This window comes from Oculina patagonica, chromosome 9 (genome assembly GCF_052425735.1).
Source record: "Oculina patagonica isolate OP01 chromosome 9, crgOcupat, whole genome shotgun sequence".
NCBI lineage: Eukaryota > Metazoa > Cnidaria > Anthozoa > Scleractinia > Oculinidae > Oculina > Oculina patagonica.
Genome location: NC_135766.1, coordinates 19329669 through 19384728, shown reverse-complemented (window position 1 = coordinate 19384728; position 55060 = coordinate 19329669). Strand labels below are relative to the sequence as shown.

General features: G+C 39.9%; 5 protein-coding genes across 12 annotated transcripts; 4 read left to right on the top strand and 1 right to left on the bottom strand.

The window, feature by feature from the left end:
* Positions 1 to 864: 864 nt before the first annotated feature.
* Positions 865 to 11028, top strand: LOC144666358 (uncharacterized). 3 transcript variants are annotated; one of them, XM_078527777.1, is made up of 4 exons: positions 865 to 1254; positions 4007 to 4843; positions 5140 to 5173; positions 10382 to 10464. In XM_078527777.1, the coding sequence occupies exons 1-3, from the start codon at positions 948 to 950 to the stop codon at positions 5160 to 5162; spliced, it is 1167 nt and encodes a 388-aa protein (XP_078383903.1). In that variant the 5' UTR covers positions 865 to 947; the 3' UTR covers positions 5163 to 5173; positions 10382 to 10464. The 3 variants fall into 3 exon arrangements, with proteins under 3 accessions (XP_078383903.1, XP_078383902.1, XP_078383901.1); XM_078527776.1 differs by lacking the exon at positions 5140 to 5173 and having other exon boundaries at positions 874 to 1254; positions 4007 to 4780; positions 10382 to 11028; XM_078527775.1 differs by lacking the exon at positions 5140 to 5173 and having other exon boundaries at positions 874 to 1254; positions 10382 to 11028.
* Positions 11029 to 12172: 1144 nt separating this feature from the next.
* On the top strand, positions 12173 to 17309 carry LOC144666355 (uncharacterized). Its single transcript, XM_078527772.1, has 4 exons — positions 12173 to 12569; positions 13498 to 14166; positions 14678 to 14959; positions 16719 to 17309. The coding sequence occupies exons 1-4, from the start codon at positions 12263 to 12265 to the stop codon at positions 17189 to 17191; spliced, it is 1731 nt and encodes a 576-aa protein (XP_078383898.1). The 5' UTR covers positions 12173 to 12262; the 3' UTR covers positions 17192 to 17309.
* Positions 17310 to 21279: 3970 nt separating this feature from the next.
* On the top strand, positions 21280 to 26419 carry LOC144666353 (uncharacterized). Of its 2 annotated transcripts, XM_078527768.1 has the most exons (5): positions 21280 to 21288; positions 21921 to 22209; positions 23542 to 24306; positions 25032 to 25304; positions 25924 to 26419. In XM_078527768.1, exons 2-5 carry the CDS (start codon positions 21924 to 21926, stop codon positions 26394 to 26396), a joined length of 1797 nt encoding a protein of 598 aa, XP_078383894.1. In that variant the 5' UTR covers positions 21280 to 21288; positions 21921 to 21923; the 3' UTR covers positions 26397 to 26419. The 2 variants fall into 2 exon arrangements, with proteins under 2 accessions (XP_078383894.1, XP_078383895.1); XM_078527769.1 differs by lacking the exon at positions 21280 to 21288 and having other exon boundaries at positions 21828 to 22209; positions 23554 to 24306.
* Positions 26420 to 26846: 427 nt separating this feature from the next.
* LOC144666389 (uncharacterized) lies at positions 26847 to 51767 on the bottom strand. 5 transcript variants are annotated; one of them, XR_013573176.1, is made up of 14 exons: positions 51571 to 51767; positions 51412 to 51486; positions 51280 to 51327; positions 50643 to 50697; positions 49883 to 49972; positions 49371 to 49434; positions 48774 to 48840; positions 48444 to 48521; positions 48228 to 48285; positions 46064 to 46144; positions 45560 to 45620; positions 45256 to 45445; positions 44189 to 44343; positions 26847 to 27075 (listed from the first exon to the last, which is right to left on the bottom strand). XR_013573176.1 is itself a non-coding variant. In XM_078527818.1 (14 exons), exons 1-14 carry the CDS (start codon positions 51656 to 51658, stop codon positions 27131 to 27133), a joined length of 1056 nt encoding a protein of 351 aa, XP_078383944.1. In that variant the 5' UTR covers positions 51659 to 51767; the 3' UTR covers positions 26847 to 27130. The 5 variants fall into 5 exon arrangements, 3 of the variants coding, with proteins under 3 accessions (XP_078383944.1, XP_078383942.1, XP_078383941.1); XR_013573177.1 differs by having other exon boundaries at positions 45256 to 45442; XM_078527818.1 differs by having other exon boundaries at positions 26847 to 27188; positions 44301 to 44343.
* On the top strand, positions 40739 to 44008 carry LOC144666383 (contactin-6-like). Its single transcript, XM_078527808.1, is given in 4 exon segments — positions 40739 to 41170; positions 41858 to 41974; positions 41977 to 42114; positions 43027 to 44008. Coding segments are annotated over 4 exon segments (1155 nt in total). The 5' UTR covers positions 40739 to 40743; the 3' UTR covers positions 43500 to 44008.
* Positions 51768 to 55060: the final 3293 nt, after the last annotated feature.

Below are 55060 nucleotides of genomic sequence, written 5' to 3'. Positions count from 1 at the left end.
ATAAGAATCTACAAAGATTTCTGTGAACTCATCACACTCTTCCGTCTACTTTCAGACTAATATTTATAATTTTAGATCATGGATGGAGACTGGTTTGATCCTGCTCGTGACGTCATAGTCTTCAGTTACCTTATTGTTACTTATTTTCGCGGGACTTAATTTTCGCGATTTTCGCGATTTTCAAAAAATCGCGAAATTAAAGACCCGCGAAAAAAGGTTCTCGCGAAAAATAACGACGCGAACTTTAATACCCTTCAATACGATTCGTTATGATTAATCAATGTTCTCGTCAGTTTACTACATAATTATCTTGGTACAGTCGTCAAACTAGCTCTACTTTTGTTACAAAGGAACATGTCAAACTGTTTTAAGCCGGTTTCGTTTTGATAATCATATGGTTTTGTTCAGTGTCATTGGAAACTATTGCTGTGGAAAATGCAAATCAGTTGTGCCAAATTTGAGACTTACTGTTTGTCAATGCAGACCAGTATCTTGACACTTTTCGCGAAATTAAGTTCCTTTGAACATATTTTTTTGACCAAATCGCGAAATTTAAGTCCCGCGAAATATTCCCGTTCCATTTTCGCGAAATTAAGTTCCCGCGAAAATAAGTAACAATAAGGTAGTTTGTGGCGTTATTGTATAGTTTTCGCGTTGGAAGCAGTTATTGCCTCTTGCTCAAGGACTCCTTTCAACAATCTTTTGGTTTCATTTCAACCTTTGATACAGTCTCTGTAAAATATAATTTTCAAAATTCAAAACAGACTTTGAATTATGTGATTGTAATCCAAAGTTAAAAAGGGTCAATTTTTAATTTTTTCTAATATATTTACGTAATAAATACCCTTGTTTATCTGCGCAGACGGGTTTCAAAGGATCATATTTTGTTGGCAGTTTTCCACTTTCTTCGGTATCGCTGTCTCACTGAAAAACATCGCGCCGAAGAAATGGAGTCAGCGTCGAAATCCTTTCCCAAATCTCATCGAGTTCGAGAGTTTCTTCCCTCCGTTAAACCTTCATATCTGTCGCTGATTTTAGTATTTGTATGTGGAATAAACCTGCTGAGGAACGAATCCACAAACGATCGGCTGTTAGCCTTGGAAAAACAAATGAAGATTATGAAATCAAGTAAGAGTTGTGTCGAGACTGGTCCGCAATCAAGTAATGAAGAAATGTCCAATAAGCCGATCGCGGAATCTGTGATACTTGACAAAAATACTGGAAAACCTGAAAACAAGCTTTATTATTCCACAGGTAAGCCGAAACATTCTACATTGAAGCATTGGATTGTTCTAGAACTACAAAAGTCGATCCTTAATACCCCAGATTTTCTCCGTTCAAGTAGTTTGTGTCTAGTGAGAGACAACAGTAGGGCCCGGTTGTGCAAGGCATAATTAAGCTAACCCAGGATAAGCCTGCAGAATTTTGTTTCATTTTTTTTTATTTTTCAGTGAGATTTTTTGCTTATATTTCCTGCCCTCCTGTTGATTAATTCCAAAATGGAATGAAAAACACATGTTCACAACAAAAATGATACCCCGTCAACTTTTAATCTGGGATTTATGTGTTAATCGGCCTTCCAACAAACCGGTCGGGTTGTGATTGATCTGACATATCGCATATGGAAACGTGATTTCCTTCACTCCCTTCAGGGATCCCTTTCTGGCTAAATCGAATGTATGTTAAGTCAAACAAGTATGAGATGCACGCAGATAACTGATTCAGCTGGAACGTTCAAAGTATTCTTTTCCTGAATTTTGAATTCCCGTACATGCTTTTACTAAATGTGTCCAAATAACAATATGATAGACCATTATTTAACAAATGGTAAACGTCATAGCGTGCACTATTGAGTTACAGATGCACGCGGGAGGTTGCTAAGCACGAAAGATGCGTAAGAGTCGCCCGAGGCGATAGCCGAGGGCGACTCTAGCTTCTTGATTGCTTAGCAAACCTCCCAAGTGCATCTGTAACTCAATAGTGCACGCTATGACGTCTACCATTTGTTTTATAGCACAACTTTTAGGATATTTATTAAAGTTTCTTTGAGTAAAAGTGCGCGCGCTTATTTGAAAAATAACGTGTAGTGCTCGCGTAAACGCTGACGAAAACCTAAAAGAAAAAAACAAACAAAACAAAGTTTTGAATTATTTCAAACTTGCATTATACCTCAAAGTCTTTCAGCATTATGGAGAAATGTTTTTTCTTATGTTTAGCTTTTTAAATTCACAGGAAAATCGAGAAAACATGTAAAAACTCGTGAAGTAGTGGCACTTTCTTATGTCATGTCGCAACAGATCAGCGCGCGCGCACAGGTTGAAGCATACGTCAGCGTGCACCCATGGGCAAATAGTAGACGCTAAATTAACCAATCAGAACGCGCGCTTTACTTTAGTTGTGCTATAAAATGTATTATAGAACATCATTGACGTTAAAAAAGGTTCAGGCTTCTACAGTTAGGGTCTCTTTTTTGTTATATACCGTAAAATTCCGGTTATAAGCTCCCCCGCTTATAAGCCCCTCCGGTTATAGGCCCATCTACTTGGGAACAAAAACATACATCCGATTACAACCCCCCCCCCCCCCCAGGTAATAAGCCCTCTCTGCCGGATGACAGTACTGAACAGGGCTAAATGTTGCTTCAAAACGTATTTCGAACAACACTCCCGTGGCTCGTTTCGAAACGATTTTTTTATTCCGATTATAAGCCCTCCCGGATATAAGCCCCTCCGTTTAAAAGCCCACACAAAACCCCTTACGAAGTTGCATAAGCCCAGGGCTTATAACCGGAATTTTACGGTATGACAAACGTGCCAGATTTTGCATGCAATAGATATGTGATATGTTGTCGGCACAAGATACAGCTTAATAGTACAAGGTCATAACCTCCGAATAAAGCGATATACGAACCCGATCAGGCATTGTGCACCATGCCAAGAAACTAATTGTCACGCAGATTGTCAAGCAACTTGACAATTAACGTCATCTTCTCGTACCATGTCACGTAGCAGTATTAACATTTGTTGATTGAAACCTTTTGTTGAACGCATAACCCCTTCGGAACGTATGCTTTTAATTTAAAATACACTTTGTTTCTTCAGTTTTTTCTCAGCATGGCCTTGTCTTCTTTATCTTACCAACCGTGTCAGCACCATTGCACGCGCACTGCACTGAAGTCTCGCAAAATCTACCAGGGAATCGCCAAAGCTTATTATAGATTTGAGATAAATTAAAACTCGAGATTTCATCAAAACAGGAAAATGTTCAAATTTGAATTGTTTAACGATGTGGTAACAATCGACAGGTTGCTTTAAATGGCTATGAAACGATTTTTTATAATTTTAATTATTAAAAAAGTAAAATTCACAAAAGTACTATTTGACATGCACAATTTCAAAGTTTTAGAAATCTGCAATATAATCTTTTTATTTTACAAGCGCTTAAAGTTGTGCTTTTTTGCTTTTAAAAAAGTCAGGGGACTGGATACCTATCTATTTCGAAATTGCAGCGTATGACGTCAGTTTGTGTGCAAAAGCCTGTTTACACTCATTGAGGCAATTTGTCTTCAATTGCACTCACTTACTCATATTCTAATTAATTTTTATGCATTAAATGTAAATTAAACACGTTTTCTCCTACCACCCCTACTGCGTTGTTTCGCGTCACGTAATCTCATGTATATTCGTTTTTCATCTTTTTGAGGCGAGTATAAACACAAAGTGCGCGGGTGTATCTTTCTCTCAATTTTTTTTCTGCCGCTCAAAATTAACGCTTGTTGTTGCCACAGGGCTTAGAGGACTCGACATTGACGCAACTCCAATGAAACAAAAAAACATTCAAAGGCGAATGAAGTGAGATTGTTATTTTATTAAATGTTCATTTGGGAAAAATTGCTTAAGTCGACGGCACTTCATCGAATAACCATGAGGTTGCTCGAGGAGCCTTTGATTATATAAATGCCGCGTTTATTATTGCAACCTCCCTGAAATATTTTTTGTCCTTGTAGATGAAAATACGTCGAAACGGCCATCAATAACTCTCAGAACAAGAAATCGCAGACAAGCTTCAGACACTTCTTCCATAACAATTATTGACGTACGCAACGAGTTCACCAAGCAATTTCAACAACTTATGCCAACCAAGTACTGCAGGTCAAGCGAAAAGGTATGCCCAGCAGGTCCCCCCGGAATCCCTGGTGCTACAGGTGTAAAAGGGTCTCGTGGCAGGAGGGTACCGAAGGGGTCAAGGGGAAAGGCTGGACTTCACGGTGTTATGGGACCACCGGGTAAATACGGACCAAGAGGAGAAAAAGGAGAAATGGGTTACCCGGGATCGAACGGCATGCCGGGCCCGTCTGGCTCGAGAGGAGAAAAAGGAGCAATAGGTAACACAGGATCGAAAGGCATGCCGGGACCTGCCGGTCCTACAGGAGAAAAAGGACAAATAGGTCAACCTGGATCAAACGGCATGCCGGGACCTGCCGGCTCGAGAGGAGAAAAAGGACAAATGGGTGGCACAGGATCGAATGGCATGCCGGGACCTACTGGCCCGAGGGGACAAAAAGGACAAATGGGTGCCACGGGATCGAAAGGTATGCCGGGACCTGTTGGACCGAGAGGACAAAAAGGACAAATGGGTTACCCAGGATCGAAAGGTATTCCCGGCCCAGTTGGACCGAGAGGACAAAAAGGACAAATGGGTTACCCAGGATCGAAAGGTATGCCGGGACCTGTTGGACCGAGAGGAGAAAAAGGAAATATGGGTTACCCAGGATCGAAAGGTATGCTGGGACCAGTTGGCCCGAGAGGACAAAAAGGACAGAAGGGAGACCCAGCACCAAAAGGTATGCCGGAACCTACTAACTAAAGGCAATTTAACGTGATTGTAGGATCATTTTAATGATCCTTTAAAAAGCCTCTTTTTGTGTATTGCATTGTATTCAATTACATTGTATTTAGTTAGTTTTTTAGGATTCAGTGTTATTTTTTCAGTGTGTTGTCTTTTTCCCGGCAACAAACCGGCAAATAACTTTTAAATGCATGCCTTTACTAACAGACCAACTGGGCAAATGTAAGTTCAATTTTTGTCGTTTTCAGTTTAGTTTATAGTACAACTTCTGTTACTCTTATTCAATTTCAGTTTTAACCACACTGAACTATTGATGGCTCGTCAGGTAATGACGGTAATGCATCGTATTTATCCGGTTGTGTCTGTTAGTAAAAGAACACAATTAAAGGCGTACGTTTAAAAGTTACTTGTCGGTTTGTTGCCGTATTCGGCAGTTATAGTGATGATTGTATTTAGCCCTATTTTAAAAATAGTAGACCCCTGACTGTTGAAGTAATAGCCCTTATGCATATTTACGTCAGACTGGCTAATTTCACCACCAAGCCTCGCTTTCGAAGTGCAAATAAGTAAATTTTATCATGAACAAATTCCCAAAGCAGCAAAGATGTAAAGAATACCCACGTGAAAAACTACATGAAAGTGGCAGAGGTGTGAAAAAAATTCACGTAAAGGATTGGTGGTGAATTTTAAGAAACTTACGGCGTTATCATGTATAAGGCCTATTTTCAACTCAAGTTCTCAAGTCGGATATATCACTTAGAGCGTCCAACCGGTATCGAAATGTCATGGGCTCGACTCCCCTTTGGGGCTCAGAAAATCTCTTTTCTTCTTCTGAGTATTCGACTTGAGAACGCTTCTTCATTTAATCTCTTAGAAATATAACAGGAATTAAGCATGACGGTCATAACTACATATATTTATTGTCATAATAAAACTTTGTTACTGTTAGAGCGATTTTAACTTGACCTTGAAATGATCACGCGTCAGGAGGACAAAACGAACTGTTCCACAGAAAAGCTGTTCTTCATGCACTTTCCAGCTGGCTGAGAAAAAAATTCAACCAATCTGGCTGGCCATGTTTTTTGTAATCAGCAGTTGTCTTATTTTCTAAAGTATAACCATGTAAAATTTCATAAAAATCTAATGACTGGTTCGTTAGAAATCGTGTGTTTCCTCGGCCAGCTAGAAAGTGCATGAAGAACAGCTTTTCTTTGGAACAGCTTCGTTTTGTCCTTCGAACAGAAAACCAACAAGAAACGAAAAGTAGGAAAACATTCGATAACGAACTTACATCAATTATGCGCTTGGACTTTCGTTCGTCTTGCGAACGTGAAAATGTATTATGATTATACGGAGGCAAACAAACATGGAAATAAGTTCAGCTATCGGCACATCAAACAAGATAGAACTCTAACAAAAAAAACAGTGTTCAAGGTCAAACGAAAATCGTTCTAATTTTTATTACTGTTGTTTTCATTTCAAACCAAAAACTGAAACAAGACAAGATCACTAAAAGGTCTGTTCCTTTTAAATCAAAATTATGTTTATATTCGTGACACTGAATTCGGGCCAGTGCAGAAAACAATTCGAAATATTTATAGATTTTTGGTGGCATATTTCAGTAGCCTTTTTTGCATAATTTCCGGAAATACAGTAGAACCCCGGTAACTCGAACTCGGATAACTCGAACACCCCGCTAACTCGACCATACTTCCATTTCCCTTGGATTTGAACTCACTTTTCAGTCATTTTTACTCGGTTAACTCGTACTCGGATAACTCGAAAACCCTGCTAACTCGAATTAAATTTCGTTTCCCTTGATCAAAATTTGGGTCAAATTTACCGCGATAACTCGAATTCCGGTTCTTGCAACTCGCCACGGTTGCCTATTGATTAGAGCAACCAAACAGATCACGTATTTGTCAGCCTTTTTCCACTCGTATCCTCAGAATTTATGATCGTATTAGAGTTTCTGACGAGATAAGTTTAATTTGCACTGTACTGTATACTGAAGTGCTGAAAAATCAGTAAACTATCAATTATTAACTTGGCAAATTAAATATTCAATTGACCCCGATAACTCGAAACCCCGCTAACTCGAACGGTTTTTCGTTTCCCTTCAGAGTTCGAGTTACCGGGGTTCTACTGTATATTTAGACAATTTTACGTGACATTTGTACCTTTTCCTAGCACTTCTTGACAGGTACTATTTATACTGCTACTGAACAGACGCAGTCTAAACAGTCTCGTTGCAGGATACTTAGAAACAGGTTTCCCGAGTGTCAAATCGTGATTAATAGTTTGTGACAACTGTACCAAGCCGTAAGTTGCCTTAAAAAAGATATATAAGCTTAATTTAGACAATTTCATAAAAGTTACAAAGTACAGCCTGAGCAAAACTTAAGCTGCGTTCACACTAGGCCAAAACATGTTAGTCTGATCACGAATGAAACATGTATCGTTGTGAAACGTGTTCACATCAGGCAGTGCATTGCGTGAACCATGATTTAAACATCACGAGGTAGTTTCAATCAGACTAAACACGTTAAAAATGGCGGACATGCGGCGATGAGGCGAGTGCCCAAAAGTTTCAAATTTGGGCCTTCTTTGTGACCAAATGTTTATTTAAAATATGGACTAATCATAGTCCCTACTAATGAAGCGATACAACAGGAATTATCGGTGATGGATAGAAAGCAGAATATTTGGCAGAATACTGATCGCCACGAAAGTTAACCACGGCGGATACAAGCGCGCAACATTGCAATGCAAAAACAAACTTCACAAAAAAATCTTCTGTTACCTACTGATAGCGCAAATTCTGACAACACTGTCTTTTTGCTTAACGCTTGAAAGCCCTGCTCCATCGAAGGGCTTGTAATTGAAATTAGACAGAAAGACAAAGATTTAATGGAAACGTTATTGTAATTTCGAGCTATATTTTTCGGTTAAGGTGTTTATGCAAGAACCGGGAAACATAAATAACACACCAGGCCTTACTCGTGTTTGAAACTGACACCTAATGTGAACAATGCAATAACAAGCATGTTTAGGTGAAATATGTTTCGTTGGAACATGTTTATTGTGAACATGTTTCGGCTTAAATGTGAACAAGCTTTATCAAATTCTTAGGAATATAGCAGGGCTGTGTTGGTTACAACTACGTATTATTTGGTTTCACTGCTGTTAGAATGAGAGCGAGTCTCATTTGACCTTGGAATGATCACGTGCAAATAGAACGCAAACAAGAAACGAAAGAAATAGAAACTTAGAATGGTTTACTAAACGAACGTGAAGGCACTGGGGCTTTGGTTGCTCCAGCAGACGTGAAAAAGTAAGCCACGTAAACGGTTCTCTTGCGAATCAGTTTCATCAGTTTTGGTCCATCGAACGATAAAGATACATTCTTCGTCATATGGGGAAGCAAACAAGAAGATCGAACAGAGGAATATACCTACATGTTGAACTATTACCAGACTGAGAAGTACTCTAATGAAAGTTCAGTTTTCGGCTAAAAAGACTAAACTATTTATAGTATTCTCATTATTTTATTTTATTATATGTTCTTTTATTTTAAAATTTAGTTAAGGACTTAGAAATCTATTTTTCACTTTTTTTCATTTTTCATGTATTTGTTTACTTGTTGTCATTAGCATTACTTGCTATAGGGCCTAACACGCTTCATAATACCGAGGGTAAATAATTCAACCATTCATTCATTCATTCAATTACAGTGCCGTAGCAAGGGTAAAATAAGTGGAGGGGCACGCGAGAGCCGGAGGCGCGACCCGCTAGGGGGGTCTGGTGGCATGCCCCCTCAGAAAATTTTGAAATCTAGAAGCTTGGAAATTCTATTTTCAGCGTTCTCCAAGAGTTATTTGTGATTTACGCATATCGCGAATTATTTTTTTCTCAAGCATCTCAGCGGTCCGGAATCCTGAATCCTTTAATCTGATTGGCTAATTGCGCGCGCTCCAGCGGTCCGGTTTTTCTCATCCGGACCCCGCATACGGACCGCTCACGGCGCGAAATCATTTTGCACCTTTGAGTCTAACAAACACATGAAAGTTTTGCTCTCCAAAGACAAAAAAAGCCTCACCATCCATTGTTAATGCTAAAGGACAAAAAAGCAGTGGGATTAAAGGCCTCAAAGTTCTTCAAAAGGCGAGGTATTTATTTATTTCTCAACAAAATCGAGTTGTAGTTTACCGTTCGCAGTTTGCCGTTGTTTGTTCATCTCGCAATGATTTTCACGCCATTGCGGTAAAATTCATTCGGTTTTTAGACTCTATCTATGTGCTAAACTGCATTGTTTATCTTTCACTTTTTGCTTAAACAGAACACTATTTACCATCATTCAAGGAAATGAGATTCTTTGATTAAAAACGGACAAATTAATTATCACAATATTGTGCCGTACGTAGACGCTACGCATTTCATTCAGTTTGGCACTGTTTATCAGAATAAAAATCAACGCAGAGATTATTAAGCTGTTCAATACAAGTGTATTAATAGCTTCTTAACTGCTTTTCGGTCAAAGAGTACTTTTGAATCAGAAAAATAGGCTTAGCAAAGTTGCAAAGCTTCTATCAAGACTTTTCAAAACACTTAAGCTTATAGGGAATGTTCGGGAAGCCGAAATCGATTTAAAAGTGTTATGTTTTGTGGCATATTTGTGCTATATTTTAGTATGACTTCATTTACATTTCTTGATTTTCTGCAGTGTAAATTAAGCTGAACATTTCTTGAGTACAGTTCATTTTAAGCGAAGCTTTTTTATTCGGAATTAATGTTTGTCTTGCTTAATGCTTGACCCTTGCTTGTCGATCAAGTCGGACTCGACATTGAAATCAAATCCGCGCGTATACAAACAAAGATTTTGTGGCAGATTTTTTCACGGTTTCTTAAATCCAAACAAACTTAAGTAGGAAAAAAATAAAAACGTTATTTACCGGCCTAGGTCGGTCCGCATTGGGAAAAACTGTACCCTCGGTCTTGAGCACGGCCTTCGGCCTGCGGCCTCGGGCCGTACTCAAGACCTCGGGTACAATTTTTCCCAATACGGACCTCCCGGCCGGCAAATAACATATATTTATTTACTTCCTACACTGTCTCAGCAAACCACTGAAGAGAGTATAACACTTGGAACGTCAATTGCAAAATAGAAAATCGACTGTCTCTGTATCTTGAAACCAGCAAATGTTTCACCTTTCAGAATCATCGTAGTACGTTCTGGTCTTAATTTCTGGTTTGTTTTAGTTTTTGGCCGTTTAACATTGTTGTGCATCACCCTACGTACGTTAAAAAAATGAAAAGAACTACAAATGTTATTGTTTCAAACCTCTCGGGAGATAAAATTTTATTTTCAACATTTTATACAGGTCTGTTTTTCCTTTTTGGGAAAAAAACTGGGGGCACGGGCCCCCCGGCCCCTCCCCTTGCTACGGCACTGAATTATTCATTTTTAAGGTCAAATGAAAATCGTTCTAATTGTTGTTGCTGCTGTTTTCATTTCAACTTCTCTTTTCAATAGATTGTGATTGCTGGCGAAGCCGATCCAAAAGTCCACATTTAAGTGTCTGGTCATACTCCTCTGGACACGTTGACGCAATTGATTTTCAAACTAATGGTGACGTCATTCTGCAGGGATACCGTCTGTGGGGTGTCGGCAGCGGTTCAACAACATTTCAGGTCACCATTCGTTTGTACCGTGGAAGTTCTTTGATCGCAGAGAAGACTGGGTCCTACTTCACCAGTTTCAGTGTTAACACGTTTGAAGTGCATTTTTCACAAGGGATTTCTATTCGTGCAGGACTGTTATACACCGCAACAGCTAAAATAACGACAAGTGCAAGCTCGTTTTACCACAATGATGGTATATCAAGTGCTTCATGTTCTGGCGTCACAGTTACCTTTACATCGTCATCAAAAAACAATAACGGATCTAACGTCAAGTATGGGCAAATACCAGCGCTGATTTTCCGTTCACGTCAATGTCAAAATTAAAAAAAAAACTCGTAGTTATATAACTACATGCAAGTCAATCAACCCGTCAGTGTTACATCGTACATCGCTATCTTACAATTTAACCATAGACTCCGTTGAATATGTCTATAAATAAAGAACTAATAAAACCTTTATTTTATATCACCAGTAAATAAACGGGTTTTGACTTTTTAGTAAAACATACAAAGTCATATTTTCGCCTCGTATACTGTTTTTCTATCTTCTTTAGAGATCCGTCGATAAGTACAGCGGGAGGGGGGGTGGTGAGAGGTGAGAGTAGATTGGGGGTGGGTCATTTTGTTAGCAGACATGGGGCGTCTTGATTTTTGCGAGCTATAGGTGAACTGCTAACGATATCCATATTCAGATATCGGCAGACATACATTTCCATCGATATTTTGACCGAGACTGAACCGACTGTCGTCCTAGACTCGACCGACTATTTTTCTGATTGTTCCTGGTCAGAAGAAGAGACAGCAATTAATGCACCACATAAATCTGTTCTTTGATAGTAATTTCTAGGACATTAACCTTCTTAGAAAACCGTCTGAAGATCGTATATATCATATTTACTTTTTATGAATCCATATTTATAACTGACACTTGCATTCTACAAACCCTTTCCTGGACCTGTCACACACTTCCTTGTACTTTCAGACTTTGATCTATCAAGAATTTGGGACACTGTTTTTAAACAGTCTCCCAAAATGCTGCTTGTGACGTCATAGTCTTTGGTTACTTTGCCTGTGACGCCATGCACTATATACTATCCGAATCGAAACAGTTATTGCCTCTTACTCAAAAACTACCATCGATAGGAACTGTAAGGACTCTTTTATCATCATCATCATCACTTTGTTTACCCTCGGATTTGAAGAGTAGCTCATACAGCTAATATCTCCGAGCATTTCACAGTAAGCACAGTACAACGGGCAAAGACCAGACCACAACATCGGGAACTCCATGCCCTACTCTTTACGATAAGCGTGTGGGTTCTTTTACGTTCCCTGCTGACCATAACACTGAAGATGCAGGAGACGGGGCCTACGGTTTATCGTCCTTATCCGAGAAGACTAGAATATCTAACCATTTGCAGATGTCATTGCAAAGGCAGCATATTCTCCTCAGTTATTTTAAGACCCTGAGTGTTTTTTGATAATCTTTTGGTGTCATTTCAGCCTTAGATGCCGTCTTTGTAAAAGATAATTTCCAAAATTCAAAACAGACATTAGATTATTTGACTGTAATCCCAACTCATAAAAGTTTTATTTTTTAATTATTTTCCTATAAACATATATCCGAAATAAATACCCTTGTTTATCTGCCCAGACGGAGGTCGAATTTTGCTGGCAGTTTTCCACATTCTTCGGTCTTCTTGTCTCACTGAAAAAAACATCACGCCGAAGAAATGGAGTCAGCGTCGAAATCCTCTCCCAAATCACATCGAGTTCGTGAGTTTCTTCCCTCTGTTAAACCTTCATATGTGTCACTGATTTTAGTATTTGTATGTGGAATAAACCTGCTGAGGAACGAGTCCACAACCGATCGGCTGTTAGCCTTGGAAAAACAGATGAAGATTCTGACATCAAGTAAGAGTTGTGTCAAGACTGGTCCGCAATCAAGTAATGAAGAAATGTCTGTTAAGCCGACTACGGAATCTGTGATACTTGAAAGAAAGACCGGGAAACCTGAAGAGAGCCATTTCTATCCCACAGGTAAGAATCTTGATTGTTCTAAACTGTCATTTAACGTGTTTCAATGATCGTTTGATTTTGTGATACACTTCAGGTCCTTTTATTAGGAGAGTCAATCCGTTTAGTGAGAGACAAGAACGGTCAGGTTGTTCAAAGCACGATTAAGCTAACCCAGGATTAGCCTGAAGTTTTTGGTTCAGTTTTCAGTAGAACTTTTTCATATTTCCTGTCCTCCAGTTTTGACGTCGACTAATCTCTTCTCCACTATACATTACCAATGAAACATTTTTACGCAACAAAAATGAAACGTCGTCAATTTTTAATCCTGGTATTTGAGTGTTATAAAAAAATAGGCTTTCGAACCGGCCAAGTATGTTTGTGATTTATCTGGCACATGGAAACATGTTTATCTTAATCCCTTTGTAGCTACCAAATACAAATGTATGTTTAGTCTATGTACTGTGAAAAGCCCACAGATAACTGAGATTCAGTTGGAACGGTAAACTTATGGTCCTGGATCTTAAGGACTCATACATGTTTTTTTCTGTGCCGGTATAGAATATCAATATGATAGAACATCACTGACGCTAACACAGTCAGGCTTCTACATAAAGGACTCTTGTGTTTTATATGCCAGACGTGGCACCGTATCGAACTGTATGTGAGATCGAGATCCTGCAAACAATAGTCATGTGATATGTTGTCGGCACAAGATACAGCATAATAATACAAAGACCATGACCTCCGAAAAAAGGAATATGCAAACCCGACTAAACGTTTTGCACTGTACCAAGCAACTTGTCACGCAAACTGTCATGCAACATGACAACTAACGTCATGTTGCTTCACGTTTACTTCAGCATGGCATGTGTCTTCCTCATCTTCTTTAATTGTGTATTTTAATGCGTTTATTCTTGTAACTTCCTATAAAATTATTTTGTCCCTGCAGATGGAAATATGAAGAAACGGCCATCAATAACTCTCAGAACAAGAAATCGCAGACAAGCTTCAGACTCTTCTTTCTTGACAATCGGTGACGTACGCACCGAAATTACCAAGCAATTTCAACAATTTATGCCCATCAAGTACTGCAAATCAAGTGAAAAGGTATGCCCGGCAGGTCCCCCCGGACTCCCTGGTGCTAGAGGTACAAAGGGATCTCGTGGCAGGAGGGGACCAAAGGGGACAAGAGGAAAGCCTGGACTTCAAGGTGTCATGGGACCACCTGGTAAACACGGGAAAACTGGAATGACAGGTCCTATTGGACCAAGAGGAGAAAAGGGCGATATGGGTGTTCCAGGCCCGAAAGGAATACCGGGACCACCCGGAAAGCCTGGAGAATCAATATCTGCCCCGCGAGTGATGTTATCGCCAGCTGAACAGACTCGAGATGAAGGAGGAAATACGAACTTTTATTGCACTGCTGGTGGAAATCCGCCTCCTACAATCGAATGGAGTTTCAAGGGCAAGAAGCTTGTGTCAGGATCTAAATACTTGATCAAAGCTGATGGAGAGTTGAACATTAAACATTTAAACTACAGTGACGCTGGACGGTACACTTGTGTTGCAACAAATATTCTTGGATCTCATAACGCGTCTGGAAACTTGACTGTTAAAGGTGAGAAAATCATCATACGAATTTAATTTACCTTTTACCAAACAGTGATCGAGGAAGACATGAAATGTAATAATAATAATAATAATAATAATAATAATAATAATAATAATGGCACACCACAGAGTGGCTCTTCGCCTGCCCGATCCTAACTAAATTTACAGATGTAAAAGATTAAAAAATATCTAAAAATTTATGTGTACATGAAAACGAGATATATAGTTTCACGCTTCTGTTTGGAATCGTCAATTTGCAAGTACTGTAAGAACACGTAGCAGAGCTGATGAACCACTCCGTAGATATATACTGGCCGCGCGAAATCGCTATAGGCCGTATCTCATATGCAGCCGTTACGTTGGCCGTTAGACAATGAGGACCATTGTGTAGCGAATTGAGGTTTTTATTCAATTTGCTACTTCAAAAATGGGTAGAAGGTAATTAAGATCCGGTACACACACCATTCCTTGCATATATTAAATTAACTTTATCTGTGTTTGATTTGCACCTAATATAGGTCTTCCTATATTCACCTCATTACCTCCATCACTTGCCACACCAAAAGAGTTATCTACTTTTCAACAAACTTGTCAAGCTGAAGGATTTCCACCTCCCGTGTTAACCTGGACCAGACTAGGAATGCCTTTGCCTGTGGGTAAGACTGAAGTAAAGGATGGCAGTCTGACTATAAAGAACTTGAGTCCTGCTGACAGTGGATTGTACGAATGTGTGGCAACAAACAGCATGGGTACAAAGAAAGCTAAGATGAATGTGGTGGTACAGCAACTGCCACCTAAAGGTTTGTACTTTTTTAAGCAGCGATCTTTTACAAACAGTACTTTGGTGTTGTCACTAATTATAAATGAACAGTTTTCCTAATACGGTGGCCATTTTGAATTGAATTGTTTTGAAAAGCTTTTAGGTACAGCTGCGGTTTAGCTCACAGGATGGCTGCCAGACTTTTAACCCATGATACCACTTAACTCAGTTGGAAAACAGTTTGTATCAGAATAAAGGATGTACTGCAAAGATTTTACTGGAATATACTGAGCTAATGAATTAATCACTGTGCAAACTTTATAATACTTGTACTTTGTAAAGAGATGTATCTGTGTATACTTTGGAAGAATAGAGGATGACACTATTGTGGATAGGCCTGGATACCAATATCCCGATTTTTTTTTTTGTTTAAAAACTTAGAAATTTCTCGATATTAAGATTTTTGTTTATGCTTTTGGCGTTTTTTCCGTACAGGCGTTTGCAGATAGCTTGCTCAACGCGATGCCAGCAATATTCAGATTTATTAGTTGTTTCTCACTGAATGATGTAACTTTACACATCTTTTGAAACATGTCTTTTTTTGCGTCGAAGCCGCGAAATAAAGAACCTCTGGCGCCCGGGTAACAACTCCCGTGAAACTGAAACAAAACAAGATCACTAAAAGGTCTGTTCCTTTTAAATCAAAATTATTTCGGGCCATTTAGAAAATTCGGAAAGTGCAGAAAACAGTTCGAGATACTTAAAGATTTTTGGTGGCATGTTTAGCCATTTTTTTCATAATTTTCGGAAGTATTTAAGGTATATTTGTACCTTTCCCTTACACCTCTTGACAGGTACTATTTATACTGCCACAAACAGACGCAGTCTAAAGAGTCAAAATGCTGGATACTAGAAGAAACATGTTTCGTGATGATCATAATCACGAATATAATAATAATAATAATAATAATAATAATAATATAATAATAATAATTATTATTATTAAATCGTGATTAATAGATCATGCACCTGTACCAAGCCGTAAGTTACCTGAAAAAGATTTGCTTTACTCAGACAATTTCATATAAATTACAAAGTGATGATTATGCCTGAGCAAAAATTGTCAGTTTCTTAGAAATATAACAGGGCTATGTTGATTACAGCTGCCTATTATTTGTTGTCACTGCTGTTAGAATGCGAGCGAGTCTTATTTGACCTTGGAATGATCACGTGCAAACTGAACGCAAACAAGAAACGAAAGGGAAGGGTCATTTCGATTGTTTTAACAAACATAAACAAGCGCGCTTGGGTTTTGGTTGCTCCAGCAGACGTGAACACGTAAGCCACGCAAACGGATCTCTTGCGGATCAGTTTCATCAGCTTTGGTCCATCGAACGATACATTCTTCGTCTTATGGGGACGGAAACAAGAAGATCAATCAGAGGAATAGACCTACATGTTGAACCATTGGCAGACTGACTAATGAAAGTTCAGTTTTCGGCTAAAACGACTAAACTATTTATAGTATTCTCAATATTTTATTTTATTAAATGTTCTTTTATTTTAAACTTTTTTAAGGAATAAGAAATCTGTTTTCATTTAATTTTATTTTATTTTTTTTCATCTTTCATGTATTGATTTACTCGGTTTCATTAGCATTACTTGCTAGAGGCCTAACATGCTTCATAACGCCGATGGTAAATAAAGCTTTCATTCATTTATTCATCCATTTTCAAGGTCAAATGAAAATCGTTCTAATTGTTCTTGCTGTTGTTTACATTTCAACTTCTCTTTAACAGATTGTGATTGCTGGCGCAGCCGGTCCAAAAGTCCAAAAGGAAGCAGCTGGGGATACTCCTCTGGGCGTGTTGACGCAATTGATTTTCAAACTAATGGTGACGTCATTCTGCAGGGATACCGTCTGTGGGGTGTCAACAGCGGCTCAACGACCTTTCAGGTCACCATTCGTTTGTACCGTGGAAGTTCTTTGATCGCAGAGAAGACTGGGTCCTACTTCACCAGCTCCAGTGTTAAGACGTTTACAGTGCATTTTTCACAAGGAATTTCTATTCGTGCAGGTCTGTTATACACCGCAACAGCTAAAATAACGACAAGTGCAAGGTCGTTTTACCACACTGATGGTATGTCAAGTGCTTCATGTTCTGGCGTCACAGTTACCTTCAAATCGTCATCAAAAAGCGGTAACGGAAGTGGTGTGTCTAGCGGCCAAATACCAGCGCTGATTTTCCGTTCACATCAGTGTCAAAATTGAACAAAGTCAAGTGTCAAAAGTCAAGAGCGCAGTTGTATACGTAGTGTCGTACTTTTCGTGTACTGTACATGTCTTAGTGCTCCAACATTTCTATTGTCGGCCAATAATTAAACTTTTTTTTACAACTCGGTTTACTAACCTGAATTAAGAAACCTAAACAACTAGCAAGAATTGAGTACAGAAAAATGTTTTAAAATTACGAGTTTGAGTAACCAGGCTGATTGATTTGTATTTTGTCGTTCTATAGCCATTCGTGTGATTAACTTGAAGCCAGAAGGCTATCACAAAAATTTCATTTAGGTTCACTTACTCTAGTGTTTCTTTTGTAGACGAAAATTGTTATCGCAAATCCGGGGTGTGTCTGTGTCCGCCGCGTTTATATTTGTGAGGTTAAGGTTTAAAAAAATCCTGTACTTAAATACCGTAAAACGATCTATTATTAATAAGCCCCTGCTCTATATTAAGCCCAGATGGCAAATCGCGGCAATTTTTGAAAGAGCAAACAAGGCATCTTGACTTATTATTGATGCTATTTTATGAAAATGTGTTACCGGCACTAAAACTTTGAAAAGCCCACTTTATTTATTTTTTTTTGTGTACCGTAAAGAGGAGGCATTATAAAAGTCCCCGCGTCTAATAAGCCCCGTTTCTAAAAGATCTATTTACTCTGAGATCTGTAAATTACTGCTTAAGAGTATCCTTTGAATGTGATAATTATAAAGAATTACTAAAACCTTGAAATTACAAAAAATTGCAAAAGAATTACAAAAACTTGTCGTTTCATGCCATCAATTAAACGTACACAATCTTGGACCCAGTCATATTTTCGCCTCATACTCTCAGTAGATTGTAGACAGACCGATGCATCTAACTTCTTCAGAGACTGGCCGATAAGTACTGGAGGGGGGAGGTTGTGAATGCATATTGGGTGTGCGCAATGCTTCTGGTGTGCGCGATTAGTTTTCGAGCTCTTGCAGAGGTTGAGTCATCGTGTTAATAATTTAAACTAATAGGCCCCGTTTACACGGGTCCGGACAAATTTTTGCACGGACAAAAACTTGCACGGTTCCACCTTGCGTTTACAGGGGACCGGCGGAACTGGACGAATTTTTGAACGGCTAAGTGTGCAAGTTTGGGACCTGAAAAAAGCAGGTCAAATTTTTGACCGGCACGGTTCCATATTTCGTACGGACTCGTGTAAACACCCGAACCGTGCAACTTTTTGCACAGATAGCGCGGTTAAGGCCTGGAATCTAGTTATATTTTGCCTGGTTGCTTAGCAAAAATGAAACATTTTGTTGCATTATGCCCCTATTTTGTTACATTTTGTTTTAAAAATTTAAAAATTTGAGGCAAAAGAAACCCAGAAAGCAGTTCACAGATATGAGAAGACGAGCGGCGGCAGCCTGCATCGCTATTTTGGTACGCATCGGTACGTCGGGGGAATTTCTCCTTGTCGTTATGAGGGTACTTTTCCAAAAACATTTTGGTTACGTCTTCGTATTTGCTCCTGACCGTTTCCCAATCAACTCCTTCCCCTGCTTTTCTTGCTTTGTAGTCTATAACTACATTAAGCAACAAATTAATTTCTTCATCAGACCACGTAAAGTTCTTGTCTGCCGCTTCTGCCGCCACGTTTGATTTGCCGCGTGCTGCATTAGCTGCAACATGATTGGCTTAAAACATTAGCGATAACCAATCACAACAGAGACGTAAAAAAGCCATTCAAATGCCGCGACTGGTCTAAAATTTGCACGGTTCCGTGCAAACACCACTGCAATCTGTAACAAAATTTGCACGGATCCATGTAAACAGGCGGTCCAGGTACAAAATTCGTCCGTGCAAAAATTTGTCCGGACCCGTGTAAACGGGGCCTAAAATGTTACATGCAGAATGAAAGTAAATTTCCCTCGATTCAGAGCATCTTTGACATCCTTATTTGCCGATATGTAACAACTATTCACCTCAGTGTCGGTGGCTAGTGGAGGATATTTACCTCGCCGCAAGAGGTGAATAGTTGTTTTAGTACATACTAAAACAGTGAGATAATATAATCCGAAAGGATGATTTTTTGACTAATTTATTTCCGCAACGATTACAATTTTTCGCGCGTGTTGCTCGGAGGTGAGTAGTTAACAATTATCCTGCGAAATCGCGCGGAATATCGCCTGATACTTAACTAACGAGGCCGTAGGCCGAGTTGGCTAAAATCAGACGATATTCCGCAAGATTGAGCAGAATAATTGTTTTATTATGCAACAAATTGTCAAAAAAAGACATTTTGCAGATAGAAAAACTGTATTTATGCAGCGCTTTACAGGATTTCGGACGAATCTTCGCAACCTACGTATATCGCAGGATATCTGTTATGTACGGATGACAGATAACGTTAACATTTTGACCATATATGGGCAGCGCGCGCATGTGTTGAATAATAATGCAGGATATCTGTTATGTACGGATGGCAGATAACGTTAACATTTTGACCACATATGGGCAGCGCGCGCATTTGTTGAATAATAGCAAAGGATATTCGGAGTTTGAGTAGCCAATCAGCGCGCGCCAAAAACGCTATCTACTGTTTTAGAATATACTAAAACTAAATAAGTTTCATTCGTGCGGTTGTTATAACTTCGGCCGTGTTCTATTACGATCAACCGCGTTTTCGGTTGGTTGGATTGGTTGAGCTTTTTCGTGTTCCACTGAGTCCAGTTGATAGGGTTGTTGAATATTGGTCAACCGTTTTACCGAAAATAGTTGAGCAAGTGCTTTACTGGGGAAAATTCAACCGTTTCAACCTAGCTAGTTTGATGCCGATGGAAAAAGATTATCAATCAGACCAACCGAAAACTGAGAAAACGGTTTTTTCTATTAGAACACGTTACCAGCTGAACCAACCAAAACCGGTTGATCCCAGTAGAACACCATCGAAATGACCTATTAATATGGCATAACCTGTAAAGTAGGGTTGCCCTATACCCGATTAGGGAGCTTGACTCCATCTAGTCTGTACTCCTGCCACTGCTCAAGTAAATTATAAGAGGGAAGCCTCGAGCCAAGTGCCCATACTTGCCGGATCTTATCCCGGTTTATGTAGCATAAACTCAATAAATCGGCTAGGAATATTTCTATTCCCCCCTAAATGGGATGCTAGTCAATCGTGGGGTACCCTCGCAGCATTATGTCGCCGGTACCCATTTATACACCTGGGTGGAGAAAGGCACTATGAGAGTGAAGTGTCTTGCCTAAGAACACAACACAATGACCCGGCCAGGCGTCGAACCCGGACCGCTCAATACGGAGCCCGGCGCACTAACAATTAGGCCACGCGCCTCCCAAAGTATGCCAAGGTTTATATAGGACCATATATAATTACAGAAAAAAAGCCTATAAAATCAGTTTGAATTGCCATGTCTCTGGTGTAGTTGTTCCTTTGTCCGTACTCTGTGTAGCACAGATTTGGAGATGAGTGAAAGCTAAGGGTGAATTACTCAGTTGAGTTAAGACAAAACTGACAAGTAACGCTGTGGCAATCATCAGATTTCTCTCTTAAGGTGGATTTCCACTGTCGCGTTTTTGTCCACGCACTGTCGTGTTTTTGTCCACGCACGTTAACGTACGTGAAAAATATAAACGTACGTAAAGATGAAATTTTACGCTTACGATTGCGTCCGTTGACTTTACGTTGTCCAATTTCCAATGCCACGTTTTTTCTAGGTATTTACGTACGTTACACGCACGTATACGCACGTACCGATCGTGAGGGTTTCGCAAAAGTTGAACTGAGTTCAACTTTTTTCGCGGCTGTCTGCGGTTACGCAGCGATTTAACCAATCCTACTTTTGGATTTTGTCACATGACAACACTTGCCATGTGGACGCCATTTTGTTTTAGATCGCCGTCGAGGTAAACATGGGAAAATATTCAGACGTAGAAGCACTTCTTATAGAATAAGTTCGAAAATTTCCAGCAATATGGAACTGACTACAGACACAAATTACAAGAACGCAGTAGTGAAAGAAAACGCCCGGCGTCAGGTTACGGAGGCCGTGAATCGGGAAGCCGGGAAGGTCCACTCAAATCTCAAAGTGCATACGGTAAGGATGATAAGGGTTGTTTACCATTTACCAATTTCGGATGGGATGTAACTGGTAAGACTATTTTGGTTTGCCAAAAATAATTCAAAATAAACGGAATCTCAAATTCCCGACCGGAATATTCAAAAGATAAAAGTGCTTACCATTTGCTTTTAACTGTAAATTCTAGGCCTTTCGCCATTTTCTACCCTCAAACGCGGCTACTAAGCTCGGCAGTTCCAGGTAATCGAGGCAAATTCTGGCAAACAGAGCGCGCCAAATATCAGTCGGAATTTCTGTTAAGTTTTATGTTTACCAGTCTCCTAAACTGTGAACCCATCAATTTCACCTTGTAAATGGTAAACAACCAGGGTACAATTTCTTATCTACTGTATATAACTGTCGAATTTTACATCATAAGGAAGTTGCAACATAAACATCAAACACATGCTCTCTTAATCCAAACGTTTGTTTATGTTTCTTCCATTCCCTCTCACCCACCTTAAGACTAAACAAATTTCAGCACTTCAGATGTGTAATGGTAGACTCACAAAACCTACTGTTTGCCATCAAGTGTCAGTAAAGTTAGCAAATACATAAGTGTTATCGGTGTTACAGTGCCCACTTTATCCCTTGCTGACGGTGTGCCATAGGGAATGGAGACCTCCAAGCATAATCGAGTTGGAAATTACCTTCCTTACATCAGACCCTCTTATTTGTCAGTTATTTTGGTATTTGTTTGTGGAATTCTCTTCATAAAGAATGAAAGAGCAAACGATCGTTTGCTTGCATTGGAACGACAGATGGCTGTTTTCACTGAGGAATGTTACGCCTTGAGGTTGAATGCAAGACGCGAAGAAATTCCGTCAACTGCAAGCAGTGGTGAAAGCATAAAAAGTGTGCCGATATCAACGATGAAAAATCGTTTCTTCCTGCCATCAGGTTGGTACTCATTAGCAGTCGTCACTTTTGAGAAAAAAAGCAGGCGCGGGGAATGATGGAAGGAGGCAGAGCCCCCTCGCACCATTCTTCGTGTCTTGCAATTTTCTCACGACTAGAGACAAGTCAGGTATTTAACACTTTTAACATTTCAAGTAGCCTGAATTTACTCAGAAAACGGTAGTCTGTACACAGACCGTGTCTTTTAGTAGTCATGCAGCAAACGTGAGAGCTAGAGCCACCCACAGACGTTTCTTGTTTTCTAGCCAGCCCCGGTTTAAATTTTGTTTGCGCGCTCTCGACAAACTTTAGGAAAAATAGAGAGTCTGTGAACAGAATAACAAAACGGCAAATATGTGAAGAAAACTTCAAATATATAGAAAATGTTTTAGGCGCAAAACGAATCTGTCCAACCTTTCAAGATTAGGACAAGCTGTGTTTCTTTGTCTCGCCAAAATCACTGGCAATCTTTATATCACTCTTCAAGTAGCTTTGTTTTAAAGGCATTACTCAGTTGTTAGCAATACTTTGTCTCGTGTCGATCTTGTGATCATCGGTTATTAGTTTTGTCACCCGTTTGTCGAAGCTAGTGGTTTAGCACTTTAATAACAATATAGTTTTTACGGTGGTCGTGCATGATAAAGTATCTTTGTCGACCTTGGCATAGACCTCCACGAAGTCTAAAATTATGTTATTTGTTAGATAAGCGTTATTTGCTTGTGTTGTCCATGCTATCCAAGTAGGTATGTTTTGGTGTTTACGGTATATTTCTTCCGTTTCTCACGGTCTAAGAACCAAAACATGCCTACATTTTTGTATGTCTTTTTGCGATATGCTTGTAATCAAAAGAAGAAGTTGGTTGCCGAGTCTTATCAATAAAACAGTTCCAAGCAGAGTCATAATTTTTTAAACGATCCAAAGTTAGCAAATTGCTGTCCAACAAGTTATTTGCGTGATCGTGACAGTATTATAAAAAACGTTTATATACGAAGAAGGATCTAGATGGAAAGGTGTAAATGCCAGTCTGTAATCATGCTGTTTTAACCCAACCCCGGTTGCTCTCCGGCCTGTGTTGTAAATAATAATTGCTAGCTGACGGTAAAAGAATGGGTCATTTCATTGTCAGGAGGTAATATTTTGCTCATTTGTTAGCAGTCAGTTAGGCTACGATCGGATGTTTGCTGTCAGTTAGGATGTCAAGGTAAATTTGCTAGTTACAATTTCAGCTTCTTTGACAGTTCAAAAAATATTATATTGTGTCAGAATAAGTGAGGTTTGCAAACCGAAAATTCTAATTTCAAATATTAATCGACGCATTTACTTGACTCATTTTAGAGCCTGTTAAAGAGCCTGTCAGCAGTTTTCTACAAAGATCCCGAAGGCATGCCACTGTCAACACGACAAAGAGTTTTTCAACTGAAGACATAAGCCGCGAGATTGCCTTTCAGTTGGGAAAATTTATTCCAAGTGCATACTGCAGATCAAACGAAAAGGTGTGTCCTGCTGGTCCCCCCGGACATCCTGGACCAAGAGGTACAAAAGGGTCTCGTGGCAGGAGGGGGACGAAGGGGACAAGAGGAAAGACCGGACTTCAGGGTATTATGGGACCACCCGGTAAATACGGAAAACCAGGAATGACGGGACCCACTGGACCAAGAGGAGAAAAAGGGAATATGGGCGAAAAAGGACAAGAAGGTGTCACCGGAATTCCCGGGGAAAAGGGAGAACAGGGAGTAATGGGATTTCCGGGACCAAGGGGAGAAAAGGGGGACAAGGGAACTCCCGGTCCAATGGGAGTGCAGGGACCGCCAGGAGAACCCGGAAAATCAATATCTGCACCACAAGCGATCTTACTTCCAGTTGAAAACATAGTTGACGAAGGGAAAAATACGACATTTAATTGCACGGTTGGTGGAAATCCTGTCCCAACAGTTGACTGGAAATTTGAAAATGAGACCCTTTCGTCAGGATTGAAGTATTCCATTCAAGAAGAAATACTAATTATCAACCAGTTGAATTTCAGTGACACTGGATTGTACTCGTGCATTGCAACTAGTGCTCTAGGATCAGATGAAGCCTCAAGAAACCTGACTGTTCGAGGTAAGGTGATTTAAAATAGAGCAACCATATGTGTGCAGGGTTCGTAGGGGTCCTCGAAAACCTCGAAAGTCCTGGAATTTTATTGGTTCACTTCCCAGGACTGGAAAGGAAAGTCCTGGACAAAGACTACCGGTCCTGGATAGTTCTAGAAATCTGTTAAACTCAAGTAACAACTGAATTCTCAAAACTTACATTATAAGAAATATACAGACAGTAAGGAGAAATAATATAAAGATCTTGGCAATAAAAGGGTTTATGTGAATTTTGAAGTCCTGGAAAAGTACTGGAAAATTGTTTGTGAAAAGGGCACGAACCCTGGTATGCTTACGTTGACTTACATGACGCTTTAATATTAATGCCTTAACTAAAATGACTGCAGATTGATCTGAAGGGAAGTTTATACAGGCTATTTTTAGTGCAATGTTTGTAAACCAGCTGGAACTTCAGAGGGATGCGGTCGTGAGTTCTCTACATTTAATCGCCGGAGGGTTCGAAATTATATAATTCAGACATAAACAAGACCATCCTTGTTTCGTATGTACATGCTCCAAGACAAAACTTTTGAAGTTTTCCCGAAACTTCACACATGCGCATTTTGTGGCAATGTCTCTTAAGAACTATGTTTCGGAAGAGCTTTCAAATTAAAGACCAACAGGCTTCGGGTATATAAGCGCTTTGCATCGCAAAGATTGTAATTGAAGACGAAATTTTTTTTTTCGATTTAGCTGCACCTATCTTCACCAAGAAACCTCCAGCAGTCGTAATGCCATTTGAAGGCACGGATTTCATTCAAACATGCCAAGCAGAAGGCTTCCCAGCTCCGGTGTCCAACTGGACACGACTTCTTCAGCCATTTCCTTTGGGCAGGACTGGAGTACAGGAAGGAAACCTCACCATAAGAAACCTGAGTACAACCGACAGTGGATTGTACGAGTGTGCTGTGAAAAACACGATGGGCGTAAAAAAAGCCAGGATGAACGTGGTAGTACAGAAAGGAGGTTAGTATTGTTTTAAAGAGTCGGAAAAACGAGGAAACATTTTTCTATGGTTTCGAATGGTTATTTCCTCGTTTTGCCATGGTTCCATGCTGCGCGGAAAAAGGGAATGCTTGTGTGGTGTAGCAGAAGCAAATGTTTCTCTTGAAGACAAAACTTGACGCTGGAAACAATGCTTAAAGAATGGCAACTGGGAAACATTAGGGAAACATGTGCTACGAATGTTTCTGGAAACATGTTTCCTCATTTTGCCAGGACTTTAGTTTAAATGAACATTTAGACGAAGTGGTAGAAAGCGTTTCATAAACGCCTGAACTTACTAAAATCGCTTTTCTTCCCTCTCGCGCCCTCGATTTTCCGCGCTCATTGGGCCACCCACCCCATTCTCCCTTCCTTCCCTAGACTGTTTGTAGCCTCTCTGTTTTTAACACAAATAACCGAGAAGGAAAACAGCGAGCGCGAAGCAAGATGGTGGGAGGGGGGAGGTGCAGGGTGGATCAAGCGAAGCGAATGAAAGAAAAAAAAAATCCATACTTTTCAAAATTGTCGAAATATCGGTGTATCGAATATTTGGTATCGAATATCGGCCCATCGTTAGTAATGGCCAATTTTGTTTTTTCAGTGGTTTGTAGCTGTTGGCGTTCAAGAGAAAAGTTTCCAGATGTTAGATACGACAGCTGGAGAAGTTCCTCGATTGAAGCCATTGATTTCAAGACCAGCGGCAATATAATCTTACGTGGCTATCGCCTGTGGAAAAATAGAAGGCTGTTTCCTAACAGCCAATTCACGATTCAGCTGTACCAAGGAAATGTCTCCATTGCCGAGGAATCTCAAACCTATGATGCCAGGTATTCAAGCAAGAAAACATTTGAGGTGTATTTTTCACGAGAAATGTATTTGCAAGCGGGTGTTAAATACACTGCTGCTGTACGAATGCCAAGTAAGGTTAATTACGCTGCACGGAATAGCGAAATGAGCAACAACTTTTGTTCCGGAGTTAATGTTGCTTTTATGAAGTCTGGCCTGATGGGCTCAAGGCAAAGCTCCTACGTTAGTCAGATACCGGCACTCATGTTTCTTAGTTTAACATGTTGATAACGTTTCTACCTTCGACATTATTAAAGTATTGCATAGTTGATTTCCAAGGGAGTATAATGATTAATTTTGTTTATTAGAGAAATAGGATGAACGTTACATGTAGAGGAGAATAAAATAAGGAAAAATTGATACATTTAATTTCCAGACGCCATGTTTACTATACTTCGAGCAAAACAAGTAAGTCTTAACTTGAAGTTTTTGGGCCAGTCAGTCTGTAGCATTCATATGTTTGCCTTTCGAAATTATACTTAAGAATAGAATCCTGCTTGGCCTCCATCTTGGCAGTGTAACTTTCCATTCCTTTTAAACATTTCATGTGTCCAACCCTATATCATTTTATTTCTGGAATTAGTGAATATTTTTTGAACTAAAAATTTAAAGGTAGTTTTTATTTATAATCATAAGTGATCAACATCTCCGGGAATTAATTTTTTTTCGGATTTTACTGTAATTCAGTGACATTTTTTCCTTTGACAACAGTATCTTAGAGTTCAAGGTAGCTTGGCCCTTGGTAGCTGGCTGTAACTTCATGTACAGGCGGAAAGTATTCCTCTTTTTTTACTGATATTACAAAGTTTGTTGTTTTTTCGATTATTTGTTTGGAAAAATATCAACTGCAATAAAAGTTTTTAATAACTTTAAGTTAATTAACCATGAAAGATAAATCAAAATTTGACTTTTAAGATTTCGCATGCAATTTAATCATGTTTTGGGAAATGAATGTAATAAAATTAGTTATTTGAGGTAACAGGTAAAGAAATAAAGAATGACCGTCCTTGTAAAGATGGCCTTTTCCCTTCTGATTGCAATTGTGGCTGCGGTACAGTTCCCTCTGTGAAGAGATAAATATTTCAAATTAATAAATAAGCAGTAAAACTTATATGCCCCCCTTTTGTCATCACTTTCAAGCGAAATTTAAGGTCACACCTCCGAAATAGAACTGACAATAGATTTTCGCTCAAACTTCGCCAACTGGTTGTTCATCCTAAGAGAACTTTATTTTTGAAATAAAAAAGAGGGGTACAGGTACTGTTCGTTTACAATATCAGCAATTATATTGTCACGAGTACTGGCTAATTTCACATTCATGTTTATTATTTATTTTTCTACAATAGAATTTGTTCATATTCATTTTATAGAAAGAAGGTGATTGCTAGACTCAGAAAAATTAAAAAAAAAATGATAGGTTCCGGTTCGTTTACAAGGAAACGACGATTTATCTCTCTTGCGAGCCAAGCCGTATAGAAAAGCCGCCATTTCTTATTGTGCGCGCGCTAATCACGCGTGAAATTATGCGCGCCGGCAGTACGGGATGCGCAACGCAATGCAGAGGAATTACCTTAATAGGAACATCCAACACGGTTGGGGGGTAGGGACCAATATAAAAGGGGCGTGGGTGCTCGTCGTTTAGCTTAGGGGGGGTAATATCAACGATGAAAAACGAGTTTTCCCCTTCATCAGGTTGGTTGCTACAATATCTATCTCATGATTTGATACGTATCCAGTGGTCTCTTATGAGAAAAAGAGCAGTCCCGCACGGGTTCAAAGCGGCTCTCTGATTGGCTGATTCACGAGAACAATAGAAAATTAGTTATTAAAATAAAGACTTTATATGTCTGTGGTGATTTCTTTCTTCGTTAGTAGTTCCTCTAATTTACATCCCATCTAAAGAACCTTTATGGCTTATCATAAGGATTCATAATAGCAAGGGCAAACATGGGTAAGGATGGGTAAGCACGGCTATGACCGTACTATGGCCATACCGGCCATAGCCGGCCGTTCCGACTGTACCGACTGTACTGACTGTACCGACGGTACCGGCCGTACCGGCCGTACCGACGGTGCCGGCCGTACCGACTGTACCGGCCGTACCGACTGTGCCGGCCGTACCGACTGTACCGGTCGTACCGACTGTACCGACTGTACCGGCCGTACCGGCCGTACCGACTGCACCGGCCGTACCGACTGTACCTACTGTACCGGCCGTATCGAAAGTACCGGGCGTACCGGGTGTACCGAGCGTACCGGGCGTACCGAGTGTACCGAGTGTACCGGCTGTACCGGCTGTACCGAGTGTACCGAGTGTACCGGCTGTACCGGCTGTACCGGCTGTACCGAGTGTACCGAGTGTACCGAGTGTACCGAGCGTACCGGTTGTACCGGCTGTACCGGCTGTACCAGCTGTACCGGCTGTACCAGCTGTACCGAATGTACCGGGTGTACCGGCCGTACCGGCTGTACCAAGTGTACCGAGTGTACCGAGTGTACCGGCTGTACCGAGTGTACCGGCCGTACCGGGCTGTACCGAGTATACCGAGTGTACCGAGTGTACCGAGTGTACCGGCTGTACCGAGTGTACCGAGTGTACCGGCTGTACCGGCTGTACCGAGTGTACCCAGTGTACCGAGCGTACCGAGCGTACCGGGCGTACCGAGTGTACCGAGTGTACCTGGCGTACCGAGTGTACCGAGTGTACCGGGCGTACCGAGTGTACCGAGCTTACCGGGTGAACCGGGTGTGAGCACCCAACGAACAAAATCTTTAAATTTCCATTTCCAGAGTTTATATCCGGCTTAGATGCCGTTTTTCATACCTGCACTACGATTAATATGATCTTTTAAGCGATGTTCGCCGAAATGTGCCGTTGAGTTTATAACAGCAACACAAACCCAAAAAAGAATTAATAAAGCAGAGGGAACGCGTCTTTTACACAACTTATTGAGTTCAATCTTTTGCTTCATGATTCCTGTGTGTGTGTGTAATTTCTTCGAGTAAGTTTTTTTTTTTAATTACGCGTCACGCACATCCCCTTTAACACTACTTTGTTCGTACGGGTAAAACCGTGCCCTGCCAAAACATGCAGAAACCTACTAAAACCTGAAAACCTGTAGCCATTTTGTAAAATCATCTTTAGCGATTCAGTGGAATTCAGATTTTTTTCCATGTTATAAGAAGATAAGAAGGAGTAGCACAAAAGTTTGCAATAAGATGTAAATAATCATGGTACAGCAATTCTGGTTCACAAAGTTCACAAGCTTTACGCAAAAGCTCACGGCGATTCAGTGTAATTCTGTATAACGTGAAACCTGCTTTTTGATGTTTGGTGTTGTTTGAAAATATTTATTTTAACAAGAGAGTAGCACAGAAGTTGGCAATAGACTGAAAATAATTCTGGTGCATAATTTTGTCCAACAAAGTCTGCCGGACTCCCTCTTATTCCGTCTTTCGGCGTGACAGTATTTCGTGGGAATTTATTTTCGCAATTTGGACAAAAAGTACGTTAAAACATTAAAAAAAATATGTCCAATAATGTTTTAGTCTTATTGGAGCCATATCCGCTTTCACTAACGACTTTGGGAAATACTTTGTGCAGAAGATTGAAACGATTCGAAGTCGGCTTGACACGGATCCTGCTTTTTCACATGTAGAAAACTTAAGTGTAATACTCCATAATTTTCGAGCTTTTTTAAAAGTTCGCGGACACCGTACCTCACCGATTTCGCTGAAATTTGGCATGCAGTCTTGTTTTAGGGTCCTAACTACCAAATGGATATTAAAAAGTTTCAATTCTTTTTATTTTGGAAAATATCGAGAAGGCCGATTTGAAGCGTCCGTGACGGCCCGCCAACATGGCGGATCGAAGTTGTTCTTGTTAGTTCGACACTGAACCTGCCGTCACAGTTTCTCGATCATACTTGGCATAGTTATAAAGAACTATCTTTCTTCTTTCTATATATCAAAATAGATTTGGCAAATGTTGAGTTTGGATGATCAACGGCTAAGAAGTTCGAAGGTATGTTAACGATGTTTTGAACAGTCTCAAATTTACTACAAAATGAAAGGCTTATAACTCCACTGTTATCTCGCTTTAGAACAAGCCATTTACCATGAACAAAGCTTGTTCATTGGTGAATTGACTCCATTAATAAAAAAATTGGGGAAATGTAACCGTTAAGAATAAAAAATTATGGAACCTCTAGTAAATTGGCCATTTCAGCGCCATTTCAGCGGATCAGCTCATTTAACAGCAAATAATCGGGAGAAACATGAAAGGGTTACAGTCGTTTATAATAAGCAGTTTTCAGGTATTCTTTGCTTATCTTAAACAAATACATAATCTTTGCCAAAGATATGGCGATTTTTGAGCGTACGATCGTTTCTCCAAATTTTTATGTCGGCAACTTTATTTTATTTGTTGTCGAGATTATACGCTGTTGTTATTCAATATTCGTTTCACAAGAACTTCTGTTGCTCGCATTTCCCAAATCACTGTTTAAGAAATTGCCCATTCCGTAACAGGGTCATTCTTACTTTTTCTTTAAAAATTACTAGGAAAGCAAGAATGTCATAGAACGGTTTTATACTAGTAAAAATACCTGTCAGACAAAAATTCAACTGTTTGTGTTATCCGGCTGTTTTCACAAATATGCAAATTTAGGAATTCTTAAAGTGCCTATCTTTAACTATTTCACGCTTAAAGATTCCACTAAATCTTTTCGCCTACCTTTAGGACAAACGAAGTTTTGTGTCTCCAAGCAGAATGCTCGTTATCAGCAATGAAAGTCGAAGAGATACAGAAGCTCGAGTAAAATTCTAACTGCTGTGAAATGAACATCGTTTGAGCTTGACGTGTATTTATAGATTGCTCATTTAACTGTTGTTATTCAATATTCGTTTCACAAGAACTTCTGTTGCTCGCATTTCCCAAATCACTGTTTAAGAAATTGCCCATTCCGTAACAGGGTCATTCTTACTTTTTCTTTAAAAATTACTAGGAAAGCAAGAATGCCATAGAACGGTTTTATACTAGTGAAAATACCTGTCAGACATAACTTCAACTGTTTGTGTTATCTGGCTGTTTTCACAAATATGCAAATTTAGGAATTCTTAAAGTGCCTATCTTTAACTATTTCACGCTTAAAGATTCCTCTAAATCTTTTCGCCTACCTTTTGGCCAAACGAAGTTTTGTGTCTCCAGGCAGAATGCTCGTTATCAGCAATGAAAGTCGAAGAGATACAGAAGCTCGAGTAAAATTCTAACTGCTGTGAAATGAACATCGTTTGAGCTTGACGTGTATTTATAGATTGCGCTCGAGCTCCGTTAATTAAGTTTATTCATTTGGCGATCAGATAAAAATCAATGAATGATCAGAGTTATTAAAGTCCATTTCTAAGCACGAGAGACACGGAAGTTTGTTTCAGAAGCATTTATGCAAAGAAATACCGGTTTATTTTTGAGCGGGAAATCTGCATTTATAATAGTTGGGAGTTTGGGGTGTTTTTTGGTGTTGTTTTTTTTTTTTAGGGGGCTCGGGGGGGGGGGGAGGGGGGTGTGGAAGTGGTGCCTTCGTATCCTCTTTTGTTCTTTTACACAGTGGCCTGAATTTGGAACAGTTCGGGGAATTGATTATCAATTACTCTTCGTTATGCCATGTCACCCCTTAATGTGGGAGCGCCGTTCCTCAATTTACGATAAAAAAATTTATGGCCGCCCGGTCCATTTATGTAGTTCTCCGCCAGGTCTCTCAATAGGCAGGTTACGAGCTAGTGGCCCATCCAGCCGGAGCTCATACCTGTTTCCGCAACGTGAAGCGACAACGAGTATTTTTTACTCCACCCAGATGGGATGCTATTCCATCGCAGGGTTACCTCCCTTCCCGAAAAGCTAAAGATTGACTGGTAATCATTTTTTAACCCGGGTAAGGAAAGGGACTCTGGGAGTTGAGAGGCTTTCCAAAGAACTTAACGCATTGTCCCCCAAAAGCTCTATCCAGGACTGTTTGGTCCAGAGTCCAGCGCAGTGACCATTGTTAGGCCATCACGCTCCCCAACCGTGTAAGAAAGTGCAAAAATCTGCTTGTATAAGCCCTGGGGTTGTACAGTTTGGTACGAAATGTGGGCTTTTAAATGTGGTAGGTCTTATATCCGTGGTTGGGGTGCGGTGGCTTAAAGCGAAATTAAACTTCTTGTTTTCTGAAAAACGTTTTTATAAACTGATTTGAATTACATTAATGAATTAAAGGGACAGTGTCACCAAGATTTAATAAAATTTAAAACTCTCAAGACGGTAACCTGGTAGGAAAAAAGTGGCCTTAAACTTTGACAGTTGACTTGGAAGAAATATATGGGCCTTGAATTGGGAGGGCTTATGAGAGAAAAGGATAAAAAGGGGAATTTCACAGAATCTGCTCAACAGCGTACTCTCGAACTGCTTTCATTTATCTGCCCACTGTCTTTTCTCTCTCCCGGTTTTAGTAAGGCCAGACCGCTATGAGTGGATTTACAATTCATATTAACACTTTTTTGAGATTTTTAAATCCCGGTTCGAGCTTTGGGGGGATATTGCGTTGAGTTCTTCGGAAAGCCTCTGTACTATCATACCGTATCTACTCGAATAAGCGCTGCCCCCGAATAAGCGCCGCCCTCGAAAAAGCGCCGCCCCCGGCGCCGCAGTCCCGATGCGGCGCTTATTCAAGGAAATCTGCATGTTTAACTAGAAACAGAACTACAAAGCAACTCTTAAACAAACTTGGACATTTCTTTCCATCAAAAGCGAAGTTCTGCAGTTCAAAGTGCTTGTTTTACCGCTCAGTTTTTCTATTGAACATTCTTCAGTACAATCTTCAGCAAGAGACGACTTTTGGCAATCAGGGGACCCTATTTTAATAAATGTAAAGGATTAGATTCTTTGTGGCGTCAAACTTTTTAATAAGCGCCGCCCTCGAATAAGCGCCGCACTGGAGGCGATAAGGACATACGTGATGTAAGTCATGACGCATTACGAGAGGTGTCCTTATGGAGCTCGAGAGGTTCGACTTTAATAAAAAAAAAGTCCGAGATAACAAAAACAGCCAAGTTCTCACCTGCTTTTTTTGTAAAAATCTGGACGAAAAACATTTGTATCTTTTAACTTGCCCTAAAAAGAATTGATTCGAAATTCATTTCAAATCAATGAGGAAAACGTGTTAGCTTCACTGTCATGTTGTTCTTGCCGCGAGTAAGCCACGCCTTCTTCGAACACGATAATTACTGATGACACAAACGTAAAGTCATGTTCATTTCAAAATCAGCTCGCATTATGCTTATTAACAGATGAGCTCTTTTGTTCAACATTCAGACCACTGTGTCAGAGATCTAAAGAGGATTCGGAGGCACCACTTCCACCCCCTCCCCCCGCCTTCCTACAACAACACCAAAAAAAAAACCCCAAACTCCCAGCTATTATAAATGCAGATTTACCGCTAGAAGCCGAGTATTTTTTAACCGCGTCAGTCAATAATAAACCGGTATTTCTATGCATAAATGCTTCTGAAACAAACTTCCGTGTCTCTCGTGCTTAGAAATGGACTTTAATAACTCTGATCATTCATTGATTTTTATCTGATCGCCAAATGAATAAACTTAATTAACACATTTAAAAGCCCACATTTCGTACCAAACTGTACAACCCCAGGGCTTATACAAGCAGATTTTTGCACTTTCTTTCACGGTTGGGGAGCGTGATGGCCTAATAATTGTCACTGCGCTGGACTCTGGACCAAACAGTCCTGGATAGAGCTTTTGGGGGAGACAATGCGTTAAGTTCTTTGGAAAGCCTCTCAACTCCCAGAGTCCCTTTCCTTACCCAGGTTAAAAAATGATTGCCAGTCAATCTTTAGCTTTTCGGGAAGGGAGGTAACCCTGCGATGGAATAGCATCCCATCCGGGTGGAGTAAAAAATACTCGTTGTCGCTTCACGTTGCGGAAACCGGTATGAGCTCCGGCCGGATGGGCCACTAGGCTCGTAACCTGCCTATTGAGAGACCTGGCGGAGAACTACATAAATGGACCGGGCGACCATAAATTTTTTATCGTGAATTGAGGCGCGGCGCTCCCACATTAAGGGGTGACATGGCATAACGAAGAGTAATTGATAATCCATTCCCCGAACGGTTCCAAATTCAGGCCACTGTGTAAAAGAACAAAAGAGGATACGAAGGCACCACTCACACCCCCCTCCCCTCCCCCCCCGAGCCCCTCAAAAAAAAAAAAAACAACACCAAAAAACACCCCAAACTCCCAGCTATTATAAATGCAGATTTACCTCTCAAAAATAAACCGGTATTTCTATGCATAAATGCTTCTGAAACAAACTTCCGTGTCTCTCGTGCTTAGAAATGGACTTTAATAACTCTGATCATTCATTGATTTTATCTGATCGCCAAATGAATAAACTTAATTAACGGAGCTCGAGCGCAATCTATAAATACACGTCAAGCTCAAACGATGTTCATTTCACAGCAGTTAGAATTTTACTCGAGCTTCTGTATCTCTTCGACTTTCATTGCTGATAACGAGCATTCTGCCTGGAGACACAAAACTTCGTTTGGCCAAAAGGTAGGCGAAAAGATTTAGTGGAATCTTTAAGGGTGAAATAGTTAAAGATAGGCACTTTAAGAATTCCTAAATTTGCATATTTGTGAAAACAGCCAGATAACACAAACAGTTGAAGTTATGTCTGACAGGTATTTTCACTAGTATAAAACCGTTCTATGGCATTCTTGCTTTCCTAGTAATTTTTAAAGAAAAAGTAAGAATGACCCTGTTACGGAATGGGCAATTTCTTAAACAGTGATTTGGGAAATGCGAGCAACAGAAGTTCTTGTGAAACGAATACTTGAATAACAACAGCGTATAATCTCGACAACAAATAAAATAAAGTTGCCGACATAAAAATTTGGAGAAACGATCGTACGCTCAAAAATCGCCATATCTTTGGCAAAGATCATGTATCTGTTTAAGATAAGCAAAGAATACCTGAAAACTGCTTATTATAAACGACTGTAACCCTTTCATGTTTCTCCCGATTATTTGCTGTTAAATGAGCAATCTATAAATACACGTCAAGCTCAAACGATGTTCATTTCACAGCAGTTAGAATTTTACTCGAGCTTCTGTATTTCTTCGACTTTCATTGCTGATAACGAGCATTCTGCTTGGAGACACAAAACTTCGTTTGTCCTAACTGAGGTAGGCGAAAAGATTTAGAGGAATCTTTAAGCGTGAAATAGTTAAAGATAGGCACTTTAAGAATTCCTAAATTTGCATATTTGTGAAAACAGCCGGATAACACAAACAGTTGAATTTTTGTCTGACAGGTATTTTTACTAGTATAAAACCGTTCTATGGCATTCTTGCTTTCCTAGTAATTTTTAAAGAAAAAGTAAGAATGACCCTGTTACGGAATGGGCAATTTCTTAAACAGTGATTTGGGAAATGCGAGCAACAGAAGTTCTTGTGAAACGAATATTGAATAACAACAGCGTATAACCTCGACAACAAATAAAATAAAGTTGCCGACATAAAAATTTGGAGAAACGATCGTACGCTCAAAAATCGCCATATCTTTGGCAAAGATCATGTATTTGTTTCAGATAAGCAAAGAATACATGGAAACTGCTTATTATAAACGACTGTAACCCTTTCATGTTTCTCCCGATTATTTGCTGTTAAATGAGCTGATCCGCTGAAATGGCGCTGAAATGGCCAATTTACTAGAGGTTCCATAATTTTTTATTCTTAACGGTTACATTTCCCCAATTTTTTTATTAATGGAATCAATTCACCAATGAACAAGCTTTGTTCATGGTAAATGGCTACTTCTAAATCGAGATAACAGTGGAGTTATTAGCCTTTCATTTTGTGGTAAATTTGAGACTGTTCAAAACATCGTTAACATACCTTCGAACTTCTTGGCCGTTGATCATCCAAACTCAACATTTGCCAAATCTATTTTGATATATAGAAAGAAGAAAGATAGTTCTTTATAACTATGCCAAGTATGATCGAGAAACTGTGACGGCAGGTTCAGTGTCGAACTAACAAGAACACCTTCGATCCGCCATGTTGGCGAGCCGTCACGGACGCTTCAAATCGGCCTTCTCGATATTTTCCAAAATAAAAAGAATTGAAACTTTTTAATATCCATTTGGTAGTTAGGACCCTAAAACAAGACTGCATGCCAAATTTCAGTGAAATCGGTGAGGTACGGTGTCCGACCAAAGTTCGAATCTTATAGACTATGACAATTAATGCGCTGCTGTTGCTGACCCGACACCATCGTTTGCTGAATTTACGCTGCTGTCTTGTAATGATGTTAAATACTGGCAATCAACTGAAATGCTCTTTACATAGATTGCAATCGAATGACCCGGTTTTGTGGACTTTTTAAATTATCTCCTCAGGATCGTACCGTTACTGATGTTCGAGACAAGGAGTTGCATATTAACTATAAATTTAATTTTCTAGTAATTTTCTTCGTGCAACCAGAGTGTGCGCTTATTTGTTGCAAAGTACCTTATTACATATAATTTTCGTGACACTTTTCCGTACACCCAGTACGTCTGGTACGCCCGGTACACTCGGTACACCCGGTACACCCAGTACACCCGGTACGCCCGGTACACTCGGTACGCTCGGTACGCCCGGTACACCCGGTACACCCGGTACACCCGGTACACCCGGTACGCCCGGTACACTCGGTACGCCCGGTACGCTCGGTGCATCCGGCCGTACCGACTGTACCGACTGTAACGGCCGTACCGAGTGTACCGGGTGTACCGAGTGTACCATAAACAACACGACATAACTCAAACAGTTCAAACACAATAACAAGAAAACGTCCAAAGCTTACAAAACTGACAATCTCAACTGAAATATTGTACAAAACGAGGAATCTCGTCGAACAGACGAACATAGCTAAATGACACCAACCGTTTCGCAGACCAACTCTGGCTGCACAACCAAAGCTCGCGTGTGATTGGTTCGGTACGTCTCGGTACAGAATTTAAAAAATCAGCCAAAATCAGCCAATCAGAGAGCCGCTTTGAATCGGTGCAGGACAACTGGAGAAAAAAAGCAGGCCGGGGAATGATGGAAAGGAGGCAGAGTTCCCACCATCCTTCGCGTCTTGCAATTTTCTTATATTAAAGAGACGACCAGAGACAAGTCAGGTATTTAACACTTTTAACATTTCAAGTAGCCTGACTTTACTTTGAAAACCGACCGACCAGATCTTTTTGTAGTAAGTAAACGTGAGAGAACGACCCACAGACGTCCCTTGTTTTCTAGCTAGCAAGAGCGCGTTCGCGCTCATTTAAATCCCCCCTCCCCATTTTATACTTTACTTTGCGCGCTGTCGACGAGCTTTGGGGAAAATAGAGGGTCTGTGAACAGAATATCAAAACGCCAAATATGTGAGGAAAACTTCAAATATATTAATAAATAATTTACGCGCAAAACGAATCAAAACGAATCACGCCATGCAATAGGCTTTGCATAAATTTGTTTTAAGATTTATAAGAAGCTGAAGGCACTACTCAGTTGTTGTCTCATACCGATCTTGGGATTATCGGTTATTTATTTTTATTTTTTTATCAGTTTGTTCAAGTGGTTTAGCATTAAACAATATAGTTTTTACGGTGGTCATGATAGTCTCCTTGTCGACCTTGGCATAGACCTCCACGAAGTCTAAAATTATGGCTTTAAACCTTTCTTGTTATGTTATTTGTTAGATAATCGTTATTTGCTTGTGTTATCCATGTTATCCATTCCAAGTAGGTATGTTTTGGTGTTAACGGTTTATTTCTTCCGGTTCTCATGGTCCTTGAACCAAAACATGTCTACATTTTTTGATAATCTATTTGCGATATGCTTGTAATCAGACTAATCAAAAGAACGAGTTGGTTGTCGAGTCTTATCAATAAAACAGTTCCAAGCAGAGTCACAATTTTTTAAATGATCCAAAGTTAACAAATTGTTGTCCAACAAGTTATTCGCGTGATCGTGACAGTATATTATAACAAACGTTACGGGAAAGGATCTTGCTGGAAAGGTGTGAATGCCAGTCTGTAATCATGCTGTTTAACCTTACCCCGGATGCTCTCCTGGGTTGCAATAATAATTGCCAACTGATAGTAAAAGGGTCATTTATTTGTCGGAGGTTATATTTTGCTCATTTGTTATCAGTCAATAAGGATGTAAGGATGCGATCGAATGCTTGAGTTAAAAAGCCGCTTGTTTGCTGTCAGTTAGGATGTCAAAAAACTAGCAAATTGTAAAAAAATTTCGACTCCATTGACTGTTCAAAGAAATTTAAGTTGACTCTGAATAAGTTTGGTTTGCAAACCCGAAATTCTAATTTCAAATATTAATCGACGCATTCACTTGACTCATTTTAGAGCCTTCCAACAGTTTTGTACAAAGATCCCGAAGGCATGCCACTGTCAACACGACAAAGAGTTTTTCAACTGAAGACATAAGCCGCGAGATTGCCTTTCAGTTGGGAAAATTTATTCCAAGTGCATACTGCAGATCAAACGAAAGGGTGTGTCCTGCTGGTCCCCCCGGACATCCTGGACCAAGAGGTACAAAAGGGTCTCGTGGCAGGAGGGGGACGAAGGGGACAAGAGGAAAGACTGGACTTCATGGTGTTATGGGACCACCCGGTAAATACGGAAAACCAGGAATGACAGGACCTACTGGACCAAGAGGAGAATAACTATTCAAAGTGGCTACGAGCCACTAAACTCGGAAAATTTATTATGAAACAAGAATCGAAAACAACAAACTGACAAATAGGGATTTGCTAAAACAAATGCTGTTAAACTTTCCACAATTCAGTTCACTTCACTTAGTTTCATTGTCATCTAGCTGCTCATCGAGAGCAGGCCGAAAGGGCAAGAGATAGAGTTCCTAACGGTTGCAAATTGTTTTCTCTCTTTTTATTTTCCTTTTTGTTTTTTGAAGGTTAGGCAAAATAATAATATCATTAGAGAAAGTAAGTTTTGGTCTATTTCAAGAAAACTGACATTTATACAATATTTCGGCTGATAGGTAAGCATGTAGTACCGTATTTATTCGGACATAAGCCGAGACCCTAGTCTTTTAGTTTTTGGAACCAGTTAGACTCTGACAAAAAATAAACCCAAATCACTCGGCTATAAGCCGAGACCCAATTTTTCCTCCAAACTATAAAACAATCCACGTGCAGCGAATCAACATTTTCGTTAAATCACAACTATGTAATTGAAAAACAACGAATCACTGATAAAGAATGAATTTATTAACAGAACCGTACACAAGCGTGACAAAACATTCACCTGAGTTCAGAATCCCATCTCAAATCACGCATTCTTCTGCAGTTATCGATCATCATGCCAAAAGCTTCTGGTTTTCAAACAACGAACCCTTCAAATTAAAAGTTGTTGCCGAGGAAGAAACAGTTCAGAACAACTGCAAAATCGCCAGAGAATACGGGATGATTCCTGATGATTCAGTGAATCTTCAGTTCGTCGCAATTCGCCAGGTTGCTAGCGAAAAAATCAAGCAGATCCAGCGAGTGAACTTTAAATGTCATCAAAACGAAACATGTGCTGTTACCAGTATTTGTCGAGAATTCTCAATCCAATCAAACTCTTCTGAAGTGGTGTCTTTTAGCAGAGAAGTCGTGGTATTTTAAGTTTTCGCCTTTGAACAAAAATATTACATGCAGCCGATTTCTGTCAGATCGTGTTACAATGTTTACCAAGCGCGTGGGAACAACTGCTTCTGATTGGCCAGTTTCTGGTGTCGCGACAACAAGTCAAATAGATCGCTTCCTTCTTGACCCTTCTTCTCTTGAAAAGTCACGTAAGCAGTGATTCTGCAAATTAACTAAACTTAAAGAAAGGAACTGAAGGAAAGGAACAGAAACAGACTCAGGCAGAAAACTTCATTCCTAACGTTGCTTCATTAAACCAAATGGATTTTAAGGAGCCGCCACATGACCAAGAATAAAGACAAACGCTTGTTAATTTTCGTTTGTTGATGACCGCTCGGCTTATAGATGAATATTTCATTCAAATTGAACTCTTTTCTAGTACCATCTAATTTTTTTCGGAAATACTCGGCGATAAATCAAACCCCTAATTTTGTTGAGTTTTAACCAGTTCTCAGTAAGATTTGGTGAAAATATATCGTCTTTGTGTACTTCATATATGCGCATGCGTTCAGCACAAAATTCCGTGTGCTTGGGTCTACGCCTGGAAGAATGCATACCACAAGGAGAACATTTGGTTTTCAGAAACAAATATATAGCCTTTGTGTACTTCATATAAAGTAACACAGATAGAGGTCGCATTTTAGCCAACCCCCTACCCGCTTCACAAGATTAATTGATTAATTCAATTTGATATTAATTAATTAATTCAATTAAAATGTTTACAGGAATCGATGGCAGGAGGGAAGGAGGGAAGGAGTGAAGGAGGGAAGGAGTGAAATCGGCCCGCTCACCAAAACTCGGAATTTTCCGAGTTAAAAAGGGAATATGGGCGAAAAAGGACAAGAAGGTGTCACCGGAATTCCAGGGGAAAAGGGAGAACAGGGAGCAATGGGATTTCCGGGACCAAGGGGAGAAAAGGGGGACAAGGGAACTCCCGGTCCAATGGGAGTGCAGGGACCGCCAGGAGAACCCGGAAAATCAATATCTGCACCACAAGCGATCTTACTTCCAGTCGATAACACAGTTGACGAAGGGAAAAATACGACATTTAATTGCACGGTTGGTGGAAATCCTGTCCCAACAGTTGAATGGAAATTTGAAAATGAGACACTTTCGTCAGGATTGAAGTATTCCATTCAAGAAGAAATACTAATTATCAACCAGTTGAATTTCAGTGACACTGGATTGTACTCGTGCATTGCAACTAGTGCTCTAGGATCAGATGAAGCCTCAAGAAACCTGACTGTTCGAGGTAAGATGATTTAAAATAGAGCAACCATATGTGTGCAGGGTTCGTAGGGGTCCTCGAAAACCTCAAAAGTCCTGGAAGTTTATTGGTTCACTTCCCAGGACTGGAAAAGAAAGTCCTGGACAAAGACTACCGGTCCTGGATAGTTCTGGAAATCTGTTAAACTCAAGTAACAACTGAATTCTCAAAACTTACATTATAAGAAATATACACAGTAAGGAGAAATAATATTAAGATCTTGGGAATAAAAGTGTTTATGTGAATTTTGAAGTCCTGGAAAAATCAATCTGAGTCCTGAAAAAGTACTTGAAAATTGTTTGTGAAAAGGGCACGAACCCTGGTATGCTTACGTTGACTTACATGACGCTTTAATACTAATGCAAATGACTTTAGATTGATCTCAAGGGAAATTTATACAGGCTATTTTTAGCGCAATGTTTGTAAACCAGCTGGAACTTCAGAGAGGTACGTTTAGATATAAGCAAGACCATCCTTGTTTCGTGTGTACATGCTCCAGTTGAAATCTTTCGAAGTTTCCCGAAACCTCACACATGGGGAATTTTATGGCAATGTCTCTTATGAACTATGTTTCGGAAGAGCTTTCAAATTAAAGACCAACATGCTTCGGGTATATAAGCGCTTTGCATCGCAACGATTGTAATTGAAGACGAAGTTTTGTTTTCGATATAGCTGCACCTATCTTCACCAAGAAACCACCGGCGGTCGCCATGCCATTTGAAGGTACAGACTTCATTGAAACATGCCAAGCAGAAGGCTTCCCAGCTCCGGTCTCAAACTGGACACGACTTTGGGCAGGACTGGAGTACAGGAAGGAAACCTCACCATAAGAAACCTGAGTACAACCGACAGTGGATTGTACGAGTGTGCTGTGACGAACACCATGGGTGTAAAGAAGGCCAGGATGAACGTGGTAGTACAGAAAGGAGGTTAGTATGGGTATAAAGAGTCGAGAAAAAACGAGGAAACATTTTTCTATGGTTATTTCTTCGTTTTTCCATGGTTCCATGCTGCGCGGAAAAAGGAAATGCTTGTGTGGTGTAGCAGAAGCAAATGTTGTCTCTTGGAGACAAACATTGACGCTGGAAACAATGCTTTAAGAATGGCAACTGGGAAACATTGGGGAAACATGTGCTACGAATGTTTCTGGAAACATGTTTCCTCATTTTGCCAGGACTTCAGTTTAAATTAACATTTAGACGAAGTGGTAGAAAGCGTTATAACGTCATTTCCGTTCTGACTTCATTGGTTTGTCACGTGATTTGACCCTTTGGGAGTGTTGAGTGATGGCTGCAGACGCTCCCTTTCTGATTCACTCTCCCCAATCCTCTCTGTTCTGGTGTAAATGGAAACAATCCCTCGTTCCGTTGTAATGGCTAAGGATGGGCCGATACAGGTTTTATCAAAACGATACGATATCGATACGATATTTGCCTTTTTCTCGATATCGATATCGATATTATAACGTCATTTCCGTTCTGACTTCATTGGTTTGTCACGTGATTTGTCTGAGCATTCAAATGTTAGCCACGAATGTTGATTTCTGGGTCTTTTTGTGTCCCTTTTGCATCAGCAATGTGTGGACATCAAGTCAAGGCACGAAAAATTCAAATATTGACAAGAACATCAATATTTGTTTGAGAAAAATTGCATTTTTAAACCTCAGGTGCTAACCAGAAGACCGCAGCCTCAGGTCACGTGTGCAGTATCGAAAACAAATCGAAAGTGAGATATTTTTTGAAAGTATCGATACTTTTCAAAATTGTCAAATTATCGGTGTATCGAATATTTGGTATCGAATATCGGCACATCCTTAGTAATGGCCAATTTGTTTTTTTCAGTGGTTTGTAGCTGTTGGCGTTCAAGAGAAAAGTTTCCAGATGTTAGATACGAAAGCTGGAGAAGTTACTCGATTGAAGCCATTGATTTCAAGACCAGCGGCAATATAATCTTACGTGGCTATCGCCTGTGGAAAGATAGAAGGCTGTTTCCTAACAGCCAATTCACGATTCAGCTGTACCAAGGAAATGTCTCCATTGCAGAGAAATCTCAAACCTATGATGCCAGGTATTCAAGCAAGAAAACATTTGAGGTGTATTTTTCACGCGAAATGTATTTGCAAGCAGGTGTTAAATATACTGCTGCTGTACGAATGCCAAGTAAGGTTAATTACTTTGCACGGAATAGCGAAATGAGCAACAACTTTTGTTCCGGAGTTAATGTTGCTTTTATGAAGTCTGGCCTGATGGGCTCAAGGCAGAGCTCCTACGTTAGTCAGATACCGGCACTCATGTTTCTTAGTTTAACATGTTGAGAGCGTTTCTACCTTCGACATTATTAAAGAATTGCATAGTTGATTTCCAAGGGAGTATAATGATTAATTTTGTTTAAAGAAATAGGATGAACGTCACATGAAGAGAAGAATAAAATAAGGAAAAATGATACATTTAATTTCCAGACGCCATGTTTACTATACTTCGAGCAAAACAAGTAAGTCTTAACTTGAAGTTTTTGGGCCAGTCAGTCTGTAGCATTCATGTTTGCCTTTCGAAATTATACTTAAGAATAGAATCCTGCTTGGTATCCATCTTGGCAGTGTAACTTTCCATTCCTTTTAAACATTTCATGTGTCCAACCCACTATCATTTTATTTCTGGAATTAGTGAATATTTTTTGAACGAAAAATGTAAAGGTAGTTTTTATTTATAATCATAAGTGATTATTTTTTTCGGACAAGATTACGTCTTGTCTAGTGAGGATCAATTTACGGTAATTCAGTGACATTTTTTCCTTGAAAATAGTACCTTATAGTTCAAGGTAGCTTGGCCCTTGGTAGCTGGCTGTAACTACACGTACAGGCGGAAAGCATTCCTCTTTTTTACTGATATTACAAAGTTTGTTGTTGTTTCGATTATTTGTACATGTTTGGAAAAATATCAACTGCAATTAAAGCTTCTAACAACTTTAAGTTAATAAACCATGAAAGATAAATCAAAATTTGACTTTTAAGATTTCGCATGCAATTCAATCATGTTTTGGGAAATGAATGTAATAACATTAGTTATTTGAGTTAACAGGTAAAGAAATAAAGAATGACCGTCCTTGTAAAGATGACCTTTTTCCTTCTGATTGCAATTGTGGCTGGGGTACAGTTCCCTCTGTGAAGAGATAAATATTTCAAATTAATAAATAAGCAATAAAACTTATATGCCCCCTTTTTGTCATCACTTTCAAGCGAAATTTATGGTCATTCCTCCGAAATAGAACTGACAATAGATTTTCGCTCAAACTTCGCCTACTGGTTGTTCATCCTAAGAGAACTTTATTTTTGAAATAAAAAAGAGGGGACAGGTATTCGTTTACAATATCAGCAATTATATTATCACGAGTACTGGCTAATTTCACATTCATGTTTATTTGTTACTTTTCTAGAATAGAATTTGTTCATATTCATTTTATAGAAAGAAGGTGATTGCTAGACTCAGAAAAATTAAAAAGAAATGATAGGTCCCGGTTCGTTTACAAGGAAACGACGATTTATCTCTCTTGCGAGCCAAGCCGTATAGAAAAGCCGCCATTTCTTACGGTGCGCGCGCTAATCACGCGTAAAATTATGCGCAGTACGGGATGCGCAACGCAATACAGAGGAATTACCTTAATAGGAGAATCCAACACGGTTGGAGTGTAGGGACCAATATGAAAGTGGCGTGGGTGGTACCACTTAGGGTGTTTAGGACGGAACGTCGATGCTTTAATCTATGAAGGAATCGTTAAGGCCGGCTGCATTTACAGTGTTACAGGATTGTCGATTTTAGAACACTCAATCAGGAAAATTTTTATACATAAAAGCATTCGATCACAATGCTTCATAGTGATTAAGCTCACTAAAGCCCTTATTTGTGTTATTGTGTATCCGTTTCAGATCATCTGTAGGCGATTGATTTCAATTTTTCAACGAGCATCCCGGCCCTTTTTAAAATTGGCGTCCAAAGTTTTTTAACTTTCCTTTCAAATGGTGATTTTAGGCATTTGTGGGTTGAGCCCTGTCAAACTAAATGGACCATGATCACCTTTTGATGCTTGTGTAACAGAAGGACTCTCAATCCTGAAGTACTGACGGTTGTCAGTATTTGCTTGCCCGTAGCCATCAGCTGCTTTGGATGCCATTTGTAGAAGAGGATTGGCAGACATTGACGGAGATATGCGTGGTTGTATGGTAGCATTGCTGTTCGTTGTGTCGGATTGGTTCGATGTGATCTGCTGTTGACCAATAATTAAAATATTTCACACATTTAGGAACATGAGAGTTCCTTTATACAGATGAGTTCTAGATTTTTATCTTTTCAGCAGTACTTTTAAAGTATAAGAGATTACCTGATTTGAGTATAATGCAATGGCATCCCTTCTGCCACATTCGTTGTTAGCTTGCTTAATTCTGCAATGAGGAGTGGGAATCTATTACACATTTTTTATTCAAGTGATATGGCAGTATTCGGAGTAGAACTCAGTATACAATGAAGTCAATGAACACAATCCATGAAATAGTTTTTTTTTTCCTCTGGTCTTAAAATATCACAGCAAAAACTGAAAAATAACAAGGATGACCATAAGCGATATGCTAAGATATCAAAATTTACGTTTTTCAACAGGCTAGAAAGACTTTTGAGCACCAGCTGAATTACTTGACGCTTGTCAGATTAGCCAAATGGCGGATGTTGTGTGATAATTTTGACTGTTAATAAATACATTCTCTTTATCTCTTGTAGACATTGTAGTTTCGTTTCATATTACGGCTTTCACTTCCATCATTCCCATCATTTATTTAAGCATAACAATTATCAGCTTTAGAAATTATAAATTATATTAAATTAACACTACCTTTCCAGCTCCTGTTCAAATTCCTTTTCAGAAATTTCAAGTTTCTCTTTTGCCTCTTGATTCATCTCCTCACAAACCTTCCTGAAATTAACATTAATTTTTTTCTTTTTTAATTCGTAATGCGGTAGTTCCACATGACATTTGTTCCAGTTATTAACAACTAATCTACGCAGCACCATATCGAAATCTTTGGAGTGATCAAGTAACCCGTCGTTTTTTCGACGTTTTTGCTTGTTTACAAGCTAAAAACGTAGAATAGGGGTTAGTGGACAAAATTTGGAACCACATATTTGTAAACTCTCAAGGGACTTTTTTAATTTCTCAAGGGACTGTTTTAATTTCTCAAGGGATTACTTTCCGCTGTGGGTGATCACTTGCGATCTCGTGAAAAAAACGTGACTTGTCACATTTACAAACGTTATATAACAATTTTAAAAGTGACATGTCAGCTTTTTTATCTCAACGCACGTGTGTCTGAAAGGCGATCTATAAAAAGCGTCGCACAAACAATGGATTGCGTAACTAAAACACGAATAAATAATCACTAGCACTTACATCGTTTAAAAATTACAAACGTCAAAAATAAACCATACCAAAAAACTCGCTCTTTTGAAAGATATTATTGAAGTTAAAACAAATGCAAGAGATGGGGGCTTCTTTTAGCTTAGGAGCGGTTAAAAATTAGGCCAAATTTGGTCGCTACATGCAAGCGCAACTCTATTTCGTCATCAGCCTAGGTCGTTAGGGACGTGACCTCGCGTTGACAGGGAATGACAGCAATGTTGCATGAATCGGCTTTACAACATGCGATCGTATCTACGCAGTTCGAGTGGAATTTCAGTCAAAGACAGCAAAATTCTTTCGTATTTCATCTTCAAATATAATTCGAAAGCCTTCACTGTATATATGGCTTTTGTTTAATCCTGGGTCTTGATATCCGACCCTCGCAGAGCCTAGACAAAACGCAGCTTGAGTGTAACGATTTGTTTACGCTGCAATTATATTTTGCTGTTTCATTTGCTAATTTCGCTGCCGTAATCGACTGCCTTGAAAGGTCCTTGCAATTTTAAAGTATAGAATTGTCAGATCTCGGTGAAATTTGCACTGTTTATTTGTGTAATGTTAAGGAATATGTGTATAAATACCCGGCGCGGACAAGCCATTTTTGAGCCAGTTTTCTCCGACAGTAGTCGGAAATATCTGTATTTTTTGTGCTTTTTTGTGGAGCAATCGTTACGCTAGCCTGCGTGGCCGGCGTTCAACTTCGCGCTCGAACTCCCCTTCTCCTTCCCCTTTGAACGCCGGCCACGCAGGCTATCGTTACGCTACGGCCTTGAACACATTGAACAGCGGTCTACCTATAACAATTCAGATATGGCGTCACAAAATGACAAAAACAAAGCGTCAAACGCATATTTTGCTGTTTCATTTGCTAATTTCGCTGCCGTAATCGACTGCCTCGAAAGGTCCTTGCAATTTTAAAGTATAGAATTGTCAGATCTCGGTGAAATTTGCACTGTTTATTTGTGTAATGTTAAGGAATATGTGTATAAATACCCGGCGCGGACGAGCCATTTTTGACAAAATTATATGGCTGCATTTCCTCCGCGAAGATAGGAAATTGTTAAACTAAACTACAAAGAAACTGTAATGATAAGTTCGAAGAACAATGCACAGGATAAACCTTCGACTCGTACTTCATGCAAAAACGTCGATATCTCGAAGAGACTTTGATCAGTTTTGACAGCTATTTTCTGCGCCTATTTTAATTTATCATTCAAGTATGCCTCTTTAGTTCTCTGTGGCGACCATAAAGTGGTAAATACTCTTCTCAATCCCAATCTCATTTGAACCACGCGGTTTTTTGGGACAATGAACCAGGAAAAACGTGGACTCCACTAGAAACATAGCCCGAATTAAACGAAATTAAAAAATAATATTGAACACCATGAAAACTATGCTCTGGTTGTTTACAGTGCGGCTACTCGAAACGGACCACAGGAAGAAAGTTGACCAATCAAATTGGCCATCCTTTGTTCTCAATTAACATTTTGATCGGTCGACTTTCTTTCAGGTGGCCCGGTTCGAGTAGTTGCACTATAAAATCAACGACTTGATGATGGTGTATACGCACAAAAGGCAGGGTTAGTGGGCAAGTACTTACAAAGCCGATTTTAGTTCCTCCACAGTAACATCAAACTCCAGTTTACTGTTTAGTTCATCTGAAAGAAGAGATAAGGCATGTTAATACTTGCATGCATGTCAAGACTGAAAAGATGTTGGAAAAATATTGTTTAACTGTCAATTAAAATTTTTTTGAAGAAGAAAGACGTTGCAGAATAAACTTAAAGGTACCACTAGTATAACATTCACTGCAAACCTTTTGCGGTTTTTGTTTCCATCTCCAACTGCTGAAACTTGGTACTTAGCTCCTTCAAAGTGCTGTCTTCTTTTAAAACTATAAAGGAAGATAGAAGGGTCTGTTTAGTTTTCTTTAGATACCTTTTTTATTTTCACATCTTTTATTTTATGTAGCTTTTTCTAATCCTGTTTGACAGAATCGATTCTTTTTGACAAAAACTACTGACTCGTAGGCAGGAAATGACGCACATTTCAACTACTACTAAAACACTGTTTAGTCCACAGTGGTCGAATCTCTCTTACTGTAAGACAGATGTTATATTTGTTTTATATTTGTTTTAGTACAGACCTTCAGTCTTTGCCTCGTCAGCTTGCTTACTCCACTCTTCCATTTCCTTTTGTACATTCTCTTCCGTCTGGCAGGCAAGCAAAAGAACGCACTTCTTGTTTAATGTTTCAACGAATACTTAGAGGGTAGCAAAGGGTTTATACGGGACGCGTGATAAGGGCAAACCCGTGAAAATAGCTAGAAAAAGACATATGATTCGTGAATATTTCACTTATACTGCTGTTTTAAGTATACGTGACAGGTGAATTTGGTGAAAATTTATGCGAGAAACGGGATCACAACCCCATGATACGTACGCGTGCTACTTAGAACCAGGTATATAGCTAAGATTCCCAACAGACAAAATTGTGTTGATCATGGGCGGAAAGTTTGGGTCACATTTAAGAGACATGATCTTTCAGCAGCAAAATCAGGAAAAGTCAAGTCCTCAGGCGGTACTTTTCACCTTTTGCCTATTATTTACATCCCTGAGAATGCTTGAAGTTTACACGATAACCAAAGGCAGGAAACTTTCCAAGCCTAACACGTTAAGAATTAGAATCGACCATTAGAATCTAGTAAAACCTGCCTTAATTGACAATACTTAAAACAACGTACATAATAGTTTCTTGCATTCCTGAAGTTGCTTGTAAGTTCTGCCAGCTTGTTTTCAAACAATTGTCTAAAGTTACGGAGAAAATGTTGGTTACTACATCAAACTTCCTGCAGTTGGACACTCCTGAGTTGTGGGAACAAAGAATATTGTTTAAGAGGAAGGTCTGCGTTCGCAGGCTAGATAGCAGGAGGTGTTAAAAGGCACACGAAAACCTTCAATTTTTTTTTTATTTAGAACGATAACTATTTCAACTTTCCAATGGGTTACATACAAGATTATTTATATGACGTATTGTAAGATCTCTGAAGAAAAAATTCAAACCTGGTACCAAGGATCTATCCTTCTGAGCGGCTGGCAAGGGGGCCCCGGAAAAAGGGGGAAATGAGAAAATGGTGGGAGGGAGAGAGACCAAGAAACGAGTTTGGAAAAAGGTGTCCTCCATGTATGCACGATGTGCAATTGTTAAAATAACCCCAGGATAAATTATATGAGTGATTTCTCTGTTTTTACTTACAATTCTTCTTCCTCTTTTTTCATTTCTTCATCAATTTGTCTGCGGAGCTCTGCTATTCTTGCGCTTTTTCCATTGTTCAGCTCTTTTAGCCTGTTGACCAGTCCATTGATTGATGAACAAGTACGTTTCAGTTGGAGTATCCGTTTTGTTTAAACAGATTACTAAATAACCGTTTTGTCTATGCAAAACTAGTTTATGCAAGTATTATCATATAGTATATAGGGAGGTCATGGTACTGTTATTTTCATGTAAGATCATAATTCTTTCAAACCGGCAAGATCTTTCTTTCGTTACGCCATAGGCCTTATCACGGTTTTCGACACCATCTTGACGAGTAGGCAATTTTTCCCGCAAAGAGCGTCAATCATGCGGGGAAAAATACAAACAAATGTATGGGAAAATTTAAAACGTAACTGAACGCTTTCTAGCCCAACTCGGCAAATAAAAACTTTTGCCTAGTATCTTAACTTTACAATTCATAAGTTGTCCAGAATTCAATTTTTGAAAAGATATTTGCCGTCGAATTCCCATACAAACACTGTAATTTCTACCCGCTTTGCCTACTCGTCAAGATGGCGTCGAAAACCGTGATAAGGCCTATTGAGATTTCCTATAAAAAATTAGGGAGTTGTATCCAATAGTCGCCAGCCTAGCTTGACGCCGGGGTTTCCAAAACTAAATAAGAGCCCCAGGCGCTAAATTGAACCACTACGCGAAGTGAAAGGGCGTGCCCATTTATCTATATAAATTGGAACACTACCTGCTCGCGTGTAGCTGCGTTTGTAAAACTTTCTGCTTTGCAGCATTCACAGTTTCTAAAACAAGAAAGCAAATCTCGTTAGTATCTGTTTTCGCTTAAATGTATACCAGAATAAAAATATCAATTTTCTCAACAGCGACTATTAGTATTTACTAGCCTTCTTTATCTTACCCCACTAGGAAAATGTCGCTCGGGGTCTCTGTTTTTACAAATTTTTCAGCAAAGTCGAAACCACATATATCGGGGACATATAGTACAGTTTTCAGGGTAGTTTGTGGACCAGCATTGTCATAGCTGTTTAACAAAGCTATTTTCTCCTGGATATTATAATTGTTTTGAACGATTCTGCCCGTATGCAGTAAAAGCAGGCTTGGTCGGTCGTCTATTGTAATATCTTTCTCGTAAATTCAAATCATGTGGTTAGGGTTAAAATTTTGGTTTTTGCGTTCCGTCATTTTGTAAATTGATGTGACCCGCCGGCCGGCCCCGCGTAAGGCAAATCTAAACTTTATTTAATTAAAAAGCAAAATGAACAGTCTCTTTTACGTAAGCTTACGTAATAAACTTACTGAAAAAGCTGTTCTGCTGAAGCTCGGCAGGATAGTCGGAAACTTTGTTCTATTTCTCTCGCACTTACCTGACATTTTACAGTGCTTTTCGCTGTTCTGGTAGTATTTTGTCTGACCTGAAAGATGGATGAGCAAATATCCTTATAACTAAAAGCTTCGATAATTTTTTTAAATTGGAACAAAGTAAAATTGTTACTTACAGGCTTCAAGCTTGACTTCCAAACTTTTACAGCGAGCTTTCTCTTCATTGCAATGCTGCTGTAGACGCTCTTTTTCTACCAAACAAAAAGTAACCATTTAATTTCACCATATTTAAAGTGTTTCGAAATATTAAAAAAAAAAATCCTCGGCGAACAAACCTTGTTGCAGTTCACGAAGAGAGTTAAAAATAACATCGATTCTGAAGTTTGGAGAACTAGAACCCGTTTGGTTACTTATGTTTGCCATTACGGCCAGTCTTGGGAACTCTTTTAGGACGAAAAGTAAGAAATAACTAGTTATAATCTTGTCAAAGATGTCGCTGTTTTTCTCTTCAAAGTAACAAGTTCAGACTTCAGAAACCCAAAATCCCCTTATCTTTTTGTGCTGTTGTCAAGACGCGGGCGACGAACGCGGGCTGCCCTCATTTTCCCGCCATTTTTCTGGCGAGTATGCAATCATCTCGGTCAGTGGCAAAAACGAGTCCGTGCGTAGATACGTCATGTAGTTAACATATAGTGGTTTGACTAAATCCCATATAAGGAATACATAGGAGAGGATACACAGCACTAAACAGCTGTACATGGCCATACAAAAGCTATACATGTCCCTACCTAGCCGTACATATCTATACACCGCTATACAAGGCCGTAAGTAGTTCTACATAGCCCTACATAGCTCTACATAGCCGTACATAACCGTACATAGCCGTACATAGCCCTACATAACCGTACATAGCCCTACATAACCGTACATAGCCCTACATAACCGTACATAGCCCTACATAGCCCTACATAGCCCTACATAGCCCTATATAGCCCTATATTGCCCTACATAGCCCTACATAGCCCTATATAGCCCTACATAGCCCTACATAGCCCTACATAGCCCTACATAACCGTACATAGCCCTACATAGCCCTACATAACCGTACATAGCCCTACATAGCCTACATAACCGCACATAGCCCTACATAGCCCTACATAGCCCTACATAACCGTACATAGCCCTACATAACCGTACATAGCAATACATAACCGTACATAGCCCTACATAGCTCTACATAGCCGTACATAACCGTACATAGCCGTACATAGCCCTACATAACCGTACATAGCCCTACATAACCGTACATAGCCCTACATAACCGTACATAGCCCTACATAGCCCTACATAGCCCTACATAGCCCTATATAGCCCTATATTGCCCTACATAGCCCTACATAGCCCTATATAGCCCTACATAGCCCTACATAGCCCTACATAGCCCTACATAACCGTACATAGCCCTACATAGCCCTACATAACCGTACATAGCCCTACATAGCCTACATAACCGCACATAGCCCTACATAGCCCTACATAGCCCTACATAGCCCTACATAGCCCTACATAACCGTACATAGCCCTACATAACCGTACATAGCAATACATAACCGTACATAGCCCTACATAGCCCTACATAGCCTTACATAGCCCTACATAGCCCTACATAACCGTACATAGCCGTACATAGCCCTACATAACCGTACACAGCCCTACATAACCGTACATAGCCCTACATAACCGTACATAGCCCTACATAACCGTACATAGCCCTACATAGCCCTACATAGCCCTACATAACCGTACATAGCCCTACATAGCCCTACATAGCCCTACATAACCGTACATAGCCCTACATAGCCCTACATAGCCCTACATAGCCCTACATAACCGTACATAGCCCTACATAGCCCTACATAGCCGTACATAGCCGTACATAGCCCTAAATAGCCCTACATAGCCCTACATAACCGTACATAGCCCGACATAGCCCTACATAGCCCTACATAGCCCTACATAACCGTACATAGCCCTACATAGCCCTACATAACCGTACATAGCCCTACATAGCCTTACATAGCCCTACATAGCCCTACATAGCCGTACATAGCCCTACATAGCCCTACATAGCCCTACATAACCGTACATAGCCCTACATAGCCCTACATAGCCCTACATAACCGTACATAGCCCTACATAGCCCTACATAGCCCTACATAACCGTACATAGCCCTACATAGCCCTACATAGCCCTACATAGCCCTACATAGCTCTACATAGCCCTACATAGCTATACATAGCCCTACATAGCCCTACATAGCCCTACATAGCCCTACATAGCCCTACATAACTATACATAGCGATACATAGCCCTACATAGCCCTACATAGCCCTACATAGCCCTACATAACCCTACATAGCCCTACATAACCGTACATAGCCCTACATAACCGTACATAGCCCTACATAGCCCTACATAGCCCTACATAGCCGTACATAGCCCTACATAGCCCTACATAGCCCTACATAGCCCTACATAACCGTACATAGCCCTACATAGCCCTACATAGCCCTATATAGCCGTACATAGCCCTACATAGCCTACATAACCGCACATAGCCCTACATAGCCCTACATAGCCCTACATAGCCCTACATAACCGTACATAGCCCTACATAACCGTACATAGCAATACATAACCGTACATAGCCCTACATAGCTCTACATAGCCGTACATAACCGTACATAGCCGTACATAGCCCTACATAACCGTACATAGCCCTACATAACCGTAAATAGCCCTACATAGCCCTACATAGCCCTACATAGCCCTATATAGCCCTATATTGCCCTACATAGCCCTACATAGCCCTATATAGCCCTACATAGCCCTACATAGCCCTACATAGCCCTACATAACCGTACATAGCCCTACATAGCCCTACATAACCGTACATAGCCCTACATAGCCTACATAACCGCACATAGCCCTACATAGCCCTACATAGCCCTACATAGCCTTACATAGCCCTACATAACCGTACATAGCCCTACATAACCGTACATAGCAATACATAACCGTACATAGCCCTACATAGCCCTACATAGCCCTACATAGCCCTACATAGCCCTACATAACCGTACATAACCCTACATAGCCCTACATGACCCTACATAGCCCTACATAGCCGTATATAGCCCTACATAGCCCTACATAGCCCTACATAACCGTACATAGCCCTACATAGCCCTACATAGCCCTACATAGCCCTACATAGCCCTACATAACCGTACATAGCCCTACATAGCCCTACATAGCCGTACATAGCCCTACATAGCCCTAAATAGCCCTACATAGCCCTACATAACCGTACATAGCCCTACATAGCCCTACATAGCCCTACATAGCCCTACATAACCGTACATAGCCCTACATAGCCCTACATAACCGTACATAGCCCTACATAACCGTACATAGCCCTACATAGCCGTACATAGCCCTACATAGCCCTAAATAGCCCTACATAGCCCTACATAACCGTACATAGCCCTACATAGCCCTACATAGCCCTACATAGCCCTACATAACCGTACATAGCCCTACATAGCCCTACATAACCGTACATAGCCCTACATAACCGTACATAGCCCTACATAGCCTTACATAGCCCTACATAGCCTTACATAACCGTACATAGCCCTACATAACCCTACATAGCCCTACATAACCGTACATAGCCCTACATAGCCCTACATAGCCCTACATAACCGTACATAGCCCTACATAGCCCTACATAACCGTACATAGCCCTACATAGCCCTACA

What these genes read in the sequence shown, in the direction of transcription:
- LOC144666353 (XM_078527768.1), top strand. Translation starts at nt 21,924, where the DNA reads ATGGAGACCTCCAAGCATAATCGAGTTGGAAATTACCTTCCTTACATC. An exon ending in TCGTTTCTTCCTGCCATCAG is followed by an intron (nt 22,210 to 23,541) that starts GTTGGTACTCAT and finishes GACTCATTTTAG; the next exon opens with AGCCTGTTAAAGAGCCTGTC. An exon ending in AAGAAACCTGACTGTTCGAG is followed by an intron (nt 24,307 to 25,031) that starts GTAAGGTGATTT and finishes TTTTCGATTTAG; the next exon opens with CTGCACCTATCTTCACCAAG.
- LOC144666355 (XM_078527772.1), top strand. Translation starts at nt 12,263, where the DNA reads ATGGAGTCAGCGTCGAAATCCTCTCCCAAATCACATCGAGTTCGTGAG. An exon ending in TGGAAACTTGACTGTTAAAG is followed by an intron (nt 14,167 to 14,677) that starts GTGAGAAAATCA and finishes CACCTAATATAG; the next exon opens with GTCTTCCTATATTCACCTCA. An exon ending in ACAGCAACTGCCACCTAAAG is followed by an intron (nt 14,960 to 16,718) that starts GTTTGTACTTTT and finishes TCTCTTTAACAG; the next exon opens with ATTGTGATTGCTGGCGCAGC.
- LOC144666358 (XM_078527775.1), top strand. Translation starts at nt 948, where the DNA reads ATGGAGTCAGCGTCGAAATCCTTTCCCAAATCTCATCGAGTTCGAGAG. An exon ending in CAAGCTTTATTATTCCACAG is followed by an intron (nt 1,255 to 4,006) that starts GTAAGCCGAAAC and finishes TTGTCCTTGTAG; the next exon opens with ATGAAAATACGTCGAAACGG. An exon ending in GGGAGACCCAGCACCAAAAG is followed by an intron (nt 4,844 to 10,381) that starts GTATGCCGGAAC and finishes TCTTTTCAATAG; the next exon opens with ATTGTGATTGCTGGCGAAGC.
- LOC144666389 (XM_078527818.1), bottom strand. Translation starts at nt 51,658, where the DNA reads ATGGCAAACATAAGTAACCAAACGGGTTCTAGTTCTCCAAACTTCAGA. An exon ending in GGAAGTCAAGCTTGAAGCCT is followed by an intron (nt 51,328 to 51,411) that starts GTAAGTAACAAT and finishes TCCATCTTTCAG; the next exon opens with GTCAGACAAAATACTACCAG. An exon ending in TTTGAACAGGAGCTGGAAAG is followed by an intron (nt 45,621 to 46,063) that starts GTAGTGTTAATT and finishes TCCTCATTGCAG; the next exon opens with AATTAAGCAAGCTAACAACG.